Source organism: Microchirus variegatus, assembly GCF_963457635.1.
Source record: "Microchirus variegatus genome assembly, chromosome: 16".
In the NCBI taxonomy this organism is placed as follows: Eukaryota; Metazoa; Chordata; class Actinopteri; order Pleuronectiformes; family Soleidae; genus Microchirus; species Microchirus variegatus.
The window spans coordinates 20,781,948-20,834,325 of NC_139817.1; the positions used below are offsets into that span (position 1 = coordinate 20,781,948).

General features: G+C 42.1%; 4 protein-coding genes across 4 annotated transcripts; 1 reads left to right on the forward strand and 3 right to left on the reverse strand.

Moving 5' to 3' along the window:
- Positions 1-3,684: 3,684 nt before the first annotated feature.
- adamts13 (ADAM metallopeptidase with thrombospondin type 1 motif, 13) lies at positions 3,685-13,818 on the forward strand (the record flags this gene model as incomplete). The annotated part of the gene is made up of 29 exons (XM_083902418.1): positions 3,685-3,777; positions 4,071-4,131; positions 4,257-4,390; positions 5,367-5,450; positions 5,574-5,698; positions 5,802-5,948; positions 6,025-6,159; positions 6,672-6,822; positions 6,934-7,038; positions 7,160-7,311; positions 7,424-7,487; positions 7,706-7,832; positions 7,917-8,065; positions 8,177-8,297; positions 8,819-8,899; positions 8,992-9,173; positions 9,268-9,412; positions 9,873-10,002; positions 10,363-10,542; positions 10,690-10,888; positions 10,973-11,075; positions 11,166-11,295; positions 11,391-11,573; positions 11,660-11,864; positions 11,983-12,295; positions 12,385-12,528; positions 12,609-12,788; positions 13,296-13,471; positions 13,583-13,818. 29 exons carry the CDS (start codon positions 3,685-3,687, stop codon positions 13,736-13,738), a joined length of 4,155 nt encoding a protein of 1,384 aa, XP_083758544.1. The 3' UTR covers positions 13,739-13,818.
- A 122-nt stretch (positions 13,819-13,940) lies between these two features.
- On the reverse strand, positions 13,941-19,458 carry LOC310938028 (carnitine O-acetyltransferase). Its single transcript, XM_083902419.1, has 14 exons — positions 19,305-19,458; positions 17,643-17,912; positions 17,334-17,452; positions 16,614-16,667; positions 16,368-16,533; positions 16,070-16,244; positions 15,808-15,986; positions 15,616-15,716; positions 15,413-15,532; positions 15,211-15,333; positions 14,973-15,108; positions 14,817-14,879; positions 14,592-14,729; positions 13,941-14,485 (listed from the first exon to the last, which is right to left on the reverse strand). The coding sequence occupies exons 1-14, from the start codon at positions 19,329-19,331 to the stop codon at positions 14,270-14,272; spliced, it is 1,887 nt and encodes a 628-aa protein (XP_083758545.1). The 5' UTR covers positions 19,332-19,458; the 3' UTR covers positions 13,941-14,269.
- A 615-nt stretch (positions 19,459-20,073) lies between these two features.
- On the reverse strand, positions 20,074-21,038 carry LOC310938719 (immediate early response gene 5-like protein). Its single transcript, XM_083903293.1, has one exon. It carries the CDS (start codon positions 21,019-21,021, stop codon positions 20,146-20,148), a length of 876 nt encoding a protein of 291 aa, XP_083759419.1. The 5' UTR covers positions 21,022-21,038; the 3' UTR covers positions 20,074-20,145.
- A 19,747-nt stretch (positions 21,039-40,785) lies between these two features.
- Positions 40,786-45,590, reverse strand: asb6 (ankyrin repeat and SOCS box containing 6). Its single transcript, XM_083902962.1, has 7 exons — positions 45,501-45,590; positions 44,191-44,324; positions 43,909-44,090; positions 42,658-42,764; positions 42,460-42,568; positions 42,258-42,344; positions 40,786-41,619 (listed from the first exon to the last, which is right to left on the reverse strand). The coding sequence occupies exons 2-7, from the start codon at positions 44,301-44,303 to the stop codon at positions 40,895-40,897; spliced, it is 1,323 nt and encodes a 440-aa protein (XP_083759088.1). The 5' UTR covers positions 44,304-44,324; positions 45,501-45,590; the 3' UTR covers positions 40,786-40,894.
- Positions 45,591-52,378: the final 6,788 nt, after the last annotated feature.

The following is a 52,378-nucleotide window of genomic DNA, read 5'->3' on the forward strand; positions in this document are numbered from 1 at the left end:
TGATTCAACATCTGATCCATCTGGCAGTTTTATAAATAGTCACACAGCAAACTTTTACCAGAAAAGCAGCTTCACTGAGTCTAGATTTAGACCCTCTGTTTGCAATATCACTTGATAGGCTGCCTAATCAAAATGTTATTGCTCGGCATTCTGGCCTAGTTAGCAAGATCCTTGTGCTATTTCTAGATATGATTATTTTTATTGTGGCCCTGTGATGGACTGGACTTTTCAACCTGTGTCAGCTGGGATTGGCACCAGCGCCCCCCGGGGGCGGTAGAACATGAACGAGTGAGTACATTTTTATTATTTAATGACAATATTCAAATATTCATTTATTGCTTTTGTTATATCCTGCCTCTGTTTGGTCTTGATGAACAGAAATGATGTCACATTATTTTTTATGCTGCATCCTTCAGCTGACAACGGGCTCTGCCAAGCAATACTATCAGCAGGCCATGTACAGACGGTCATAAACCTATTTTGCTACACGAGTGAGATCCATCGAATTGTATTAGCTGTGAGCGGAGTGTCGGTCACGCACACACACACACACACACACACACACACACACACACACACACACACACACACACACACACACACACACACACACACACACACACACACATCTCTGAAGACAGGAAGTGTTTTAGTGACACCTAGCGTCTTTTTAGACTAATTTCCGTTGAAAGTAATTGAGTAAAACTGTCAAATAAACTCCAAAAACAAGACCATGAATGACAGGGAGCGAGAGCTGGGAATATGACGTCATCATTTTCCTAGTCGTGTATTCTCTGTTTTTTTGTTGTTGTTTTTTTTTTAAGGTTTTCCCACTCTGGGAGGCATTTTTTTTAAAGGTGCCATATGTAAGAATGTGGCCAAAAACAGTTACTACATTCAAATTCAAAATACCGAGGTCTTTTAGGTCTCGTTTTCTGGCGTAACTGGCAACCCGCGGTTGCTCGGCAGCTGAGACTCTACTGACTGCAATGATTGGTAGACGGCGATAGGTGGCGCCACATGCCAAAACATGATTTCAAAATATAAACATGATTTGCAGTCTGCAAAATATTTTTTTAAATACAAATATTTTGGCTGTACTGCTGTTGTTGGTGAGTTCAGTTTGTTATATGAACATTATTCCTGAGTCTCTGTGACATATTAGGAGGATTTTATGGCCAGTTGTTTTAGATTTATTACATAATGCACCTTTAAGTACCGTTTCAGGTCCAAAACACTGTCTCCGTCTAAAAAAGTATGCATATGGACGGGTGTTTTTATTTTTTTTAGCAGTAGAATTCACTTGTAAAACTTAGCATGGACGCTTCTTTGTGTTTTCAGTCATGCTATCACATCGCACCGATCTCGCTTTACTAGAGCAATGTTGCTGTTGCCTCTGCCTCTGACACATGTACTGCATCCATCTGTGTTCAGTGAGTTATGTTGCCAGGCAACATAAGATCTAAATACTACTAAATAGAGAAACACAGGAAGAGTCATGTGGAGCTGAATGCTTAATCAGCGTTGTGTGAACACATTTGACAGTGGTCTGAATATAAAGGACATTTGTTCATATTCAGAAATGACATACTACAGTTATAATGGTTTGTGTGGGTATTAATAATAGATGTAAACTGTTCGAATGACAAAAACGAGACTGTAGCAATATAATAGAATAGCAGAGACAAGTTTTTCTTCATTCCACAAAAAAATTCCTCCTTCCTAAGTTACTGCAACCAAACAAGATTTTCCTGAGGCGTCATCTGTTGTGCCCTCTAGAGCATCCCATATGACGAGCTATATATAATTTAGGGCATCATGAATATGCAATCCACCCTCTTCTGGGCAGACATGGGAATGAGGAGCCAACAACACTTATCACAGTTTGTTGTGCTCAGTAAATCCAGCAGGGTATTGAGGTTTTAGTAGTAGAGTAGCAATGCTGTGACAAAGCTATTAATTCAGACTGAGAACAGGCAGATATCTGGCAGACTAATGGCACATTCTTAGTTTTATGGAGATAAAGTATAAAGCTGGGTGAATGGCAGTGTTTTCCAATCATTTCTGTAGTATGGTTTTCATATTTATTCCTCTTATAGCAGGACATTTGTGTCATTATCAATGCACAAGTAACAGAGTGCCTGTAAAGCAGAGTATAAACCCTCTCTGTGTGAGAAGTAGGACACAATCTGTGCAGGCCCAATTTTTACTCCATATTTGTATCTGCAACATTAAAAAATACTTCTTTAAATCCAGATTGCACGTGAACAATCATTGCAGCTTGACTGAAAAATTAATTCACCCACAGAGATGACAACAATGGTTCTCGTAGACATTGTTTTTGTATTGTTTTTAATTTTATCCAATAAATAAGCTATTTTATTTCCACACGGTTGGCGTCATGGTTAGCGCTCTTGCCTTTGCAGCAAGAAGACCTGGGTTCAAGTCCCAGTTGGAACAAGGGCCTCTCTGCATGGAGTTTGCATGTTCTCCCCGTGTTTGTGTGGGTTTTCTCCAGGTTCTCCAGGTTTCTCCCACAGTCCAAAAACATGCAGATTTGGGGATTAGGTGAATTAGTCACTCTAAATCATTGGTTCTCAAAGTGCGGCCCGGGGGAAAATGGCGGCCCGCAGAAACATTTCTGGCGGCCCGCAATGAATTACAGTTGATAGTTTTAATCCAGGAGGTACTAAGCTTGTTAAATGTTTATTGGACATTACTGGACACAGACCAATAAGTGTAAACAAAAATTCTATATGGTGAATTTTAGTGTATTATTGGGTTATAAGCTGGTAATAAGCAGGTAGCCACAGCCCCCAATTACTAGCTATTTACCCAGTAAATATATGGTAACAGAAATGTGTTACTTGGTATTAACCTGTAATTAGAAGGTAAGAACAATGGCCAAAATACTGGGTAATTACCCAGTAAGTAAATTATAAAGCGTTATTATATTAATGCTTATATTAGTTAACGCTAAACTGTAGAACTGCAATCTGGTCATTAAAATGATTACAAACGGGATTTATTTCTGTTTTTTTTTCCTTTGGCGGCCCTCAGTCCAATGTTGGGTTCCTAAATTGGCCCTCGGGTATCAAAACTTTGACAACCCCTGCTCTAAATTGACCGTAGGTGTGAGAGTGAATGGTTCCTGCAATGGACTGGCCAACTGTCCAGGTGGATGGATATCACGTGATGTTTTATGTCTGATGTACAGTGGACGTACACATCTGAGACTATCATTTCTTCTTATACTGCCTCCACTGCTGTGGATGAATGTGTGTGCTCTGGTCTCTGCTAATTTGGATCGTGTCTGCCCTCTAATGGCTGCATCGAGCAACAACACTTTTACAGCCGATCCAAGATAATTAGAATTAATCCTGGGGATTTGAAGATGTCTGGGCACAATCCAACAAGGTGGATTTAAAAGCATGCAGCTACCACCTCAGTGATGAAAGACAGGCATTAAAAAAAATAAATGAAATGGAAAACCAACCAATGAGGGTTGTCCTCTGTGCCCCACGGTTAGAGCAAATATGTGTGTCACTCATCAACCTTGTCCCCACTGTTTACATAAACACATGTTACACATACCCTCTCAGACGGGCTCCCTCCTGCCTGAGCAGGAGGATCAAATATTGTCTTAAAGCAGAGCAGGTAGACGCACAGGAAGAGGGGGGAAACATGGTTTTTATGACTTTGCTCTGTCTGCCGTTACTGTGGCCTGGCTTCGTTGCTCTAATGAGATCTCCACTGGACGAGGTAGGTGGAAAACTGGTTGGGTAAACAGTCAGCGCAGCCGTGAGCGATTCCACTGCTCGGGGACATCTGCAAAGTACATTGAACTCTTAAACGTCAAACTGTTTATCATACTGTAAAAGCTCATGGCCTGGGGACAACTATGTTTTACTGGGTTTTAAATACTGGCCTTTAGAAAATCAAAAGCCTTAAAATACATTTGTATATTCATCCAGTATTCCGAACCACAGATCTAAATTTAGTGGACAGGTTAGATGTGTCTTTGTATGAAGGAGCTAAAAATACTGTGACTGTTTGTTCCTCTCCAATAGTTTCATCACTCCTCCAGTCAAAGAATTGTTCCTTCTCCTGATTCTTCCACTGACACCTCTGGTATGTATTCACACGGCAGTATGACACAGTCAGAGATGCCTATGTCTATTTTCAGGTCATTGTCAGCTACTAAAGGAATATCTTTCCTTTACCTGTTTCCACTGTCTTTTTTTCTGTGTTCACAGAGAGAGGACGGCTGCGTCGCTCAGCCTTGATGCCTGATATCACACATCTGGAACTGCTGGTGGTGGCTGGACCCGACGTCCAGCAGGTCCATAAGCAGGACACGGAAAGATACATCCTCACCAACCTCAATATTGTAAGTACGAGCACAACATGCAGAAGTGCAAAAATTGTCAGAAAAAATAATTAATAGAACACTCTTAAACTCTGTATGTATAGCGCTCAATTTAGAGAGATTCGGTTGTTAATTCATCCATCTTCTACCACTTTATCCTCCACGTGAGGGTCACTGGTGCCAATCCCAGCTGACATAGGGTAAAAGGTGGGGTCCCACCATGGACAGAGACAAACAACCATACACTCACTCTCACACCTATAGTCAGTTTAGAGCAGGGGTTCTCAAAGTTTTGATACCTGAGGGCCAATTTAGGAACCCAACATTGGACTGAGGGCCGCCAAAGAAAAAAAACAGAAATAAATCCCATTTGTAATGATTTTAATGACCAGATTGCACTTCTACAGTTTAGCGTTAAGTAATATAAGCGTTAATATAATGTAATTTAAGCATTAATAATAATAACGCTTTATAATTTACTTACTGGGTAATTACCCAGTATTTTGACCATTGTTCTTACCTTCTAATTACAGGTTAATACCAAGTAACACATTTCTCTTTACCATATTTACTGGGTAAATAGCTAGTAATTGGGGGCTGTAGCTACCTGCTTATTACCAGCTTATAAACCAATAATACACTAAAAGTCACCATATAGAATTTTTGTTTACACTTGTTGGTCTGTGTCCAGTAATGTCCAATAAACATTTAACAAGCTTAGTAGCTCCTGGATTAAAACTATCAACTGTAATTCATTGCGGGCCGCATTGAAATGTTTCTTCACTTTGAGAACCAATGGTTTAGAACTATCCAATTTTCCCAATCCCCATATCTTTTTGGACTGTGGGAGGAAACCCACGGAGAACATACATGTTCCCCTTTTTTGCTGCAAAGTGCGAACCATTACACCAAATGAATGTTTTCATAACCACCTCTAGAGAACACACTGCAATACCCATTACATCATTAACTGACCCACGCACCAATTTCCACCCAGGCCTCAGAGCTGTTAAGAGACATGACCCTGGGCGCCAACATGCGTGTGCACCTGGTTCGCATGATAATCCTGTCGGAACCAGAGGTAGGTCACACCCCGAGTTATTCGCAAATGAGCAGATTTTAGTATGTTAGCAATGTAACACAGCTGTTCTCTTTTTGTACCTCTTTTTGTATTTACTCTCGTTATTTTCTGCCTTCCCCGTAGTCAGAGATCCAAATGTCCACCGACATCACCTCATCGCTGAGAAGTGTGTGCGACTGGGGCAAAAGGATCAACCCCCCCAACGATACAGATCCACTACACGCTGACCTGCTGTTGTACATTACAAGGCACATTCACACACTCCCGCTAGATGTACCGTTATCAGTAGATGTCTCATGCATTAATGATGAACAACCCGTGTTTTACAGTATATCCTGACTCACTTAACAGGTATGACCTGGTGTTGCCTGATGGGAACAAGCAGGTCAGAGGGGTGACACAGCTGGGCGGGGCTTGCTCCAGTGAGTGGAGCTGTGTGATCACAGAAGACACCGGCTTTGACCTGGGGATCACCATCGCTCACGAAATTGGCCACAGGTACGACAGCATCGGTTGTGCGTTATCGGTTATAATAAATCTTCATCTTTTAACTGTGTATTTAAATTTCACTCAGTTTTGGTATCAACCATGACGGAGTGGGGAACACGTGCAGCAGGAGTGGGTTCATGATGTCGTCCGATGGAGGCTACAACAGTGTGGATCTGACCTGGTCGCCCTGTAGCAGACAGCAGCTGCTCACTTTCTTCAGGTGGGCCGAACCATTCTGAGCAGCTGTGATGAAAATGTCTCTCGTCCGTCATGCAGACCTTGATCTGAAGAACGGGCAGTTTAGTCTCTATGTCACGTCTAAAGGGGGGTCATACCTGTGTTCCCCGGGTCCTATGTTCCCCGATTGGGGAGCATCGGACCTTTTTTAAAAAAAAGGGTCCTATGTTCCCCACTTTGTGGAAGCCTGGGTGTGGAGCGCCAGGGTAAAGGGTTAGGGTTAGGGTTAGGGTAAGGGTAAGGGTAAGGGTAAGGGTTAGGGTCCTATGTTCCCCGGGTCCTTTTGGGTGAACAGCGGGGAATATATGACCCTTTTTTAGAGAAAGGGTCCTATGTTCACATACAAAGCGGGGAACATAGGACCCGGGGAACATAGATACGGTCCCTCTAAAGGTTTTCAACTTGACTTGGTCGATTTGTCACATCCCAGAGATGTTTGAAGTGGTTTTTTATTTATTTTTATTTGGGAATGAGCTCATGTGTTGGTTTTCTCAGTGAAGGGAAGGCTGAATGTGTCAGTGACCTACCTGCTGTGGAAGGGTCTCTACAAGACTGGAAACCTGGTCTTTATTATGGAGTTGATGATCAGTGTCGTATAGCTTTCGGTATCACTGCAAGAGCCTGCTCTTTCACCAGTCATGACCTGGTAAGTCGCCTTTAACAACAGCTTTGCACCACTAGGTGGCATTTCGCTGCAGAAATAGTCACTATGACAACATTTGTAGTAATGGTTCCTAATATGTGACTGTGTCTTCAGCCAGCCTGTCGTGTTCTATCCTGTCAAACCGACCCTGATGATGAAAGCTCCTGCAAACGACTCCTGGTTCCACTGCTGGACGGGACAGAGTGTGCACCACATCAGGTACTGACCTGTGATCAGTGAGTCACCCCTACTCCATGTGTCATTATTTAACAAAAGCGGGCACAATGCGCATGTTTTATTTATTTAATAAAAGGTAATAAGGGTGAATCTTCTGTTGCAGTGGTGTCTGAAGGGCCGCTGTGTGTCACCGGATGAGCTCAGCTCCTCTGTGGTGGTGCACGGCTCCTGGTCCAGCTGGTCTGAGTTCTCTCCCTGTTCACGTACATGTGGTGGGGGAGTCACACACCGCACCAGGCAATGCAACAACCCTAGGTAAAAAAAAAAAAAAAATAAATAATGCGATGCAGGCACCAATCCCAGCATCATCGTTATTGACAGTACCTGTTATTTTCAAGACAACTGTCCTCATGTCTGATTTTTCCAGACCTGCTTTTGGAGGGGACAACTGTCAGGGTCTGGATATTGAGGCTGAACTTTGTCACCAGCAGGTGAGTTCTGACTGTCTATGTTTACAGAGGGTCTCCACACAGCAGGTCACTACTGTTTGTTTAGTGGATCAAGTATTCATTAGTAGTTTGCTGCCTGTGTCTTCTAAACACAGTATAAGCATAAGCAGGAGCAGGAGGAAATACACTGCTATGAATGCCTTTGCAGTAGTTTTGGGTGCAAACATCTCACGGGAGCCTCGTGTTTTTCTCTGCTGTAGTTATGTGAACACACTCAGTTGGATTTCATAGCAGAACAGTGTTCACACACAGATCTGCAGCCTCTCTACCTGCAACCAAACACAGCCTCTTTTTACACGTGGATCCCTGCTGTCGGTTTTGCACAAGGTGAGCCTACAGAAAACTTTTTCATTTGTAAATAGGCAAAAAAAACAAAAAACATTTTGTTTGTAAAAAAAAAAAAAAATTCAGGGGATGAGCAGTGCAGATATATGTGCCAGGCAAATGGAGAAAACTTCATGGTGAGCCGTGGCTCTCAGTTTGTGGACGGGACTCGCTGTAAGTCAGACCGTCCGCCTCCCTTTGGCTCTACAGCTGCTTGTCTGCGAGGAAAATGCCAGGTAGAGATGACGTGAAGTGAGACGACACATATGCCAGAGCGCAGGTGCAGTCTTTCTTTTTCATACGTGTTTTTTTTTTTTTTTTTTTAATGTACTGTTTTCTGTAATCAGCTGTTTGGCTGTGATGGCGTACTACACTCTGGGAGAGCATGGGATGTGTGCAGTGTGTGTGGTGGAGATGGATCGTCATGCAGTCTGACGTCTGATTCCTACACTGCTGGTCAGGCCAGAGGTAGCAAACAACACTGTGATAACTGAACACATTCAGAGACCGAAAATTAATTGACATATATATATATTTTTGTTTTTGTTTGTTTGTTTTATTGTGCAATACGACAATACAGTAACAATACAAGACAGACAGACCAAAATAAATATTATAATTATCAGAGAGGTAAACGGGAATCATAATAATAACAGAAATGACTATATAATTCATATATATTATTAATATCAATAATAATAATAACAACAACGATATTCAATACTAAAAATGATGAGTAACAATAATATTAACAAGATTATTAAGTATTTATACCCTATGTCTAGATGTATATATAGTATTTATTATTTACTTAATATGCTTTACTATTATTATAATTATTATTATTACTACTATCATTACCATTATTACTATTATTATCATTATCATTATTATGTATTTTTATCTTTAATTAATCAAATATATTGAATATCACACACATTGTAATTTCTGTATTGTTCCCCCCTTGAATTCTTTGTTTCCTGTTTCAGAGTACACCACTTTCCTCTCTCTGCCAGTGAACGCCACACAGGTTCACATTGTAAACAGGGCGCCTCTCTTCACTCACATGGGTGAGTGAGTGTCATCGCTCACCAAAAGAGTTGCTATATGTATGCGTTTGATACCGAAAAAACACTTTATTATTTGGCGTTTGTGTTCACAGCTGTGATGTTCGGGGATCGGTACGTTGTGTCTGGATCTGGCAGCATGTCGCTCACAGTGACCCACCCTTCCCCTGTGGATGACAAACATCTAGAATATCGCCTCCACCTGAAGCCTGACCATCTGCCTGCGATGGAGGAGCTGCTGCTGCCTGGACCAATACAACAGGAGATAAACATACAGGTGAGGAGAGACACACACAAAAAAAAAAACATTCTAGTAAATCCACAAAAACCACAGTGGGAACAATTAAAAGGAAAATTCTTATTCTTGGCAGGTCTATCGCAAATACGGAAAAGAATACGGCGAGAAAACAAATCCAAACATCAGTTACCAGTTCTACGTACCTGTCAGAAACAGTGGTCTGAATAAAGGAACATGGGCTGTTTTTACAACACCGTGTTCTGTCTCCTGTGGATCTGGTAAGTTACTGTGTTTCATGAAGCGCACATTGTGTCCACATGAGTAGTATGCAAACATATTTTAACATACGTGAACATATATTTTATTAATGTACATAAAGAGATTTTACAATGGGTAAATATTACCATATATATATATCAGTATAGGGACATTCTTTATATGTCATACTTTTCTCCAGAGAGAAGGATTTTTAATAATCAGTATAACATTGTTTGAGGTTTTTGTGAAATTTCATATAGTACAACAAATTCAGTTTTATAAAACCGTTTTAATACACCGTATGTTTTCATTCTGTCTTGCAAACATATTCAATTGCAACTTAAAAACACAATAAGCTTTACAAAACTTCATGCCAATGTCATGCCATTATTAAAGTTCACTTCGAAGCGAAGGAATACAATGTGAGATCTGAAAAATAATAAATGCCAGTGCTTTCTCTCTGCACATGTTCATTTACAGGTGTGCAGAAGTATGCATACGTCTGTGTGGATGAGGATACCAACAATCATTTAGAAGAACACAATTGTAAAATGCCTGCACCGCCTGAACCCCCCAAAACCACATGTCAGCTCTCACTCTGTCCTCCCTGGTGAGTTCATTTCTCTCCAGTCGTCCTCTTATCGACTGATGTACACTTAAAGGTGCCATATGTAAGAATGTGGCCAAAAACGGTTACTACATTCAAAGTCAAAATACCGAGGTCTTTTAGGTTTCGTTTTTTTCTGACGTAACTGGCAACCCGTGGTTGCTCGTTAGCGGAGACTCTACTGACTGCAATGATTGGTAGACGGCGGTAGGTGGCGCCACATGCTGAAACATAATTTCAAAACGTAAACATGATTTGCAGTCTGCAAAATATTTTTTTTAATGCAAATATTTTGGCTTTAATGCACCTTTAATCTTCAGCAGAGGTGGTCACTTACAAACAATCTTCTCTTTTTGGCCACAGGTGGGATGCAGGCAAATTTGGACCCTGTGACGCCTCCTGTGGTGGAGGACAGATGCTGCGTCCTGTGAGATGTGTCCAGAAACATGGAGGCGATGTGGTGAACGTTCCCGACTCTGAATGTTCGTCTGAAACAGCGCCGCGTGCTGTCGAAAAATGTAACCTGCAGCACTGCCCAGCCAGGTATAAAGTCTATACTGTACTTTTTGTACTTTGCACTGGGTCAAATTACTTCTCTGCACCCCAGAAGATGAATGGTTCTGTTCTGACACCCTCAGTTTAAACATTATCTGAATAATAATAAACCGTGTTGCTGTATGAACATCACAGATGGCATGTGTCAGAGCCAGGAGACTGTTCAGCAGTGTGCGGGCCAGGAGAAGCCAAACGTGCTGTTTCATGCGTCCGCTCAGAAGCTGGCCAGGACATTAAAGTGGATCACAGCTTTTGTTCAAAACAGATTAAACCACCCGATTCCGTGCCCTGTGTTGTTGCTGTGTGCCCTATTGGGTGGGAATCTGATGGACAGGTAACGTCAAAAACCACTTTTAACTCGTTGTTATTTTCATTTTAACATAAAACACTTTTATATTGTGGGTGTATTTCATCCCAGGATCGGCCCATGTTCAAGTCTGGTTTGTTGCCACGCTTTAGACAAAGTCCTGTGTATGTTTGGAGCCCTGCGATCAGCCAGTGCTCAAAGACCTGTGGCAATGGTGAGAGAGAAAAAATAATGCAAAAAAAAATTAGTTTTAAATGGTATGTCCTTATCTGAGAAGGTCATCGAAAACCTTGTGCTCATGCAGGGACACTGCAGGTGTGGTTTTCCTGTGTGGACCACCAGACCAGACTCGGGGTGCCAGATTTTCACTGTGAGGCTTCTACCAAACCTTCTTCTCAGACTGAGATCTGCAGCACATCTCCCTGTCCTCCAATGTGAGATACCAAAGTCTCATATGTGTGCTCTCACATGCTGCACGCCGAGTATGATTTTTTTGTTGAATATAGCAGTGAGACATTTTGCCCACCAGGTGGCGCGCTAAGCAAGGGGTCTGCAGTGTGACGTGTGGAGGAGGGGTGGCCAACAGGGTGCTGTACTGTGCTCGTGAAGCACAGAGGGGGGAGGAGGAGGAGGTTGTGGAGGATTCAGAGTGTGGTGACTCTCTCAAACCCTCAGCAGTGGTTTCATGTAACACCCACATCTGTCCTGCAAGGTAAACACACACACACACACACACACACACCTGAAAATCTGCAGAGGTAAAAAAAAAAGATCTTTCTTCCTCTGCCCACTGTCCAGGTGGAAGGTATTCAGGACGTCGCCCTGCTCTGTGTCCTGTGACCTGGGTGTAGCTCAGAGGACAGTGTCTTGTGTCCAGTTTGTCCAAGGCAGTGAGAGAGCAGTGGCAGAGGAAAACTGCCATGCAGCCGTCAAACCAGCCATCAATGTTCCCTGCCTGGTGCAGGTCTGCACCTTCAGGTGGGAGGTGAAGCCGTGGAGCCAGGTACATATTTAAATTAGATTAGAACATACCAGAACACATTTTCACCTGTCCACTAGATGCATGGTTTTGTTGACACTGTAACCTGAGCTTATCTCCTTGTGCTGTGTTCCCTCCTCAGTGTTCAGTAGCCTGTGGATATGGCATCCAGTCCAGAGCGGTGTCCTGCCTGGGTCCCTCTAAACCCGAGCCCCTCAGCCCTGTGCTCTGCATGCACATGCCCAAACCCATCACCATCCAGGGCTGCTACATGTGCAGCTGCAGCACCACCGCTGCAACACACACCGTCACGACGGTCAACCTCACAGCGGGGCCTCTCCCCTCTGTCACTATGAGCTACGACACACCCCAGCGCCGTGTGGCCCGTCCTCCCAGTCGAACAGAGACCATTACTTCTCCACAGACCCCCACGATGATCACCCCGACCTCGAGAGGCAAATACTCATTTAGACAACTCCCTATTTCTACAAAGAGCTGGAGGCAGATGTGAAATCATCCTAACAAATGTGTGCTCTTTTTCCAGATGCATGTGGACAGTTACTCCTGGAGGAATCAGGCACAGTAGATTTGCAAAACGTGTCCAGCCGCTGCACAGTCTCCATAGGTCGACCCCTTGATGAAGTCATTTACATTAGAGTGGAGTCTAGCTCCTTGAATTGCAGAAAAAGTATGTTCGTATGGATGAACAAAACACAGAAAGGACGCGACCTCATGACTTAATGTCTGTGTGTGTGTGTGTCTCCACAGAGGAGTATGTGGCATTTTTTGACCGACTGACATTCGTGAGGAAGTGTGCGCAGGTGGCAGGTAGTGAACTGACCACGAGAAGCAATGTGCTGCTGGTTCGTCAAAACCTGCTCACTCGTGGAAATGGGATCGTGTTCACCTACAAGTCACAGAAAAACACAAAGAGGAGCCATCATCAAAGTGAGACGGCACATTTGTCTTTAGGGATTAAAGATATTCTGGATATGTCAATCTTGAGATATGTATGCCCATGGTTCTCAGACTGTGGTACACAAGCTTCCTCTGGTGGTACCTGAATCAGACAGAGCTGAGGAATTTTGACCTGAGTGCGTAGGAATTTAAACAAATAACACAATAATATTTAGAGTCACTTAATCTCTCACTCCATCTTCATCTAATGTCACTGTACCAGTGTGTGAAGTATATGTGAGGAAGAGGAGGATGAGATGAAAAGCTCAGCCTATTCACACCACTGTGTTTTAATGTTGGTGATAATGGTAACTGGGAGAGATCCATATTTTCTCAGGTGGTACTTGGTGTAAAAAGTTTGAGGGAAAAAAATAGTAAAAGAGCCCATGCTTACACATTTTCAACATCTTGACAATATCTTTATATTGTACTGTTTTTGACTCTTATACCTATTTTATTTATACTAAAGACTAATTAAATCTTGTGTTTCCCCCACAGATTGTGACATTCAGTTGTTTTCCCCTAGTGGTGAGTTTGAGAACCCAACAACGTCCAGCACTAACCACACCTGTCGAGTGCTCATCAACGCCCCTCCCTCAGTGAAGATACGAATCCAAGCGCTGCATGTAGGATTAGTATTCAACACCACCAACTCTCAGTCTACATATATTATGGTGCGGACGAGCTTTTTCTCCTGTGTTGTTTCTGTGTTGTAAGCTGCACACTTGATCAAGAAAAAAACCCAACTGTAATAAATACTGTGATATATGTGTTTTTTTGTTCAGATCCGGGACATGGACATCTTAAAGACCAATATCTTTAAAGGCCAACAGTTGTTTCTGTGGCACTCGTCTGGAAACATGGCTGAGATTGAGTTTCATGGAGACTACCTGCATTCTAAAGGAAGCTTCAGAGCGGAATATTCCTTTACCAGTCTTTGATATTAAATTATAATATCTTCCTCATCAGGGTTACAATTTATATGTTCAATATTACTTTAGTTTTTTTTTGGTAACAGCCTTTGGATTGTATTATGTTGAGTAAAAAAGACTGCGTATGAGATCACAATCTTTTAAAACTTGATTTTCACAATTGTGTGGTAATATTTTTCACATGAAATAAAACAAAAAACGTACAAAGGCACACGAGGAGGAAAGTGTCATTTTGGAGACTGGTCAAGTATAAACAAATATTTCTACTATCACTGTTAGCAAATTAAGTCCATTTTAAATGTTATCTCTTTACACGCGCTATTGAAATATATAAATTTCTTCTCATACGAAAGTTAGTGCATCATTCGTCACATTCCTCTTCACACCATCAGTCGATAACTGGTTTCCCTTCAGCTCCATCACACTCAGTACATTGTGTGTCGCTGCCAGCATGGGGCAGTGCCAGCAGCTCAGTTCCAGCTCCCATACGGCCCAGTCCAGTGGGACAAAAACGCCATGGCAGGCTCCTGTGTGGGAAGATCACTGATTGGCTTTAGCTGTGTCTTCCAGGAGAGCTCTCATGTCCAACAGAGCGTCCTCCACAGCCTGGGAAAACTTGGCAGCGTTCGTCTCCTCGCAGCTGTTGAAGGCCGTGATGGCGATGTTGATGTGCTCATCCATGGGATTGTAACACACTCCATAGCCATCTGGCACCGTTGGACCAAAGCACATCACACAGTCCGTCTTGGAGCCAACCTGGACGCGCAGATGGAGGGAGATGAGGGCAACAAACAAAATATGACGACAAGTAATCATTTGCTCAGTCATAATAAACTGTTGATTTGCAGAGATGAACGTGTACCTGGCTGGTGGAGAGATTAAAATGTTGAGCCACAGCAAATGAGGTATCCATGAATATCTCGGGCATAGAGGTCAGATCTTCAATACTTTGGATCTTCAGCCCAAGGAGGTGTCTGTCTATGGCTTGTCCGTGGATCGCCTAAATAAAAAGAGAAAACGTACTCATGTTGAGCTGAAATTAATCAGATGGTAATCATAAAAACAACCAATCAGGATCCTTTCTCACATTGTAGGTCTTTTCTGTATGCGTCTCAATCGCCCTCTGCAGCAGAGCCAGCCTCTCCGAGTTCTGTTGACAGTATTTACAGTTTAGTCAGGACTGCGTACATGCTGTCACATTGAATTGTACATTTATTGTGAAAATCGAGTGGTTTAACAGCACCTGTTCAGCTCGGTCTTGCATTGCCTGAACAAATTTTAAGGAGTCTACAGAAGTCGAACGGATTGCATCTGTTCTCCCGTATTTAAACATCCGTAATGATGCACTCTCGTATGTAGGGCAGCAAATGTTATACATCCTGCAATTCAAAAACAACACACATGATATAACAATGCAGTGATCTTAACATCTATATCCAGGATTTTTTTTTTTTTTTTTAATACAAACTGGGACTTCTAACCTGAAGTAGGCAAGTTGAAGAGCCATTTGTACAAAAGCATCTGGACTCAGCTTATGTTGCTTTGGCACATTTTTTCCAAAGTGTGAAAACAAAAGGACCTTCACGTCTAAATCATGCACCATTCTATTGGAAAAACAAAGAAAGATGAGTGAGTTACACAAAATCAAAGCTGAGACAATCAAAATAACACATTAGGACATACATGTTCATGTTTTGTTTGGCTCTCTCTATGTCTCTCTTGACCTCAGGCGTGATGTTAAAACGCAGTTTTTGAGGCATCAACAGGGGAATCATGGGAGAGCGGACTATTTCTGTCCTTTGCCTGGTGGGAAAATGTGAAAAAAGTTAAGTAACTGTTTTTAGTTATTTGAAAACGTATACAACTTGAGACTGAACGAAGCTCACGTGTATTTAACAACATAATCGATGAGAAACACAATGGGTGGACCCTCAGCAGGTGCATGTTCATACACCAGTCCACATGTCCCGTCTTCTCCAACGATGAACTGAGGACAATAAACAAATGCAGCTGAATGCTCAATCACCACAGCGCTCAGTCGTGTTCATTACTGTTAATTATTATCGTCGCATACTGACTTGTAATGTCTTATCGAACCAGCGGTTGCCGCTATTCCAGCGAGCCCCTCCTCCGTGCAGCATCTGGGCAGCCACGCGGCTCCAGTACAGATCGTCTGACACGCGTGGCATTGGAGCATCGAGGCAAACAGTGAAGATGCTTTTCTGGATGGCACGCACCGACTCTTTATTCATCTTATCTGAAGAGCAATAGCGTGGCCTTGAGGATACTGTACATTATCTATTAAATAAGCTTTCTAACAATCTTTTATCTTTTGCTTACCCTTAATCAGATTGTTATAGGCTTTTCCCCAGGTGTTGCGGTGCTGTGATGTTAGGATGCCAACTGGCTCCTTGTTAGTCTGCAAAGACGAGTTCCAGATTTTCTCCAACTGCATGTAAATCTGGTCGACTGTCAGTGGAGTGCCATCGCTGTTGTACACATCCAAGACAAAGAACTAGGAGGGAAAAGCCAGGTCAGGTTCATTCAGACAGAGAGTCAGTAAATCTATAATCACTGTACCTTTGACATTTTAAAATGAGTTTATGTTGATATCCCTTGATAAAATAAGGAGCAGAACCTGGAAGTTGTGGACCACAGTGATGTGAGTGGGAGGCGTTTTCCCAATGGCGTGATTTACAACAGTATCTCTCTTTGGACCAGGGATACGACAGGAGGACAAGATCTGGTAATACTGATCCATGCACAGCGGCTTCCCACACAGGTACTCCACAGGCAGCGTCTCACTGTGACACATCAACAGCACAAAATAAGATTTCTGTTACGACAGCGTGACAGGATCTGTGTCTGTTTCAGGAGAACTCACGTGTCAATCATTTTCTTAAAGTCCAGAACTCCTGCGATCAGTTTGGCAGCAAATCTGCGGAGAATATATAACTGTGTTATTGTCAGCAATGTTGTAAGTCTCTTTGTTTCTATTCTGCATAAATGTCCACTAGCTAATGTACACGAACGAGGCGCACGGACAAAACAAACACCAACTGTCAGTTATGGCTCCGAACAGAGACATTTTCAAGAACCCGTCATTAAAATTGTATAACCAGCTGACTTTTGATGAGCATATTGATTCACCAGAGTATTTCTCTATGGGGGCCACCGTATTCACAACATCCCGTGGGTCACAGTAGTTGCAAACAGCTGAGCAATTCTATGAGCAGCCAGAGAGCTTTAAATAGCCAAAACGAGAGAGGAGAAGCCAGTGCAAAGGTCGTCTCAAATTTCCAGCTTCACGAGGCTTGTTTACATTGTACTTTGTGTGTGTAAAATAGTGCTTACTTATCAGCTGATCGTATGAATTGTTGTTTTTCATTACACCAGAGGTGGGTCAGTTCTATGGAGGCATTTTTCACCAACATGTTTTTTTCATGAGCCCACAAATGACAAAATATACATCGTTTTAATTTTGATGCTAACTGAAGGCTACATGGGTTCTCAACACACACACAGGAGGATGAGGGGAGAGATATTTGGCTGCAACATGCAACTTCACCAATAGACAATGTTATATTTTACACTTTCTTCTCACCTCATCTGTCCTTGGGAATCGCGGAAGTGCATGCGTGGTAGAACAACTCCAGGGCTGGTGTAGACAGCCACAGGCATTCGGCAGTCGAGATAGGCTGACTGCATCCACCATTCTGATAACTATAGAAACACAGCAGTGGTCAGAAAGCAGGAGCATGAATACGTATAGATGTCTAACACATTCCAATACACAGTAATTCTGTGAAGTCTTGATGCGTTTAATGATAAGAATTGTGAATTTGACTGAGCAGAATTTGGTTTAGTTAATTTCTGTCACGTATTTAGACATATTCAAACATTAAAAATATACCCAATTTTCTGTCTTGCGTGCCTGTCGCTCCAGGCCTTTCTGCAGCCTGTCCCCAACACCGCCCTTTAGAAACTCCGCCACCAGCTCCTGAGTGTGTTCCAGCTCCTCCTTGCTGACAATGGGCTCCAGAGTCGCCAGATAATTCTCACACGTCTGCTTCAAGGGTGGCACAGGCAGCTTGGGTAAAACCTCGCGTTGAAAATGAGACCTTTCCGGCACCTGGGTTACTGATCTGACCAAGCGACACGGCTTCACCGCGCCTGGCCGGAGCTGGAACACATTTTACATTCATTAACACCAACTCTCCTTACAGCTTACATTACCTGGACAAAGTATCACAGTTAATCTTAGCTCAGATATTGTTACTGACATCATGGCAATATGTGGTTGATGCACTAATGTGTAACTGTAATTAATAACATTTAATATAAGTGATAACCACATGTGTCAGGTTAAGTGGACTCCAGAGATGACTGAGGGCCCTCAGTTATAAATCCAGGTGTCAACATGTTGTATAATATTAAGGGCATACAACCAAAGCCTCATGTAGCAAATGGCATCAAGTAAGACTTTGACTCATTTACAGATGCATGTTTTGCAGTAAGATGAGTTTGTCAGTGAAACCTGATACCAAAACAAACAGGAGGAGTGGTCAAACTGCTTGTTTGAACCCACTGTTGCAGACACTGCCGGTGTATAAATAGAGGGCTGACACAGTCTGAACCTTTGGAATGGCTTTCTAAAACAAACAAGTCTGTCATGGCCGTGCATGGTGTCATATATTACACCGTTATCTATCAGAGATGAGTCCATTTGAAATTAGGACTACTTTATTAGGTACACTGGACATCTTCTGACAGGAGTGTCGTCTTCTACTGCATGAAGGTTTGATGTAATGTGCATTCAAAGATGCTCTTCTGTTGTACCTGAGTTGTATTGAGTGAGTATTTGAGTTAGTGTTGCCTTATTATACAAGCCAGTGTGACCATTTCCTGTGACCTCTGGCATCAACAAGGGAGATATTCTCTCTTCTTCGAACCAAACATTCTCTGTAAACACGGTTGTATGTGGAAAAAATCTCAGTATATCAGCAATTCATTCCAGGTCTGATGACTAGACGTTGACGTTAGGATTTTCAAAAACTTCCGGTATGTTCCTTCAAATTAAAAGCACCATAATCTCTCTGTGCTACAAAGTCGTTGTGCTTTTAACAGCAATGTGACAAGAAATAACATTAAAAAAAAAAATAATAATAAAATAAATAAAGACCGTATAGTGACTAGAAACTCCGCAGCACTACTTACGACGACTTCCCGGCGTCATTTTGCAACGTGCGCCTTTAGCTAACGTTAAATGCTATTTATGCTAGGCTAACACTATATAAAAACACCTTGACGTGAACACGTAAAACCTCTCTCAAACCGCTCACATCCTGTCGTCGTATTAGCATGTAGCAAGGGCAACACACCGGTTACATTTAGACTAATGTGACAATAATAATGTCACATTATTATTGTTGTTGTTGTCGCGTGCAGCAGCAGCAGCAGCAGCAGCGCCCCACCCCCTTCTTCATCCACTCTCATTAAAGTCAGCTGTCACCTCAATGACGCACTTTTTTGGAAGAAAAAAATATGGGGAAAAAACACACACGACAAAACTCACCGCGGCTCTGACAAACACAGCCCACATGGTGTCAAGGAAGACGCGCGTCTGGACGTCAGGCGTTTGTGGATGTGAAGCCTCGGGCAGTCATGTCTCAAGGACACCGTCTATTCTCAGCTGTCCGCCCCCCCTCGGCCCCACCGAGCAAAGACAAGTGCCAGGTGCTGACTGGAGTTTGGTATATGAAGTATTTGACTGATATTTCACTTATTTAACTTGACGCATTTAGTTTTTTTTTGTATTTGGAAAGCAGTTAATACAATGTAACGGACTGGTTTTGGTTGTGACAGAGTCAAACATGAAAACAAGGTCACTATAATGTCTAATGCTGATATAAATGCATGAGGAAATTCAATTTAAAGCCAACACGTTTGTGATTTAGAAATATATATATACATATATATTCCTTTTTATTGATTGATAAAAGCAGGCCCTGATATAAATAACACATTATTTACAGAATGATACTAACTCTGTGTAGGTCTTGCTGCTGCACGAGGCTGCACATCTCTGTACCGGCCACATGATGGAGCTCTTCAAACATCACTGACTCGTTTTCTTCAGGAAACGCAAACCTCAGACAGAGCCCAGAGAAGCCCCTACAACGAGTTACCAGAAAATCAAGTATAAAACGAAAGGTACAGTGAACTCATCACATCAAACCATATATGCACTGACACCACAGACTTAAAAATGTGCAAAAGTAACCCCTGAACAGTGATGGTTGCTCTGCTCACCGACACATTTTTAAATAACACATGAGAGAGAATTGCAGTCGTGTCATGGTTTATTCAAAAAAGCAATAAAATAAAGCGATACAAAGGAAAACAAAGAATACAAATCAAAATGCTTCGATTGCTCTGGTCCAGCCGCTGCCTGTCAACAGTGTGTGTTTTAAACAGATTGTTTGCGCGGCGAATATTTGCTCAAGGTCCGTCTGCTGCCAACTCACAAACTCAGAGAGTCCACCTGAGCCCAGCACTGAGATCAGGTTGGAGATGTTTGAGCTGTCCAACTGCTCCGAATCTGAATACGAATCGTCATCTGTTCTCATTCTTTTACACGGCAGTGGCCCAAAGTCTGGCAAATAAAACTCTGGATCAACAATGTGATAACTTGTGTCCATCTTTCGCTTCTTGGCGTAGCAGTGCGCGCCCTGCGGCTGTTTTGGCTGCGCGCAACAGTCTGAGTGGAAGTATCCATTCGTGACTGTAGTCACCACATGTGTGTCCAAGTCCAGCACAGTCTTTTGGTTGGCTTGCGTGTTTGGGATAGGTAACTCCCAGGAGGATTTGTCTGCACAACTCCAACAGGCTTCCGAAACCATGAGTTCAGAGTCATTCGATGAAGCCATTGCGCAGGCTGATGCGTCTTGGTGCGCCACCTCTGCAGGCTGTCCGCCGGGCTGGTGCGCTCCGCAGTGCCAAGTGTCCGACTCGACCCCAATAAAGTTGTAGAAGTCATCGGCCAACTCCGCAAAGCTCCCGGTCAATTCGAGGTATTCTTGCCGTTCACGGACTGCGGCTACATCCTCGTAATTGTGAGTCCTCTGCGTCTGCGACAAGTTTTTGCTCACGTAAAACTGCCTGGCGTTTCTCAGGACGTACGTTACCAGCAAGTTCTTGTGGAGCTTGATGCCTCCTCTCTGCGTCCTGGAGCTTTGGATTTTCCTCAAAGAAATGGAGATCAGATTCTGTGCGTCAAATGGACACTCCATCCTCAACCGGACCTCCGTGTCTTTCCTCTAAGTCTCTTAAAACCGCTGCTTTCCTCACTGGAGAAATGTGTATGTCTATAGTTGAGATTCCTACTTCATTCGTGTAGACTGTGTCCATAGCGCTCCATGTCTTCCCAGTAAGGGCATGGATTTGCAACTCTCATCTTTCCTTACCACGCCCTCGTGTAGACATTGTCCAATGGGAGGGAGGCGGTGCTTCTGTTATACGCAAATATCACTACTAGCCTCATTCAGAATGCACGCAAGAGCGGACATGCTGCATTTCACCAAATATGTTCTGGGCTTTTTAAACCTCAGTGCGGACAAAATCAGCAGACTTTACTGGCCATGCAGAATAGAATAGAAAAGAATAGAATAGAATAGAAGAACAGCCCAGAACTGTACAGGAATAGAAAAGAAGTGAATGCAATGAAAAATACATACAAGTAAAAAACAACATTACAGATAATTAGTGATAACAATAAATACAATACAACATAGACATAGGATCAAATACAACAGAATGTAGTGCAGAGTAACGGAACACATGAGAGTATAATAGAATAGAATAGTGAGGGGAAATATGAATAAACAAGAAGTTAATACAATAGAAAACAACAGATACAACTATAAATGATAGTAAATAGTATATTAATGATTACATTAGATTAGAATTGTGCAAAGAAATATAATAAAGAGAAAGACAACACTACATATACATATAGTATGGTAATAGAAAGCATAGGAATACAATAGAATAGAACAGAATAGAATAGAATAGAATAACAGCTCAGAAATGTACAGGGAATTAGAAAGTAGAGAATATAGAAAACAAGTGAATGCAATGAAAAATACACACAATTAGAAAACAACATAAGAAATTAGTGATAACAATAAATATACAATACAATATAGAATCAAATACAACAGAATGTAGTGCAGAGTAATGGAATACAATACATGAGAGTATAATAGAATGGAATAGAATAGAATAGTGAGGGGAAATATGAATAAACAAGAAGTTAATACAATAGAAAACAACAGATACTATACATTATAGTAAATAGTATATTAATGATTACATTAGATTATTATATTAGATTAGAATTGTGCAAATAAATATAATAGAGAGAGAGACAACACAACAGATAAATATAGTGTGGTAATAGAAAGCATATGAATACAATAGAATACAACATAATAGAATACAATAGAATAGAATAACAGCTCAGAACTGTACAGGAAATTAGAAAGTAGAGAATATAGAAAACAAGTGAATGCAATGAAAAATACACACGAGTAGAAAACAACATTACAGATAATTAGTGATAACAATAAATATACAATACAACAGAATGTAGTGCAGAGTAATGGAATACAACACATGAGAGTATGATTACAATAGAATAGAACAGAATAGAATAGCGAGGGGAAAGGAAGTCAATAACGAAACAACCGGCAAATCTGCATTGCACGTTTGAAAATGTTAACATCTTTTCACTTTTCCCTCTGATGCTGACTGAACGACTGCTCTGTGAAGCAGAGCCACAGTTTGTGAACGCAGCCTCTTCAAGAGGCAGAAAGCCCAAAATGAATCCCCGAAAAATTAAACACCGCACAAGACACCGTGGAAGAGAGAGAAGACTTTATTCGGCTTTATTCAATACAACATTATTTTTGTTATTATAGCTTATACTATGCTGTAACACACACATACAGTGCTTTGGTCCAAAGTTGACAAGGATATGATAATGATAATGCCTCTGATAATAGAAACATTGCCACTGCTCTCAGATGAGTGAGGTAAACGCTCTTAGCAGAGAGATTATGTGTCATCCATGCCCCACATCTGTTTGTGTGTACACATGCAGATGGCTGACATCATCATGAACACCTGGATGTGACTTTGATTTCCTGCCAAATAGGTGAATCAGGAGGACGGCCACTATTATGGCTGTTGTGCTCTGATAATAGTGTACATTAGAGTCTGATGTGTGTGTGTGTGTGTGTGTGTGTGTGTGTGTGTGTGTCCTCACAGGAACAGAAAGTAGAAGGAGCAGACAGACGTCATATTTTGTGTGTGTGTGTGTGTGTGTGTGTGTGTGTGTGTGTGTGTGTGTGTGTGTGTGTGTGTGTGTGTGTGTGTGTGTGTGTGTGTGTGTGTGTGTGTGTGTGTGTGTGTGTGTGTGTGTGTGTGTGTGTGTGTGTGTGTGTGTGTGTGTGTGTGTGTGTGTGTTCATAAATGCATATTGTGCTGTGTAATTTGATTTATAGCATATTTAATGATGTAACTTCTGGTTAAAACCGTTCTTCAGGCTTGACCTGATGGATCCATGTCCTTCCTCGCGTCGATGTACAGACGTAGTTTAAACAAGCATTTATGCAAATGTAGATGAAACTAAGATAATGAATCTTAGTTTCTCAATCTTAGAACATTAATCCCCCACCTCTCCTCTGTCCCCCATTTTTCCTTTCACCCCAACCCATTGAGGCAGGTGCCACTCATGTTTGAGTCAGAGATTTCTTTCTTTTTTTCTCTCTCCACTGATGCCTCGTTGCTTTGTTCGTTGTGTGAATCTATTGTAACAGTCGTTGTCTCAAGATGATGTATTTTGTGAAGGTACTGTATAATAAGGGCTTACAATATTATAGAAAGAGAAAGAAAAAGGAAACCGTTCATATTTGACATTGTAGTGCTGAGATGTAAACGTGCAATTTTAAAATCTAATGCTGAATGTTAGAATTTGTTGTGCCTCATCATAATAACAACATAAAAAGGAGAATACTTATATTCTCAGGTGGGATATATTTGTAACAGTGGCTGACAGCATTTATTTATTTATTTAACATTTTAAATGTGTGTACAGCAGATTTTATGATACCAAAAAGAATCCACAACTGAGAGTAAAATCTGACACCCACTCCCTTTGAAGATGCTTTTCTACCTGAAACCTGAAAACCTACATCTGATTTAAAAAAAAAAAAAGTGCAATGTATAACAATCCATCCATCTGCCACATGAGGGTTGCGGTTTACAAACATGTAAACAGCAAAAATATCTGAATACGTGTTTGCAATGCACTCCATTGTTAATTAGCAATCTGGCTTAGTTAGACCTGTGAGAGGAAACGCTGTGATGACTGACCACTTGTCCAGGATGTACAACGCTTTTCACCCTATATATAAGTGTAGGAATCTGAATGTACATGAAATACATGGTCATGTTAACTTTAAACTAAGTCGTACAGATGCTGCTTCGAAAAGCCTCAAAACAACATATTACAGAACTTTTGGATTGGATTACAACATCAAAAAAAGTTTGGTGGCAATTCCTTCTCTAACATTTGTTTCTACTTTACTATACAGTGTTAAACATAAAAACAGAAGTCATTTGTCTCAGTAATAAAATGCAGCAGAGTTGTAAGGACATCACACGGTTATGCTTGAGGCTGTAGGAGAGAGGATGTTTTTTTTATTGCATTTTAACAGTTTCGGCTCAATTTAATGTTTAAAATAAAAAGATATTTGAGTCATACAGTTCAAGCGTTACTGTACATTTGATGTTTAAATATGTTGTCGAGATCATGTCTGTGTCTGAAATAACTGCTTCTTCAACGGGGTACGATGTACAATTCAGGTGAAATTATTTTAATTTTGCAGAAATGTAAGATTAAATAATTACACTTAATTGTGTACAATTATTCATGACTTTTATATGCACCGTGTAATCGAGCTAAGGCTGTAGTCCGACTAAGAAGAGGAGGGGGAAAATCGATTTATTGGCCATGTATCTGCTCGTGTGTAGTGAATCAGTTTCCGGTTGACCTATACGTCACAGAAAAACAAACAGCCAACCGTGAAAGGTACGATGAGATGGATCGTGCTGTGGTTGTGTATGCTTAGAAAGACGCTATGACGCTGTATGACTCCAGTCTGACTATACTGTGCATGCAGGAGTAATCAGACTATGAATCTCATTATCCAGGTATGTTAGTCAGACTAAGACTGGTTCGATTTTAGTCACATTAACATGTTTACATGACATTAAGAAAACTGAACGATAGTCTTATGGCGTGTTTCCACCGGCTCGACTTGACTCGCCTCAGCATGGTTATTTTTGTATCTCCACTAGCATAGTATACTCTTAGAAATAAGGGTACCAAAAGCGTTCTTCTGCAAGGGCTGAGGTTCTACCTGGAACCATTTTGCTTTCCCCGAAGAAAGGGTTCTTAATAACAATAAACACTAATGATTCCAGTAAGAACCATTTTGATCCAGACAACCCTTAAAAACCTCTTTCCTGAATAAAGGGTTTTAAAATGGTTCTTGTAACTAAGGGTTCCAGGTGGAGGTTCTCCTATGAAGACAAGCCTAAGAACCTTATATGGTTCTACTTAGCACTTTTATATCTAAGAGTGTACCTGGTACCTTCTCTGGTGATGTTCCAAGCGAGCTGAGGCGATACTATGCATCCCATCACCAGACTGCCAGTTAAATATCAGTTAAAAAGATTTAACAATCCTAAATCTTAATCCTCTGTGGGTTAATCTTCAACAATTACCAGGGAAATGTCTAAAATCTCAATATTTCTGTCTGGTGTATTTAGTGACAGCACCGCTGATCACAAGCCCTGCAGCTGTATTTCAGTCCAGTGTCAGTTGGACTGGTGTTCCAGTCACGGGGGAAGTACTGAGCAAATAGTTTTAACGAACTGATTCTAATGATTCAGTTACACTGAAAACAACTGCTTTACAAGTCACCAGTCACTCGTTTGTGTGTGTGTGTGTGTGTCACGGCGGTTTCATGCAGCCGTGCAGTGATGATGACACCGCCCACGTTGAGTAGGTACTATTTTTGTTGTGGAAAACCAACCTAAACCGGGCTGTGCCGAGGCGAGCTGGGACCATAGGTGGAAAAGAGGCTTTAGTCTGACTTAAATTAGACTTTTAACTTCAATGTAAACACACTGACTGATTGTATGAGTCGTTTGTCATAACCCCAGAATGAGACTTTTCACCACCTTGCTTTTACAATAGCCCAAAAGGGACAAACTAAAAAATCTTTTGAGTTTTGATGAAGTGAAGGCTGCAACTTCACAAATAAATGTTGCTAAATTTAAAGGTGCATTATGTAATAAATCTAAAGCAACTGGCCATAAAATCCTCCTAATATGTCACAGAGACTCAGGAATAATGTTCATATAACAAACTGAACTCAACAACAACAACAGTACAGCCAAAGTATTTGCATTAATAAAATATTTTGCAGACTGCAAATCATGTTTATGTTTTGAAATCATGTTTTGGCGTCAGGTGGCGCCACCTACCGCCGTCTACCAATCATTGCAGTCAGTAGAGTCAGCTGCCGAGCAACCACGGGTTGCCAGTTATGTCAGAAAAAACGAAACCTAAAAGTCCTCGGTATTTTGAATTTGAATGTAGTAACTGTTTATGGCCACATTCTTACATATGGCACTTTTAACGCATCGTTCCATTAATATGGACAAATTCATCTGATCATTCAGTTAATAACTTAGTCATGAGTTATGAGCTGAAATTATTTCATAAATGTAATAACCGAGATAATATAGCGGCCATCCTTCCTTTCTTCATTTAAACTGTTTGCTCTCACATTAGTATTCATATTTAAAAGTACATGTAATCTAAGAAATAGAGAGAAGAAACATAAATCTATATATTTCTTGAGTTTGAGTCCCAACAGGAAAGAATCAGCGCTAACAAAGAAATGCAGTCTTTCCATAGCGCGTCCTCTTAAAGACAGAGCTGAGATATGCAGCTCTGTGGAAGATGCACACAATTACTTCAGAGGCGAGGTGCTTTATTTACATATGCAATATGCATAAGCAAGGTTACTGTGAGGGTGAAATAACCGGCAGATAGAAGGAGAGAGAGGGAAAGAAGGAGGGGTTTGGAGTGTGTGTGTGTGTGTGTGTGTGTGTGTGGTGATGATGGAGAGCGGGTGTGTTGGGCAGGTTGGGGAGGAGGCAGAAAATTGGTGTTATCAATATTTAACCAACCCTTCCAGCATATTTATGGCAGACAATAGAGCAGACATGCAACTGTCTCATGTGAGTGGAGGTGTATTTATTACACACTGAAATCGAGGCTGTAAATAGGATGTCCATTGATACATCGCTGCCACACAGTGAAGAGCACAACACTTGGTAAACCAGCCTAACCATTGGTTCTTACCAAAAAATAAAGTATTCACATATCTGCTAATTGTGTGTCAGAATCCATGGATGCTTGCCAAATATTCATTAGGGAGATTTTTCTACATGTGGCGAGCAGATGTACAGTATGTAATTCAATCAGTTTGGGGGGGAAAAAAGGACCCACGAAAAGCAATGAAAAGAGGGAGAAGAAATAAAATGTCTGGAGTTTTCCCTTTTTTTTCACAGACCCATGGCCTCTCCAAAAATGTTTCCATGTGTTGTGTCTGAGCACACTGAGAGCAAAGAAGGAAAACATTCTCTCCTCCAAACCACATGCAACAGACTCTGGCTGAAGCCAAATAAATCTACCCTGTGTTTCAGATCATGTGACACTTTTTGTTATTCCCAACATATCCTGTTTCACCCCCCCCCCCCCCCCCCCCACACACACACACACACACACTATTCCATCACACACACACATACAGTACACGTATAAACTGCATGCACGTTTCAGAGTTTCCATTTCCTGTGCGTAAGATCACCTGCACAGACAGAGTGGCGTGCTTGAACCGCGGCATGCTCGGGCAGGAAAACAGGAAAGGGGAGTTCAAGGGTGTCTAACATGAAATAGTCACAGCGTTAGGGGAAACCCAGAGCTCAGGGCACCGCTCCAGTTTTTACCGAAGACAGTAAGCAAAGTTTCAAAGTTTTTTGCTGTTGCACTGCCATCATGTGCTTTAGTTTTGCTTGTGCATAAATGTTCTAGTGATATGGAGCAGGGACAATACATACATAGAGTTGATAGGGATGGAGAAGTGAACACTCAGTACAGGCCAGAGGTGGAAAGTAACAAAATACATTTACTCAAGTTATTGTATTGAATACTTTTTTTTGTGTATTTTGTATTTTTTAAGTACAATTTAAAATCGGGATTTTGTATTTTACTTGAGTACATATTGACTCAAGTATTGTACTTAGTTACTTTATAAATCCTATCCGTTACTGAGTAAAAATAAAAATTCCGCACAATGAAGACCTACAGGGGGAAAAATATACACAAGAACCACTGGCGCGTGAACATAGAGGGCGTGGCCAAAAGTGATGTAATATCCTGTGTCGCGCCGGGCGTGTGCGCTCCAAAATAGTTTTATATTTCTGACCCCTTGTCATATTTCTACTAGCCTCACACCCCACGCAAAGTAACATTTCAAATGAACTAATTTTTTACTTCTACTTGAGTAATATTTCATCAAAGTGTTGGTACTTTTACTTGAGTACAATTATTTTAGTACTTTTTCCACCTCTGGTACAGGCACGTTTGGCAACTGCGTCTGTGTTTTTGTTTTCTGATGAACATTTTTCTAAATCTCAGAATCTGTATGTGCATAAGTAGCTGCAGCCAACTGATACTTAGGGTGAATTCCAATTCCTTGCTTAACCCTCAATCTTAACCCTCAATCTCAAAAATGCGCGCTCCCTCTAGTGCAAGTGCTGTCCCGATTCTCAGAAAAATTAAGTTGAGGGGCAAGTTTAAGGGCTGTATCGCCCTCAATATTGAGATTTTCCGAGACCACCCTTGGGAGCAAGGGCTACCCATAATGCATTGCGTGTTTTCACATAAGAAAGATGGCGTCGAAAGCAGCAAAGCGAGTGCAATACAAATTAAGTACTTTCTTTGTTAATAGAGATATAAAAATGATGAAAACCATTGTATTATCTTAGTTTAGGCCCACTAACACTTTTGACCTTTTTAACTGAACATTTTTGGAACTGGATACTTTATTATGAACACTGTTAATGTAAATATCCAATCAGCCAATCACATGACAGCAACTCAGTGCATTTAGGTGTGTCGACAGAGTCAAGACAACCTGCTGAAGTTCAAACTGAGCATAGAATGAGGGAGAATGGTGGTTTATGTGACGCTGAATGGAGCATGGTTGGTTGTTGGTTGCAGACGGGCTTGTCTGAATATTTCACAAAGTGATGAATGACTGTGATTTTCATGCACAACCTTCTTTGGTGTTTACAGAGAATGCTCTGAAGAAGAGGAAATATCTAGTGAGCTGCAGTTCTCTGGGTAAATAACAGAGGTCACAGGAAAATGACCAGTGCATGTGATAGTAACTCAAATAACCTTTCATTTCAAACAAAGTATGAAGAAGACGAAGCAGAAAACCACACCGTGTGTGACTCCTGTCACAATAGTGTATCTTTGGCATCTTAATTTAGTTTAAAGACAGATGCTTCATGCTGCTTTTTCTCCCAGTTTTTATCTGTGATGTTAAACATGTCACGGAAAAACCTTTTTAGTGGGTTTAAATCTGTGTATGACCTGTGCTAATGTTATTTTTTGTGTTAATTTTGTGCTAATTTGGTGTACATTTAATGTGAGAAATGAGCTGCATCTTCACACACTTTTTTTAATTTGTGTGTCTTTTCTGTCCTGCCGCGGGTTTGCCTCTGTCAGGCCACTGTATGGAACAGTTAAATGAATCCAAACACTTATTTACCTGCCAAAATATCTTGGTGTGTGTGTGATTCTCACTGACTAGAGAACCTTACATACTCTCACAGCAGCAATGTGTTTGTCGTCATTACGTGAAATACAGCATTGATGTTAACAATATTGGTGCAACTGCATCCCACAAATCTATCGATGCTCACAGTTCTGTGTGACTCCACAATACTTTTAAAAACTGAATCAAACTGCACACAGCTACGATAAAAACAATTCTAGTATGCTTATATTTATATTAAGTATCGGGTTTACAGGACAGTTTAGACCATGTATTCACGGTTGGCCTCAGGCGGCCAATAACTTCACTTCACTTGCATGTATCCATATGATCACTCACTATAAAAACTGTGATAATCGTTAGGAGTGAGCACTGGAATGAATGTGCATGCAATTGAATGAATAATAATCATAATTTAAATGGTAAATAATTGCATAAAATGTAATTATTCTTTACCCTTCAGGTAGCTCTGGGTCTCCAAATTGTTGGTGACCCCTGGTTTAGCCCTACATACTTTTTACATTAGTCTTCAAACTGTAATGCCGTTGTCAAATGAGTTTACACAATGCAAATTAAGTCTATCAGCTCCACACAACTCTGTCTGTGTTTCTCAGTGTAGCAGGGTTTAGATGTCGTGTCAACCGGTGACATTCCCACACTGCACACAGGTTGGAGTATAACTGTAAACACAAAGAGCAGAGACGGTGGGTCAGGAGTTTGAAGAGACAAAGGGCTTTGTTTGTCCACCCACTCCTGCGCTGCTGCTGCTGCTGTATACACACAAACGCTCCCCCAGGTAGGTCGGTCAGAGCCTGTTTTCAGATGAAGGATGCAGCAGGAATAAGACTCTGCAGCTGTTGGTGCCCTTTTTTGTGGTGCTGCCCTATTTGACCATCCTAACCACAGTTTAGTTCATACAAGTGCCATAACACCAATGTCCTCATTACAAAACAAAAAAATAAAATAAAAACAATGTATGTAATCAGTTGAATTCTGCTTTTCTCACTTTCTTTGAGTTGTACTCCACTAGCGCAGAGTTAAGCCCAATTTATACTCCTGCGTAAAGTGCTCTATGCCGGTTACGGAGAGCCCTCTACGTCGCCGGAGAGCCTGTCGAAAAGCCCGTTAGAGAGCCTCTCCGTCGTATCCGACTGTATTAAATATTTTTTAAGTGTCCGTCACTCCGTCAAGGGACAACAGAGACAGCAAGGGCTGCGATTGGTCCTCAGCCAGTCTCTGGGCGGCATCATCGGGCATGTGGTGGGTGCCCTGATGATTAATATGAGGTAACACAAAGGGCGTAGAAGTTCATTAAATTTTCCAGCCGACATTCGGAAGTACCTGAAGTAGGTTTTTTCGTCCCTCATCGGTCCAATAAGACCAAGTTAAATTGGCCTGCCATCAGTCTCGGTACATTTCTTGGACGTACGTACCAACTCCAGACACGTCTCCTCCGTCTTTCACGTCTCCAAAAGTATCTGTGTTTCAACATTATTCAGCTGCAACAACAAAAACAGTCTTTGGGTGAATTCCATTTCCTTGCTTAACCCTCAATCTTAACCCTCAATCTCAAAAATGCGCGCTCCCGCTAGTGCAAGTGTTGTCCCAATTCTCAGAAAAATTAAGATGAGGGGCAAGTTTAAGGGCTGTATCGCCCTCAATATTGAGATTTTCCAAGACCACCCTTGGGAGCAAGGGCTACCCAGAATGCAAGTGACAAAATAACCCTCAACACTTGGTTTTGAGGGCCAGTTAAGATTAAGGGTTGAGCTTGAGGGTTAAGATAGGAATTGGAATTGGCCCTTTCTCTCTCTGACGCCGTTGCTCACTGTAGCCAGAAGCACAACAACCTTGCGTAGCGACCCCTACTGATCCGTCGGGAAATTGCAGCGCTTACATCCGACACCACGACAGAGAACTATGAGGGCTCGAGGGGTCTGGATAACGTATTACGCAGTTGTAGAAGTATAATGTGGGCTTTAGTTTTGCTTCCATCTGTGTTTGACGTAAAAACAAGTCCCTTCCTGTGTGCTGCACAGGGATGTCACCGGGTGACACGAGATCGAAGCTGATTAATCGGCAATTTATGAACGAATTTGACAATGGTTTGAATAAAACAGACATTCGTTTACATTTCCACACCACTAGTTTTAATCAACATTACTCATAATAAAGTAATAAAGTATCTCTCTGTTTACATGGCCAATGCAACGGTGCAAAGAAAAACAAAAGTCAGTGGTTAGCTTAGCTTAGCACAAACAAAAACTAAAATCCACCCCTGTATAAAACACAAACAACAAACAAGTAAGAAAAAAGTACGTTTTAATTTTGTTAAGCAATCCACATTTTCTGCACAACTTGACCCAGCGGATGAATTAATGGATAATTTTCTCCTCTAATTCCAACCGAAGGTTTTTCCTCAGCATGCCCTATATTGTCACCTTGCAGTTATTGCTATTATGTGACATGCTATGCTGATCAATTGCCCTGGTTCTCTGTGGGGTAACACACTGTTCTCCAGTGCGTCTGACAGCAATCCCGTGTCCATTTACTGTCAAATGGGCTCCCACTCTCTGTGCCTGAGCTCAGATGCAGATTTATGCCAGAGCAATGCCGGTTCTTGCATATTAGATGAAAGCCTTGTTTGCATATACCCGCTCACCCACCAACCCCCCCCCCCCCCCCCCCCCACTCCCTTCTCTCTCTTCCTTTTTTCTGAGGCGTCACTTTAATATGTATGCAAATGGGCTGCGCTCCACGGGCAGATATGTGTGGAGTCCTGTCCTGCAGTCAGGAGGTGTAGGAGAGATTGTGTTTGTATTTATGAGGCATGGGCCTTGCCGCTCATGGGAGAGAAAATGCTGCGAGTCTGTGGCGGAGGCTCTGCAGTGCAGGCAGAATGCAGATATGCCAATAACAGAGGTCATGGTTGTCACTAATGATAAGAGAAGACAATTAGACAATAGTATAACTGTAATGTAAACTCCCTTACAACGTCTACATGTAAACACACACACACGTAAAGCCTTCGTATCTCTGCTCTGCTCCGGCATGAAGTGAAGGAAGAGACTGAGGAGGAGATGCTTCTTCTGGAATGTTCTGTGTACTGCAGCAGCTCCGCTCCTCAGCTCAGCTCCGCTCGACCTGCATAGGGAGAGTTCTCTGTGATTGGTGTGGGTAAAATACCAATCTATTGATCCGTGCATCCCTCTGTGGCTGAGGATCACTGTCAGGGGCTGAGGCAGAGGAGACAAGGTCAGGTCACCCATGAGAGAGACACCCTTAACCCATTTCATCAGGCTGATACTTTCCCAGACAGGCCTCAAAAAGTGTGTGATCGATAACGTCGCAGTGACCGTGGAAACCGAAATGAAGAAGAGAGAGCGTGGACTGTGCCACTTATCGTATATAAACAACATTTATGATTCAGATCATAGAGGAAAACGAGAAAAAAGAGAAGGACAAACATGTCCAATATTATGTTCAAGACGTCATAATATGTTGGCTTGTTGCCAATTGGTGATTTACTAAGGCCACACACACATATGCACACACACACATATGCACACGCACACACACACACACACTCCTTGTATAGCTACTCTTCTTAGGACACTGCATTGACTATAAACAAAGCCTGATCAGCTCCTCAGAAATTAGGTTCTGCCTCATTAGGACCAAGTTCTGGTCTCCATGAGGACTACTGGTCCAAAAGCAAATCGAATGTCTGTTTCCGCTGTCTCTCTCTCATTCTCACTGGTACACACACACACACACACACACACACACACACAAACTCATGTTTTCTCTGTCTCTCTCACTCCTTCCCTCTCTCTCTCTTTTTCTCATTCTCTCATTCTGTATCACACACACATGCACACACACACACACACAGAGCGAGAGGGAGAGAGAGAGAGATAACTGTTCTCTGTGTCTCTCACTCTCTTTTCCTCCCTCTCTCACTCACTCACTCACACACAGAGGGAGAAAGAGAACTGTTTTCTGTGTCTCTCACTCTCTCCTCCACCCCTCGTTCTCACTCTCTTTTCCTTCCCCTCTCTCTCTCACACACACGCACACACACACACACGCACACATGCACCGAGAGGGAAAGAGAGAACTGTTCTCTGTGTCTCTCACTCGCTTATCCACCCCTCTTTCTCTCTTTTCCTTCCCCTCTTTCTCTCTCTCTCTCTCACACACACAGACACACACAGGGAGAGAGAGAGTGCGAGCTGTTCTGTCTTTCACTCACTTCTCCACCCTGCTTTCTTTTTCTCTTTCCCCTCTCTCTCTCTCTCTCTCTCTGTGTGTGTGTGCGAGAGCTGTTCTGTGTCTTTCACTCACTCCTCCACCCCTCTTTCTTTTTCTCTTTTCCTTCCCTCTCTCTTTCTCTCTCTCTCTCACACACACATCCCCTTCCTCCATCATGAATAAACCATAGTGTGTCTATGAGTCATATACCACCCCCACATCTCTCTCTAACCCACTCCCCCTATTTGCTGCTGCTGCTGCTAGAGTAAAAACGCTAATTAACGTGATGGCTAGCTGCAGCTCCTGTCAGCAGCTTGTGGGGGCCTCTCAACTAGCTAGGCTCCACTGGTCTCTGGGTTTTTTTTGCGGCTCTCTCCCCAACCACCATCTCTGGAGAACCGGGGCCCCTCATTCATATTCAGCCCCAGTCACAGGCACCTGGAAGCAGCCAGCACCACCACCGCCACCACACAACCCCCATAGTGTCTATCACCAGCCCCCCAGTCGAGCCCACCTCCTGTCAATGCTCGAACCCCCACTACTGATAAAAGACACCCACAAAAAACCCACCCGTTTACCCCCACCTATACCCACACAAACACACAAACACAACAACACCATTTAGTAGATGTGTGAGCGAGAAACTCCATCTAGGAGATGACACAACTCAACTGATGGGTTGAATCACCCAACGATGGAGAGAGAGCGTGAGAGAGAGAGAGAGAGAGCGAGGGAGCAAGAGTGAGAGAAGCAGCGTGCCTTGGTGGACTAGCTCGGTAACCATGACAACACAGCCGGGAGAGCAAGAAACAGGAACATACAGAATCTGTTTCTGCTGAGACTTGCACATGTGGCACAGTACTGCTTCTCCTCTGAGAAGAAGTGAAGGGGAGGTGTGTGTGTGTGTGTGTGCGCGAGTGTGTGTGTGTGTGTGTGTAGGCCCTTATGAAACATACATGCCTGCTGCTGCCTCTCCTACCACATTCACTCTCCTGCTCAAGTCACAGAAACACAAAAGATATAATGGTGAAACTGAAGCAGACAAGAAAGTAGCAGGCTTTTTTTTTTGTTGTTGTTGTCCAAACTGCTGATAAGGTAGAGGCCTGTGCGCAGTGTGAAGACAAAGCGATCAAATACGAAAAAAATACAGGCAAAATAGAGCCAAATTCCCCCCTCTACAGCCACTGTTTCTGCCTACTTTCCTTCCCCGAGCCTCTCTGCCGCTCCCCTTCTGCCTGTCTTTTCTCTTTCCTCTTGCTCCCTCTTTCTACAGGCTCAGTCTAACCTCCCCCTCCCCTTTCCTCAAGGGAATAAAGGTCGTAACGCAAATGATTACTCAAACCCGAGTTGCCATGGAAACGCAGTCATGTGACTAGAGCAGGCATGCATAGACCACAACAAAGAGGTGGATCAGGAACCAGTGCTGGAAAGAGCTGTAGCTCGCCTTGCTGGTGCCTCGGTGCATTTCACTCAAATTCGAGCTTTTTTTAAAAATAGGCGAGCAGCATGAAACGTGAGGGGGAGAAAAAGCAGAGGGAAAGCGGCACAGAGAAAGTGCTCAGAAGAGAGGCTGTAATGAATCTAGGCTGGAACACTGCAGTGTGCCATATATTCTACCATTCACTAGCATACCAAGGGTGTGTCCTATTCATCATGTCCTTCGTGGAGGCAGAGCTCAGGCGCCAGTTGTCTGGAATTTCTGTGAAATGGCGTCAGTTGTAGAAATGCGGAGGGTGTTGGATTTGTGACTTTCTAAACTGGGACTCCGAGTATGAAAACTGTAACTTTTCCGTGTGCTACACTTTAAAAATGATTACTCCCCCCCCCCCCATGGAGAACAGAAAGAGATTTGTGTTCATAATAATCCGTAGCAGTATGGCTACATCCAAAAACACTGACAAAGACAAATAGCAGAATAGTATGTTTTAATACATGACAGAGATTTTTAAAAACTGTATAGAAGTGGACACAAAGTAAAGTAAATGTTCAAATGTAAACAAAAGTGTAACTAGAAAACACCCCCGCCCCATTAGACCTTATCTTAAAGCTGGCTGAAGGAAACATTGCAGGCTGCTGAGTGCAACGGTCAATGTGTCAATCTAAAGGAGGAAGCAGCACCTGGAGCAGAATGAGAAGGTGGCCTGTCCCAACAGGATTCTCTCATCCTGCATCCAATTCACCCCCACTGAGATTAGTCTTATGCCCTGGGTGAACCCAGCGACCTACGACCATCTCTCACAGACCAACCAACACCTCCCCAACAACACACACACACACACACACACACACACACACCCAGACAGAATCTTGTTTCCATGACTTCAGAGGACTTACATTCACTACCTGGAGCCTTAACCATAACTAGCACTGGCCAAAGCCTATACCTCTAACCATCCTCGTACTAAACATACAAAAACATGTTTGCTTTAAGTGTAATCATTTAAAATGTGCTTTTTTGTCCCCACAACATGAGTAATACACACACACAAACATACACTGCTATTCTTGTTAGGACGTGGGATTAACTCTCATTTGTTTGTTGACAGCCTAAAACAAAACCTTGTTCCTAATCTTTACCATATCCAGTTAACGTCTAACCCCAACGTGAACCCAACCACAACTTTTTTTCCAAACTCTAACCAGAGCCTAAATAGGACCAGATTTTGATCCCCATAAAGCATTGGTTCTCAAAATGCGGCCCGGGGGCCAATGGCGGCCCGCAGAAACATTTCTGGTGGCCTGCAATGAATTACAGTTGATAGTTTTAATCCAGGAAGTACTAAGCTTGTTAAATGTTTATTGGACATTACTGGATACAGACCAATAAGTGTAAACTGTAGAACTGCAATCTGGTCATTAAAATTATTACAAATGATATTTCTTTCTGTTTTTCCCCTTTTTTTTTTTCTTTGGCAGCCCTCAGTCCAACGTTGGGTTCCTAAATTGGCCCTCAGGTATCAAAACTTTGAGAACCCCTGCCATAAGGACTACTGGTCCAGGATTTCACAAAAGCAAGTACACATACACACAGATATTCATCTTCAGATACTGCATTGACTTCCATTCTTTTGTTAAGCATAAACAAAGTTTTATCCCTGACCCTAATTCTTCCTCTAATCTTAAAGGTGCATTATGTAATAAATCTAAAGCAACTGGCCATAAAATCCTCCTTATATGTCACAGAGACTCAGGAATAATGTTCATATAACAAACTGAAGTCACCAACAACAACAGTACAGACAAAATATTTGCATTAAAAAATATATTTTGCAGACTGCAAATCATGTTTATGTTTTGAAATCATGTTTCTGCATGTGGCGCCACCTACTGCCGTCTACCAACCATTGCAGTCAGTAGAGTCTCAGCTGCCGCACAACCACGGGTTGCCAGTTACGTCAGAAAACGAAGCCTAAAAGACCTCGGTATTTTGAATTTGAATGTAGTAACCATTTTTGGCCACATTCTTACATATGGCACCTTTAAAACCAAGTGGTAACTGTGAAAAAGCCCTTAAAAGTTGTAAGGAGCAGCCAAAATGTCCTCCCTTCCTATTCTTTATGTGTTTTTCGATAAACAAAATCTATATAAAAAATCTGTATAGGACACACTGTATGGAAGCTTTAAGAGATATCCAGTAAAAATAACTTTTTTTTTTTAATCCCAGCATTTAATCTATCTCGGTGAGCCCAATCGACACAAGTGGAGCAAAAGGACGCGGTACATTTTTTTCCGGTGAAGTCACCACATCTGCGGTTATGAGCAATGTGTGCCTCACTGGGTTTATGTTCTCTTCCTCTCACTCCTTCTCCTTCTCTCTTGCCTTCACACCACTGAACACACAGAGTGGTAGCGTGGAGATGCTCAGGCAGAACACATCAACCCAAAAAAACTAAAAAAAGGGGTGTGAGTGTGCGCCCATGTGACCCCCTCACTGACTGCACTGCACTGGCCATTTCCCTCCAAAGTCCACCTCAAACTCCCATGAGGGTTCAGGCAGCAGCTGAGTGTTCAGTGATGTCTGCAATTATCCCGTGTCTAGACAACGTCTAGTGAAAGACAAGGAGATGCACATTCTGCACAGGCTCTGCTGCGCGTGAGAGAAGGCCTGGCAACCGACCACAGTGTCATCATCCAGTCAGTGATGTGGTGGTTAATGAAAAGGTTTGAACCCCCGGGAACTCGTGCCGACGACCATAGACGCAAATAAACAAACCAACAGCATTATAATGTGTTGTTTTTGAATTTTTCATCAACATTATCAAAAGAAAAGTGCAACTATTCTCCAGGTCACAGTAGTTTTATTGTGAATGTATTTTTTTTCAAATTGTGCTCTGAAAAGCCTGAAAAGACCATTTCTGTGGTTAAAATGACTTCTACATTAAATGAATTACTGTAAGTTTATCCCTAATCACATACACTCTGATGTGTTATTAAATGCCCTTGTACTGCATTTTATTTCTTCATTTATGTATTTGTTTATAGAACACAACATGAATTAGACTGTATTTTTTTTCTGTGGTGCAAACGGTGAGAAAAATGGTGTCAGGGATTAGTGTATTTATTAATCAGGGACATTGCCTACGGTGGCCCTGAGGTGCAAAACACAAACGCAAATCAAAAACACAAAACATTAACTCAAAAACGGAAACACAAATCACACAACACAAACACAAATCACACAACACAAACACAAAAGCAGAAAACACAAAAACATTAACTCACAACGCTAACACGAAAGCAGAAAACACGAAAACATTAACTCACAACGCAAACACAAAAGCAGAAAACACGAAAACATTAACTCACAACGCAAACACAAAAGCAGAAAAAACGAAAACATTAACTCACAACGCAAACACGTGATTCGTGTTGTGTTTTGTGATTTGCACCTCAGGGCCATCGTACATTGCAGTGTTCGAAAATTGTATTTTTGAACACAATTTAAAACACAAACAATATTGTGAAATAATTGACGGCACCATAACCAGCATGCTGAATGTTTTTCATCGTTCACTCTTCAAAACGTAGGTTTTAAACCTCGAACTTCCTATTGAAGAGCACATTATTGGTGAGAAACTTGCGTCCCTACAAGGACGTGATTTGAAGAAACTTTAAGAATTTCGCCGGAGCTCGAAGCAAAGGTTGAAGGATACAATGGGCTGTGCTGAAAGAAAAGGCTGTGAGAGAATGAGCAGGTGTGGTGGGAACAGACCCATGGGCTTCAGGGAGAGAATAGATCAATAACTAATTTCAGTACCAAGCTTCACTCGCACTGTTTTCCAATAAATGCTGGATGGAGAGCATTGGCTTAGCCCTCCCCCCTCCATCACTCTCTACGAGCAGGGATTGGACTCCCTGGAAGAAAGCTGCACCCCCCCCCCCTCCCCTTCCAGCGTTGTTATTGTTAGTTTGTGGATTATGTTCTTACATCTAGTGTACTGTATGATTGTAATCCAACGTTGCCATTTCCATGTGTCCTCGATGAGTGCTCCCAGCCTCCCCACAACCGCTCCACATGTCCTGTGACTGTATCTTTAACATTTTTCTCACTGCTCTGCCTCCTGCACCCTCTCCCTCCCTCCCTCCCTCCCTCTCTCTCTCGCTCATTTGACCAAGGCCGGTGTAGAGTTTTTGTCAAGCCTATGCAGGGAGATTCAGTCAGACAGGAGAGTGAAGCGTGTGTCATGCAGAGCTGCTGCTGCTGCTGCTGCTGCTGCTGCTGCTGAGGATGAGGCTCTTCTCCTCAGAGGCTGTGACCTAGATAACCAAGAGGAGCTTGAGCGCCTGCAAGCCTTGGAGCTTCAGCAATGTCAGGAAGGGGTTAGTTGTGTAACACAATGTCCTATTTAGTTAGCTCAGCACACACACACACACACACACATGATTGCAAACGCACACATGTGCCACATGATGTTCCTGGACCATCACAACACGCTTCTTTCAGGCACCGTTTGTTTATTACAGGATGTGCAGGCAAGAAAAGAGGAGAATGAACCAAAATACGGCTCAGTTCAAACACAGGCAGCAACAATGCTGAGCTAAAACTTTCCACACCAACAGCCACTGCAGCTACATCATGTCACAGCAGAAACATCGACCAGCACACTCTTTCTGCACGGCTGCTGCATTTTTATTCCAGTTTCTTTTAAGCATTCTCTCAACTGATGTTTGGTTTATGCACACAACCCTGAGGGAAATACACAGCACTAATTTTACCCCTTTAACAGATAGCCAACGTAGGGCTCACAGTCAGTGCTGCACTGCCACTATCTGGTCAATTGGAAACAGTAATTGACAAACAATGATAACATTTTTTTTTGCAATGTATTTACTGGATATGAATGATCAGGACTGCGTTAGTGAAACACATAACTGTTTTAATGGTCCATCTTCAAATATGGCAAGAAGATTTCACCTATTCCCAAAAACATCACCATCACATTGAGGAGATAAAATATGGATGGACTCTACTGCGCTAGAACAACTTTAGTAGGCTGCACTGAGAATAACTAAATCTCTGACCCTGGTGTCTGAGCTACTTTGGATATGCAGGAGCAACACTGCCATCTGGTGGCTTTTATTTTGTGCTGCAACAACTTCTTTTCACACGTGACTTTTTCACTCGACTGTTCAGCACTGACAAACAAATAATATGTGAATGTATATCCTACATTCAGTTTCTGTGGATTGAATGTACACAACACTTCAAAAACAATCAGAAAATACATCAACTTGTATGGTAAAGTAAACACATACACATATTGTGCCTGTAAATTTGGCACAGATGACGCAAAATGAGAATTGAACATGGGCTTTGATGGTTTGTTACATGTCCCCAGGCAAAATATTCAAAAGATATCACGCCTGTTGAGTTTTTCATTCGAAATTATAGGAAGAACAAAAACGAGCCAGTAGGTTAATGCTATAAACTCTGGCTCTGCTGGGGCCTGAAGCAGTCCCAGCCAGGCTTTGGTATATACTTAAGCTCAGGCAGAAGAAAGTCTTTCAGTCTGTCTGGTAATGGCAAAGCTTTGACTTTGTCTTCCAGGGGCCACGGATTGAGGTGGGACCTGATGAAAACCCGGCACAGGCTTTGCAACGGCGGAGGGCTGGCTTCGCGTGCCACTGCACGGCCGTGCAGGTCCACAAGAGCCTGAGCATAGGGGTGAGAGTCCTGGCCAGGGACGGGGAGATCCAACCTGAGAGGCACGTGCAGTGTCGGGAAGTTTACCCTCGCCAAGTCGAGCAACAGCTCGGCCTGCTCCAGGAGCTCGGAGGCATGACTCTGATCAGAGCAGCGCTGCAGGGCTGTCTGCAGCCGCTGAAACAGGAGGCTGTACCCTGACCAACAGGAGTTGCCGTGATGGGAGCAAACCAAAGAGGCTCCGCTCTGGATTAAGAGCACAGCCAAAGGAAAGAGGTGGTCAAAGTGCTCCAGGGTGGTATGAGTCAGGGAGGGCTCAAAGTCTTCTTTTTTGCAGTAGCTGGGGTCCATCCCGTGAGTGAGCAGCAGCTGCGCGGTTTTCACGCAGAAGTTGCCGATCTCAGCAGCGTCGCCCTCGCTGGCCTCCAGAGCCTCCTTCACCAGGAACACCAACGAGGACTCCACGGTCTCACCATCTTCAGTGACGGCTCCTACGTCAGCTCCTGCAGTGGAGAGAGAGAGAGTCACTCAGAAGTAAAACTGAAATATTTGGGTAATATATCTAAATTCTATTATTTCAACATGGATTGCGATTATATTGCAGTTTGATTTGGGATATAACAAGAAGTCAAGACATTACCACATGAGACGATTAACTATTGAACACAGAAATATTCAATTGCAGCTTTTACGTTGTTTCAAACAGTGATTTTGTTCAGTCTTAACCACATCTGTGATCACATCTATAGCAGTGAGTGACATTTGTGTGCACATGCAACAAGGTACCTCACAGTGTTGGGGGAAATAAAGGAGTCAGATTGAGTTTTTGTCAAAGTTCTTAAAGAAATAGAACCATTTGGTATTTATTAGTGGAAGCTGTTCAAATTCAAATGACACATTGCTGCTTCCTCCAGGAATCGAGGAGAGATAGGGAATATAAAAAGGATTCTATGTTTTCCATAATTCAGCTCAATGGATGTTTGGCTTTCTTAATTAATTATGGTCTATTCATGTTTTTTTTAATACCCCAAAACTGGGCTCTGGTATAAAATATGTCGATGTACATAGTGGTTTAACCGTATGATTGTTTGAAAGATGAACATGGAGAAGATGGGAGGGAAGTGTGTCTCATAGTCGGTACCTCTCTGAAGAAGAAGTTGGATGTTCTCTGTGTTGTGCACTATGAGGCCATCACTGCATGCCAAGGCATGGAGCAGAGGTGTTTTTCCTTTGGAGTTGAAAAAGAACGCAATCACTTTTCCAGAATAAATGAATGAATGAATGAATGAATGAATGAATGAATGAATGAATGAATTATTTTTAGCTGGGCAACATAAATTCACCATATTTATCTCTAGCATTAACATCAGCGCCCAAGTCCAGCAACGTGCGCAGGCAGAGCAGTCGCTCTGGCTCTTCAGTGGCAAGATCCAGGGGACTGCTCTCATGGACCTACCAGGTAACACATAACACACAGTGTTAGCAACAAATGGTTTAGCAAAAAGACGACGGCACAAAAATTATTTTTCCATTTGCCTCACCCTGTCCCTCTTTTCAATGTCCGCTCCACGTCCGACCAGCAGTTTCACCATTTCTGGCTTGTTTCTCAAAACTGATATATGTAGTGGATTGTAGTACGACACTGGGTCTGGAGAATGGAAAACAAAATTGTAGAAGAGTCTTGATCATAAGGGGGAATAAACGCAGGGTTCGTACACTTTTTTAGCAATAGTTTTCCATGACTTTTCAATGACTCCTCCATAAGCTTTCATTGACTTTCCAAGACCGAAAATCGGTGGCATCCCACAGTCTTACGTGAATGTCCATTTGTTTTGACTGCAAATCTTTGTTAAGACTTTCGTCAAATAAAAAAACATATGCAGTTTGTTGCGACATGTCTTTCATTATCAACATTTTGCACGTCCGTGGTCTGCGTCTTTCAGTAGCCAAACTGAGAGCCAAAGCCTGTTGTGGCTTTGGCTCTGCCAGACCTCTTCCTGTCAGAGTTTCTCCCAGTTTCTGAGTGCCTTTTGATGGTGAAGGAAACTGTACTCACTGACACCTTGACTTTCTTCTTTTCGTTTTTGGGTAACCTTACCTTTTTTTTAACCTCTAGCAGACCGGAAGTTCCAATTAACGCTGTTTTTTGGTGTGTATCTGCGTCATTACCTTGTTTATGAAGCCCTGAAGTTTCGAAAACAAACAGTTCAGCCACTACAGAGAACGCTGTGTTTTATTGTAATCTCGAGCTCAGCGAGATCTCTGAAAATTCCGTTATAGCTACGTAAACAGCGGTTCTCCGGGAACAGCAGATCGTCCTGCTCCGGGCACTACTCCGGGCACATCCGGTTGCGTACATTGAACCGCAGAAGAAGAATAACGTCCGTTGTGGAGGTGTTTCACGAGCGACAGTGTCTTCTGACTCTGGGTCTGACTCCGGGTCAAAGTCATAAACTGCGGCGGGGAGCGTGAAGAAGCTATTTTTAAACACTGTTAAAACAATGTTTTGATAATGAGTAGCAGTGCATCCACCGTTCCAGAGGGGGGAGCTGCGCTTCTGAGAGTGGGTGTGCTGATATGTCACTTCCGGTTTGAGAGATTTGAGTCTAAAGTCTCGCGGCTGGGAAACACCGTCAGAAAAGAGGATTTATATCGGCTCGTTTACAGCAACTAGGAGGTTTTTGACCATAAAAACAACTTAATATATGTAAGTAGACCTCCATAACTAACATATATGTGCAACAGGACCACTCTATGTGACCTTTAAGGCACATCCCCATATCATTACTCACCTTCAAAGTTTAGAAAAGCTCCGTGGTGCAGAAGGATTTCAGCTGCGGGCACCAGTCCTTTCTCTGCCACTTTAAACAAAGCATAGCTGATGCCTTCAACAAACAACTCAGACTGAGACTCTCGCTCCAGAAGCTCTGCCAGAGAACTACAGGGACCAGACTTGTCCTCTGGGCGTATGACTCTGCATTTATGTGTGGGGAAAAAAGAAAACATTTATTAGATCAGCGACAAAACCATTATTAAAATAATCAATGAAACGGCATTTCTGGGTTCAGCTTTACCCGTCCTCCTGACTGTCACTGTCTCCTTCCTCCAGCCCGAGAACACACATTACGGCATCCACCAGTGGCTGGTACTCGTAAATGATCCGTCGAAACCCATGCAGGAAAGGCATGGCTCCTCTGCAAGTCACACTCTGAAGCCAACAGAGCAAGAACACAGGGTGGGTCAGCGCAAGAAAGAGTCATTTCAGTGGCTCTTATCTCGGTTCAGCTCCCTTTACCTTATCTCATGAGCTCAGACAACACAAATAGACTAACCTAAATCCCTTTAGACACTTTTCAGAAATAATATTTACCCTTATGCTTTTTCAAATCTCTTTTTATTTGTCTTGCAGTGCAGGGCAGTGTAAGTGCTTGAAGTCGCACGTTACAACGAACAACAACATTGCCGATGTATTCCTGTGGTTTGTGGACAGAACCAGACATTTTTCAACATTTGCTGACATTTTACAGACCAAACAAGCAGATTAAGAAAATAACAGCTGTCGCTGTACATACAGTAAATTCAACCAGCTACCATTCTCATCATCAGGTGTGACCAGTGCACACAGACATACTGTAATTCACTTATTTAGCGTGCATAAGTAAGCAGGAGGTTTGATATTCGCTGGATATTTATTTTCAAAATACATTTTCTCAATCAACAAATAGACATTTTCCCATTCTGATTGCTGTAGTAGTTGCCAATGGTAGACAGCTACTTACTACAGGTGAAGTTTTGTTGATATCTGCCATTATTGTGAAATAGTATGAAATTAAATATTTAAAATATTAACCAAAAATCAACAAATAGACTTTTTCCCATTCTGATTGCTGTAGTAGTTGCCAATGGTAGACAGCTACTTACTACAGGTGAACTTTTGTTGATATTTGCCATTGGCAAATACTACAGCAATCAGAATGGGAAAATATCTATTTGTTGATTGAGACAATGTCTTTCGAAAACGAATATCAAACCTCCTGCTTACTAATGCACGCTGGCGTAATAAAATATATTGCAATGGGTTACAGGTGAATGATAACATGCCACAGACGAATATATGAGTCAGCCTCTGAAGCCGCAGAGCAAACACATACAGAGAGAGCATCCGTGAGCTCAGGACGCGTAAATATGAAGAAAACTGGTGAAACTTTGACGCTAACAGACAAACACAATCACTTTGTGTCGCTTTTAAGGTATTTCACATGTAAAAATAACCATGCCGCGATGAAAATGCAAGTCAGGAGTGTGTATCAACAGAAAAGATACACACGTCTCTGTTCACGTGACGCCTAGCTGCTATTATTATTATTTTTATTATAATACTTACCAATGTTGTAGTATTTGGGTGATTGTTGTCAAAGAGAACTTCTTCAGAGAAACTCACTACTGTTTCGTTTTCTTCTAAAACAGGAAGCTTCACTTCTTCTTCTTTTACGGCGGGTGGCATCCATCTATAGGCGCATTACCGCCCCCTTCTGCTTGGGAGTGTTAACCTAGAAATTACACTCTTCCATCCATCCATTATCTCCCGCTTTTATCCACGAGGCGTGCTGTGCCAATCTCAGCTGACATAGGGCAAAAAAATACACTCTTACCCTATATATATTTCCCCATTTCTAACCTACCTTATATCTTATAAAAAAAATATATATATCCCTTAAGAACTTCACTACTATTTTGACTGGTGCTTTTGACTCCCTTTAAATTATTTTTAAATTAATTATACATTTCCTTAGATTATTTTTCATCACCTCTCTATGTGCCTCATAAGCCCTACACCTCAAAAGTACATGTTCCACAGATAGATTCCTCCTCTTCCTGGCAACTCTCACACAGTCCTGCCTAAAGCTTCCCTACCCATTTAAGTGACTTATTCAGTTAACAGTGCCCTCGCCTTAACCTCATTATCACAACCTCCTCTCTCCTGTGTCCCATGCCTGCACCTATTGACCCTGATGCTTTGCACAATAAAGATATTTCTGCGACATAAGTATGAACAATTGTACGTTAAATTCACTACAGAAGAGACTTAACCTCTGACCTCTGCAGTTGGGCTAAAGGAAAGATATATACAGTATATGAACACACATACTGTATATCTGTATATATATACACACACACACATATACATATACATTTGCACACACTTTGGATGTTGAACTATAAAGAAGCATTTAGTTCTTTATAGGAATTGAACCCATGACATCAGACGTTCACAGCAGCGTTCTTACCTGCTGAACTACCTGCTCCCACAGTTCCAGAGGTTTTCTTAAAACCACTGACTGTTAACATTGATTCTTGAGCTAACCCCCCCCCCCCCCCCCCCCACAAAAAAAAACATCATGATGAGATTTGAACTCGCAAGTTATCTTCTGATGGACTTAGTTGTCCTGCTGACCTCACCGTGAATTGTTAAAATTACCTTCGTTCCACCTACATTTTAAGATTTGCAACTCAACATTGAACAGAGTATTTTTTTTTGAAGTGTTTTGTCAGAATCTGATTCCCTGATGGCCTCAAATTCTTGGTGTGCTGAAGTTTCCCATCTTGTTTTTTCGAGGAAATCAATTGATTATCTCAGGATTTTTATGAGCAGGCGTCACCTGCTCGGATGTGTTTGTAGGAACTGAACCCAAATCTCCAGATCTACGAGTCATTGTCAAACACTAAGAGCTACTAAAAAGCTAAAAAAGAAAAGAAAGAAACTGGACATACCAGCTTGTGGACTGGAAGATTCCTGTGGTAATGAAGAACAAGACCGCGTGTTGGCAGAATGGATGTTGGTGACATATTTTTTCCAGCAATCTTGTCATTAAGAAGCAGAAATTTGACAGTTTTTACTTCTGACTAAAACAAATAGTGAACATAACAAAACATATTGCTGTACAAACAACTTTCATTTGTCCATCTGGCACTTTTTATATATATATATATATATATATATATATATATATATTTAAATACTCCATTATGCTCACAGCATTTGGTTGCTAAGACTCTCTTTTGTCCCGATTAGCAAACAAACCCCTGCAGTGTCTGCTTTTGGTGACAGATGGCTTCATTTCAAAAGCTGCAGAGGATTTCTCTCACAGAGGACGTCGTCTTTAACACATCTGTGTTTGGTTACAGTGCATTTATGGAACACACATAACGGTGTTGCTGACAGACTGCGTGGTGAAATGCAATTAATGTGTCGCGATGCTGAAGAGGATGCAAGTTAATCATGATATCAAAGAGAAAAGAAAACAGGGTGAGACAGGATATGCTGTTTGGTGACCAAACAGTGTTGGATTCAAACTCTGTCATTAGGTGGCAGCAGTGCAGCATAAGTAAACAGATCACACACGTGAGTCAATGGCACCCATCTGTTATTATACAGGACACGCACGAGTGCACGGCTTTACACATGCATGAAAACAAGCATAAGCCATCATAAAAATGTCGACAAACAAATAGCACTGATCACCTCTTTGACTGACAAGGCTGATGCTTCTTCTCTGGAGTGGAAAACAAGGTTTGATGAATTCCAGCTTTGTCACCCAGACGACATTATACAGATATTATTTTCACATCCAAGTCACCCAATCAATAAAGAATTGCTCAGTGAATATATATGGCAGATTGCTCCGAATCCCTCTAATGCGGTCCAAGTCTCTTTTGCTGTTTTCAAGCCTCAGTCATTTCCCCATGTTTTCAAACCACATGCTCATGAATAATGTGCTGTACCTCTTCTTTTAGAAATCTGCTCGTAGTAACTTCTAAACTCTTTGCAGACACACCTGCCGAGGTTCCCCGCTGTAGCAGACGAAGCTCTTCTCACACTCTGGGGTTAATTTGAACCTTTAGCACTATGTGGTCAGAGAAGCACACTGCATCCGCTGTTTGGCCACGACAAAAGGGTATTTGAGCTCCTTGGACCCAGGCTTATAATAATGCAGGTTTTTGAGAAAGTTTATGAACCTCACCATGGCATCAGAAGCCCTTGTCACTCACAAAGCAGTATATTTTTTAGTGCAATCCCCGCGGTTACCAGAATGTAAGTTTTAAGTGATTCTGAACAATCCCTAAGCCGCTATCCCCAAGGAATAGCACTCACTGCTTACTAGGACTTCAATAGGGAGCTTGTTTGAGGGATTTTCCTTTTTTTTTTGCTTAGTCATCTGTCAGGCTTAAAATTATGAAAAAAATCCACAAAGTCATGAAAATGTCACACTGATCGAATAACGCAGCCTCTCTCGATACTGTATGCCATGAAACAACCCAGTAGGGCAGGGGTTCTCAAAGTTTTGATACCTGAAGGCCAATTTAGGAACCCAACATTGGACTGAGGGCCAAAAAAGAAAATAAAACTGAATAGAAATCACATTTGCAATAACTATGGCGTCCAAAATGTGACAAAACCGACATACTATACTACGTTGTCCAAAATGTGACAATTTTTTTGAAAAAAATTAATTTGGTCCAAAATTTGACAAAAAACGTTGTAAAATTCTTTGTCATCCCAAATTTGACTTTAAAAAAAATAAAAAAAAATAAAAAAAATTTGGTTCCAAATTTGACAAAATGACATGTATGCCGTCCCAAATTTGACAATAATAATAATAAAAAAAATGGAGCTTGGTAGCTCCTGGATTGAAACTATCAACTGTAATTCATTGAGGGCCGCCAGAAATGTTTCTGCGGGCCGCCATTGGCCCGCGGGCCGCACTTTGAGAACCAGTAGGGTTACAGTTCTTGAAGAATAATGGCAGGATTTCTGAGCAAGGCTATCAAAAACACAGCTGTCTGTGTTGTGTGATTTTCCTACCGTGTATTTTTGACTTGGTTTGGAGGATAGAAGCAAAGACGGGGGAAACAGCAGGGAGATAACACCGCTTCCGTTCCAACATCCCTTATGAGTAAATTGGCTCTGTATTAAAGTTAGGCCCCATCGATCAATACAAAGAATGGTATCGGAATTACTTTGTTGGCTACAAATCGTTGGCAATAGATTGAGCCTCTCTTGAGACAAGGCCATCATTTATCTGGTTCACATTTCCTCCTGAGGTGAAAGGAAGCAAGACACAATAAGACTTTTATTGGTTCCACGGGAGATAGATGTGACCCCCTAGAACCTCTGATTACAAGATTACCCGGAGTAAAGTAAGAATCTATTAAACATTTAGACCCGTTGTTCCCTCTTGGATTTCCTCGATTTTTTTTATCACACGGCTACCGCTGCAGCTCCAGCACGGGAGTCTCCTAACGCTAGAGATTTACTTTGCCAAAAAAATATTGTGGGGTACACAAAGCTGTGTAATTTGTCCCAGGAGGGCGACGCATAAAGGAGAAGTTAATTACCACAGCTGCAAAGTGCTTTTCAGGAGAAGTAAAACAGGACACACACTTGGCTGCGGAAGGAGCTGCACGCTGTGGTGAAAGGTGGTAGAATACGTGAAGGTGAAGGTGAAGGTGGAGGCAGTGGAATGATAAAAGAGTTGCATGACATTGTGGTTTGGTTTCTCTCAGTTCCATACGGAGAGCTGAAATTATCAGACTGGCAAGTCTGGGCCTAATATCCTTTTGTGCTGGCAGCGTATTGCTGAGTGAAGATTGTGGGTGGAAATAATCAGCCCTTTTAAAGGTCAGGGGGAAGTTAAGTAGACCCAAAGTAGACCATGACACACCCCAGCTGATAAGAAATAACTGTCTGAGTAAGAAAGAATAAAAATGAGTTCACCTTGTTCCGTGTATGCTATCATGATTACTCAGCTGTCAGTCAAATACAAAGACACATACATTCAACCCAACCACAACCATCAGAAAAACCTGAGGGCAAACAGAATAATATGCGTTGAAGCACTTAAAGTGGGGTCACTAAGTTGAACGCACTGTCACATTTATCTTTTAAACGACTTCAGCAAGGTGAAATGTACCCAAAACATACGTGAGATGGGACAGTACCTTTGTTCCCCGGGTCCTATGTTCCCCGATTTGTATGTGACCGGGGAACATAGGACCCTTTCTCTAAACCTAACCCTAACCCTACCCATTTTCAAAAAAGGGTCCTATGTTCCCCTGTCACATACAAAGTTGGGAACATAGGACCTTTTTTTGGAAAAACGGGGAACATAGGACCCGGGGAACATAGGTACGACCCCCGTGAGATCCACAAACACTGACAGATAATAAGTATTTGAGACCCGTCACGGACCAAGCGGGAACAAGTCGGCCGAGCGCAAAACGAGAAAAACAGGAAAACGTTTTTTTTTTTTTACAAAGGAAGGCAAAGAGAACAGGACAATAAGTCAGCTGTGGCTGAGCAGCTTCTTCACAAGGACAGCGAAAGCACAGAGACTGCTGGTGTGTGGACTGTTAGCATTTTAAGCTAGCGATCTTTATGCTAACGTGTTAGCAGACTTCATCGTCACAAAAACAACAAACAGATGGATTATTCCGCGGCTGAAAGAGAGCAGGACACACACGGTAGTTGTCTGAGATGATGACATGACGCCAGCACCGCTCTATCTCCTATCGAATTGGACATTTGGAGGCGAACAGACTTAAAACTGCGACGAAAAGGAGGCACGCCTGGACCTCTTATCTGATCGGAGGCACTGAAGTCTGCAGGAATACATTTCAGTTTATTATGGGGTGAGTTTTCATTAACGTTGTTACTCTATGTTATGTTAGTGTTCATTCAAAGTCACATACAGACGCACATAGGGACGCTGTCTTTTAATAATCCACTGTGTGTTTCATAACGCCGTTTGGCTACATTATTATTAGCTATGCTAGCTTAGCTCGCTAGCTCGGTACTGTATTATTACAAGAGAATGATGCGCACATCGAAACTTTTGTTGGGTCAGATGAGCGTATTATAAGCCGTAAGAGGAGCATGTCACGGCCCTCTTTGAGATTTTGTACACCCGCAGGTTCAGTTTGATGATTCAAATGCTTTGAGACGAAACTTCATGTTGATCTATGTTGAACACTGTAGCAAATGGAGCAACATCAGCACACCACTGTTTTTAACTATGGTGAGAACTTAGAAAAGCACCCGCGAATGCACAGGAGCTTCTGCTGTTGGTTGAGTGCAGAGGTTTTCACTCCTGGTCCTGCATGTTTTAGGCGTTTCCCTGCTCCAACACACCTGATTCAAATGATCAGTTCATCAGCAAGCACTGCAGAAACCTGATAATGACCCACATGTTTAAACCAGGTGTGAGGGAGCGGAAAACATCGGAAACATGCAGGGTACGGGGTCCCCAGGACTGTGTGGGGAATATGTTCTTTTGTTTTAATAAGAGCCAATTATTGTTTGAAATGCTCCAGTCCACGTGCACACTGTTGTCCATCAAGTCAGAGGTCAGTGAAGGTCCGAGGCCTTTGGGACAGAGTGAAAAGGAGAAGGAGATTTGCAGCATAAATGTGAGTCTGAGACACGGTCATGTGAACAGGGACCAGAATCTTAAAAGAAAGAAAGAAAGAAAGAGAAAAGCAAATAAAAAAAGATAATATTATTTAAATGTAAGCAGCTGAAACCCAGATAGTTTGTTTTTCTTATAAGTCTGATGTGTATATATAAGATTAATCACTGAATTGTTGCAGGCTTTGTCTGAACCCTGGTGCACAGAAGAACAATTCATAAATTGGCTGATTAAGAAGTCGTCAAATACTGATTGATAACTGTTTGCAGCTCTTAAAAACAGAATGAAGTGTGGTTCATCACAGAGAATGACCCCGGGCTCACAGTGTGGAGCCTCAGGCACCTCATGAGTCTGCTCCTAAACGCACGTTAAAAACAAAGCAAAACAAATTAATAACAAACACCTGACATCTACCGTGACCTTGATGTGCCTGTCAGCTCAGGTTCAGGGTAAAGGAAACACCAGGTAAAATTGTTTGGATAAAGTTTGTGGATCAGGAACAGGGATTTTCAGTTTTTGAAACAGTGGCGGACAGACATGACATCATCATCATCCTCATCAGGTGTAATAATCCAAACAAAACAAAACATTAGACTTTTTTTGGGGAAGACAGTCACTCAATGTGGACTCACGAGACTCATGAGACAATGGCCCAATGACAAACATCTCAACACGCAACAATGCATTGACATTCATTCATTTGGAAAGTCTAAAGCGTTAACCCTTACCCTAATCACAATTCAAAAATTTGCCCTAAACTTAACCAGTTCCTCAGAAATGAGGTTCTGCCTCATTA

Coding starts and splice junctions, on each gene's coding strand:
- LOC310938028 (XM_083902419.1), bottom strand. CDS start 19,331: ATGTGGGCTGTGTTTGTCAGAGCCGCG. Junction 16,245..16,367: donor CTGTGGTCCACAACTTCCAG/GTTCTGCTCCTT, acceptor TTTCCCTCCTAG/TTCTTTGTCTTGGATGTGTA. Junction 14,730..14,816: donor ATACAGAAAAGACCTACAAT/GTGAGAAAGGAT, acceptor CTTTTTATTTAG/GCGATCCACGGACAAGCCAT.
- LOC310938719 (XM_083903293.1), bottom strand. CDS start 21,021: ATGGAGTGTCCATTTGACGCACAGAATCTGATCTCCATTTCTTTGAGG.
- asb6 (XM_083902962.1), bottom strand. CDS start 44,303: ATGCCTTTCCTGCATGGGTTTCGACGGATCATTTACGAGTACCAGCCA. Junction 42,569..42,657: donor ACATTGAAAAGAGGGACAGG/GTGAGGCAAATG, acceptor GTTACCTGGTAG/GTCCATGAGAGCAGTCCCCT. Junction 41,620..42,257: donor CCAACTTCTTCTTCAGAGAG/GTACCGACTATG, acceptor TCTCCACTGCAG/GAGCTGACGTAGGAGCCGTC.